This window comes from Narcine bancroftii, chromosome 4 (assembly GCF_036971445.1).
Source record: "Narcine bancroftii isolate sNarBan1 chromosome 4, sNarBan1.hap1, whole genome shotgun sequence".
NCBI classification, from domain to species: Eukaryota; Metazoa; Chordata; class Chondrichthyes; order Torpediniformes; family Narcinidae; genus Narcine; species Narcine bancroftii.
This window is the reverse complement of record NC_091472.1, coordinates 252471525-252543613: the sequence shown is the minus strand read 5'-3', so window position 1 is coordinate 252543613 and position 72089 is coordinate 252471525. Positions and strand designations below refer to the sequence as shown.

The 72089-nt window shown below is 39.3% G+C and overlaps 1 long non-coding RNA gene across 1 annotated transcript; it reads left to right on the top strand.

Annotated features, from left to right (window-relative positions):
* The first annotated feature begins 16187 nt into the window (after nt 1-16187).
* LOC138760096 (uncharacterized) lies at nt 16188-45152 on the top strand. Its single transcript, XR_011355398.1, has 3 exons — nt 16188-16230; nt 40484-40547; nt 44976-45152. It is a non-coding gene; the product is annotated as an uncharacterized lncRNA (long non-coding RNA).
* Nucleotides 45153-72089: the final 26937 nt, after the last annotated feature.

Sequence of the window (72089 nt, the reverse complement as noted above, 5' to 3'; positions counted from 1 at the left end):
GAATACTGTGACGTTATTTCTTATATGTTATTTTTTCCAATGGAATACATTTATTCATTTCTATGTACCATTGCTGTACTCTCAGGCTCTCTTCTGATTTCCAAGTTGACATTATACATTTTTTTGCTACAGCTAAGGCTATCATAATAAATCTTTTTTGTGCTTCATCCAGTTTGAGGCCTAGTTCTTTACTTCTTATATTACTTAGAAGAAAGATCTCTGGATTTTTTGATATGTTGCTTTTTGTGATTTTATTTAATACCTGATTTAGATCTTCCCAAAAATTTTACACTTTCTCACATGTCCAAATTGCTTGTACAGTTGTTCCCGTTTCCTTCTTACATCGAAAACATCTATTTGGTCCCATTTATTTAACATTTGGGGCATGATATATAGCCTGTGTAACCAATTATATTGTATCATGTGTAACCTCGTGTGTATTGTATTTCATAGTTCTGGAGCATAACTTTTCCCATTTTTCATTTTTTATCTTTATATTTAGATCTTGTTCCCACTTTTGTTTGGGTTTACAGCTTATTTCATCGTTCTCTTTCTCTTTCACCTTGATGTAAATGTTTGTTATAAATCTTTTAATTATCATTGTGTCTGGTATCACATATTCAAAGCTGCTTCCTTCTGGTAACCTCAGACTGCTTCCCAATTTGTCTTTTAAGTAGGTTTTCAGTTGGTGGTATGCAAACATTGTACCGTGAGTTATTCCATATTAGTACTTCATTTGTTCAAATGATAATAAATTATTTCCCAAAAAAGAATTTTCTATTTTTTTGATCCCTTTTCTCTCCCATTCTCTAAAGGAAAGGTTTTCTGTTGTGAAAGGGATTAGTTGATTTTGCATCAATAATAATTTTGGTAGTTGGTAATTTGTTTTTTTTCCTTTCTACGTGAATCTTCTTCCAAATGTTGAGCAGATGGTGAACTTCTATATTGCACCAGTTTTTCATCCCACTTATAAAGTACGTGTTCTGGTACCTTCTCCCCTATTTTATCTAGCTCTATCCTGGTCCAATCTGGTTTTTCCCTTGTTTGATAAAAATCTGATAGATATCTTAATTGTGCTGCTCTATAATAATTCTTAAAGTTTGGTAGCTGTAAGCCCCCTTGTTTGTACCATTCTGTTAATTTATCTAGCCAGATCTCTTTCTTGAGGTTATTCTTGCACTTTTTATACACCTCACGTACCTCATTTGCTTCATGTTGCCTATACCTGCTATACACCTCTCTCTTCTTCCCCAATACCCCCTCAAAAACCAAGGTTCCCTATGCCTGTGAACATTGCCTTTAATCCTGGCAGGAACATACAAACTCTGGGCTCCCAAACTGTCATCTTTGAACAGCAATATTCTCTACATGGTCCTCCCATCCCTCCTCTGAGGCATGGTCTTCTCCATGACCTTGCTCTTCCAGGCACTCATCTCTCAGTCTTTTAATTAGATGATTCTCTCTGCTGATTATTACACTCCACAATTTTGGCAGTGGTAGAATATTATGAACAAAAGATTTCTGCCTCTGAGCCTGCTATGATTGGTGGAATTTCAAAGACTCCTCTGAGAGTCAGTCTGAGAGGTATCCAGATACCACATTTGATCGTGGTTCTTCATTCTTTTCCATCTGTACAACTCATAGTTAGGATTGTTTGCTTCTAATATGCACCAGTTGAGTTCAGTCTGATTCAGGATGTCATAGTTGTTCCTAGGCTAGTGTTCATACCTTGTATCAATGCTGTTACAAAAATGGTCAATTTGTCCGTCATAACATTGCCTCAGTCTGTTCATATACATGGTGAAACCTTAGGATTACTTCCTTATCATGGGACTCATTATTGTGCAGTCATGTGCACTACAGCTTGCATTATATTTCACTTGGGTTGCACTTTTAAACATTATACTTTTTCTCTCATCTTGCTGAGGTTTGCTATAAAAGCAAAAAAATATATCTATTGAAGAACCAAGAAGCAAATGAAAAAAGGTGTCAATAATACGAAACAGTTTTATATCTCAAGATTTGAATGTTGAATCCTTTACACTGAATGTATATGAATGGTATAATTGAGGATACTCCTCAAGCAATGAAAGAAATAAGATCTGTTGAATATTTTACTGTAAATTTTAGACTTTGGAAGGAATTGCTGAAAATGTATAGTCTCTACTAAATCAGAAGTATGTGTTTCAACTCTTTTTATATATACAGCAGCTTCTTTGCATTGAATTGCTGCATGAATTAAGTCACAGCCGCCGCTTGTGTCCTGACGTGCTGATTTCTCAATTATATTTTTGTAATATTCTTCATTGTCACACTGATTTACTTCACTTACATTTAAGTTGTAGCAATAAGCCACAAAGTGAATAATTCCAGTATTACTATTGGGATTTACTTGGGTTTCTGCACAGCTGTTAGGCACCACTAACCAAGCTGTTCCATCAAAACTGCAATAATTTTGCAGGCACTTCTCCAATGATGTGTGAGGTTACTATAAATATGTACACTTAATTACATTTCTTGCATGTCAAAGGAATCTCAAAGTAATTAAGTCTTATCAAAATAAGTTTCTTGGTTTGTGACTCATTTATATTAGCTGTTAATTGCAATTGCTATTTTAAGATTGCTAGGATCATTGCTACCTTCAGGGAGCATGCTACACAGTGAGCTATTGAAATATTGAATGTACCATGTGCCATGTTTCAGGTACAGCTGAGTGTGTAAGCAAACTTCATGCTCCCTAAGTGCACAATTAAGTCTGCAGACTCTATTTGGCAGCACGGTTAGTGTAGGAGTTAGTGCAATGATATTACAGTGCCAGAGACCCGGGTATGAATCTGCGTGGGTTTCTTCTGGGTGCCCTGGTTTCATCCCACCCTCCAAAATGTGCGGAGTTGGAGTTTAATTTGGGTGTAATTGGGCAGCACTGACTTAAATGGCTGGAATCTCCATCTACCATGCTATAAATAACATTTAAACAATTAAATTTAAAATTATTGTGAATACACAAAAGAGCTGGAGGAACTCAGTAGGTCCATCAGTATCCAGAGGAGGTAAAGATAACACTTCAGGCCTGAATCTTTCATCAAGATATGAGGAAATTGCAGGCAGGCACCTGAATAAAAAGGCAGAAGGAGGAGGGAAGAAGGGGCAGAGGGAGGAGCAGGCCAACAGCCAAGAGACCATAACTGGACATGGATAGGAAGGCAGAAGAAAAAGATTGAGAATTGATCAAGGGTGGAAGGAAAGGAGACAGAGGAATAAGGCAAGAGAGAGATGGGAGTGGGGGTGAGGGTCTAACTGAAAACTGAGAAGTTGGGGGAGGGTGCCCCGATGGAATATAAGGGTTTTGTTCTTCCAATATGAGGGTGCTCTCAGTTTAACAGTGCATGAGACCATGAACAGAAATAGGAATTAGGCAGGGAATTAAATTGGGTTTGCTGGTGGGATATCCCCGCTATTACAGCGGACAAAGCGATGGTGCTTAAGTAAGTGATCTCCCTGACTGCATCCAATTTCCCGGTGTAGAGGAGACCGCAATGGGAGCTTCTGTGGAGAAAATGTTTCCATTAGTTGGAGAGTCTAGAACTGGAGGGCACAGCTTCAGAATAAAAGAATATACATTTAGAACAGAGATGAGGAGAAGTTTCTTCAGTAGAGGTTGTGAATCTTTGGAGGCCAAGTGATTGGGTACATTTAGAGCAGAGGTTGATAGTTTCTTGATTAGTAAGGGTGTCAAAGATTATGGGGGAAGGCAGGAGATTGGGATTTGGAGGCAAAATACATTAACCATGATTTGAATGAAGGAGCAGGCTCAATGGGATTAATGGCTTATTCTTCTCCTACATCTTATGGACTAATGGAGATTTCAAACTTGGCACAATGGCACAAGCCTCATGATCTTTTATGGAATCGCCATATTTGTCTTCCTATGGGATTCAAAGATATGAACTATCTCAAACATAAATCACAAAATTCTGTAGACATCGTGGATGAAGTAATATCACAAAATGCCAGAGAAGTGACCTTTGACACTGTTTGACCTGCTGAGCTTCTTCCGCATTTTGTGTTTTTACTGAACTATCTCAAGCGGACACCTGCAAATGGAGAAATATCAGCAATTCTCTTTCACAAAGTGCTACAAATCCTCTGGCCGGTTTAAGTGAAGCAATGTCAGTGTCCAGTCTCATGTGAACATCCCCAAAATGGTGATCACAGCTGTATTCAGCTGGCTCTGATGAGAAGGCTATGTGGCTCACTTTTCCGAAACCAAACTCACCAGAACAGGTGTTCTGCTCTGAGCTCCATCACATCGAAAGATTAGACAGACAGAGGAAAGACTTTGAATATAAGATATAGGTGCAGAGTAGGTCATCTGGCTAGTTGAGACTGCACTGTCATTCACTGAGTTCATGGTTGGTCTGCTTTGGATTCATCTCAATCTTCCTGCCTGTTCCCCATATCCATTATTCTGGTATTATTCAAAAATCTATCTATTATACGGCAGCCTCCACTGGACAGAGAATTCCAGATTCATTACTCCATGGGAGAAGCATTTCCTCCTCATAAATCTTGTTTATTATTTCCTCCCATGTTCCAAAGACATACAGGGTGTGCAGGTTGATTGCTCACATGGGTGTGTTTGGACAGCAATACTTGTGTGCTGGAAGGACCTGTTAGCATGTCGTATCTTTAAAACAAAACTACTCCTCAGTTCTTGAAGCCACATTCTCTACTTATTGTCTCAAAGATGGTCTCAAAGTTATCTTTACAAAATATAACATTATCATCAATTCATGGGAATCGCCAAAAATAGAGTAGGAGCATCCAGGAATTGCACTGGGAACCTTGGGATCATGTGGAATGAGCATTCCACCTCCCACTACCCATCAGCCCATTCAGCTGCTTCCTGTAGCACCTGTTAACAGGAACTGTGGATCCCACCTTGGCTCCATCACTCACCTTATAACAGTGGTTTCCAACCTTTTTCTTCCAACTCACATACCACTCTAAGTATTCCCTATGACATAGGTGCTTTGTGATTAGTAAGGGATTGCTTAAGGTGGGATGTGGGTGGAAAGAAATAAATTTGAAAACCCCTGTTTTAATCATGCCTAATTGACTCGTTATGTGCACGGTTTCATAACTCAAAAGGAAATGGGCCAATGACAATTTTTCTCAAGCAAAATATTTTGATGACATTTGGGTCTAGAGCAGTGGTTCTCAACCTTCCCTTCCCACTCACATACCACCTTAAGCAATCCCTCACTAATCACAGAGCACTCATGACACAGAGAATACTTAAAGTGGTATGTGAGTTGGAAGAAAAAGATTGGGAACCACTGCCTTATAAGTACATAGGTGGAGTGGAAGCCCTTCTTGACCGTGAGCACCTGTCTTGCATGAGGAAGCAATGAAGGAAATGCAAGTCAACTGGCACTTATGTCACAAAGTGTGACAGAGGAAAAGAAGATCATGATTTTAAAATTACTGTTAAATTAAATGGATGGAATATGATGGATGCAAGTTGCTTCTGCAGCAGATCAGAATATTACTGGCAGAATGTTATCACTAGCCCACTGACCAGGACATTGCCTTCAAACAAGTTCAAAGAGCTGAACTGAGTATTTGTTGAAGATAAGAAAGGCACATCCATCAGCCTGCATTGACTGTCCATCCAGGGACTGCAGCAGAAAGCTTGATGCAAGCGCTTTCCATGTGTGTGTCGTCAGCAGTATGGCAAAAAGTGATGAAGAGTAAATAAGCAGTTATTGTTTCCCTCCAGAATCACACAGGGTGACCATTTCTTCATCCCGTTTCAATGGGATGAAGAGATGGATGTGCAAGTAAAACCATGATCCAAAATGAGATAAGACATGCCTGGGAGGATCAGATGCAAACCTTGAGTTTTCAATTGTTAATTTTCACATGTACTGAGATGCATTGTAATCAATACCTGCAAAGAGGACACCAGGTAGTGTAAGAATTAAAACTAAAACCATTGTGTTATAATAATAAAAAAAATGCAGGGTATTTGTGTCACATAGGAGAAAAGTACAGTTAAAGAGTGGAAGGCATTAGTTTATATTGTTGAGCAGGGAGGTATCCATGTAAGAGTATGATAGCAGAAGGAAAATAACTGGAGATGTGTTATTTTCAAACTCAAGTTTCTTCTGCCTGAAGGGAGAAGTAAGAAGAGAATGTGGTCAGGGTGGGATTGTCCTTTGATATGCTGGCTGCTTTCCCAGGGCAGCCCAAAGTAAAGATAAGAGTTGATGAAAAAACCTGGAGGCATCATCAGACAAGGGTATGGCCCCAGGAAAGGTGTATGGCATTCTATTTTACATGCATGATTTAAAAAAATGACCAAGTTGCAACATTTTGATGCTGCAAACTGTTTCGATTGCCTTTAAGTTATGCCAAATGTAAAGCTCTTTTTTTCCTTCAAGCACATGTGTTGAAATAACCTGTACTACCGGTACACATTTTCAAGAAAGGTCACTGGCACTCTGCAGGACTACCAGGTTAGTTAAATTCAATAGGTCACAAAACTTACCCCATCCTACACTCTCAACACAATATTTTAATTTATGTGCGTTGTCAACAGGATCCACAACCTTGACAATACTCTTAGTCTTAAATAAAATCTCCATCCCTTCCATGCAGGTTGGAAATGATTCACTTCCTTGATTAAAAATCCCACCACAGCTCCCTATATCCTTTATGTACTTGAAGCCCCTTGTGAGTACTATCAATTTGCAATGCTCAGTAGTCAATATCTGAAGGGCTGTAAACCATCAAGTCACCACTAAATCTCAAACAGCTCATTTTCAAATTGTAGAAGAAACTTTATTTCATTCAAATTAAATTGAAATGCATCACTGTTGCATCAGGCATACAGAGATGAATTTTTAGTTTCAATCATATAAACCAACATTTATAACAGTATCCACAGTGAGTCACATAATTATATTGTCCATATGTTCTTAACATAGTTGTTGACTACCTCCTACCCCCACGCACAATTAAGTTTGGATGCTCTGGTGTGGGAGGAAAGTACATATGAACATTTAATGATGAATTTTTTTTTAAAGGCTGAGGTAAATGTTAAATATGAATTATTTTTCCTACATCTTACATCACTTAATGTTATTGCTTTTAATAGTTAACTGATATTTAATTGCTATTAAACACTCAAAAGTTTTTTTTTAAAATAGACCCAGGCTATAAAGCAATGTACAATTTCTGTTAGCTTAAAACAAATTAGTACTACTTTATGTTGGATTTTCTGCGGTTAATTTTCCTTTTCTTTCTTTCCATCTCTGCCTTTTACAAAGTAGTGATGCATTTAGACTAGTGAGCTAATACATTGTAGCATGAGGCCATTTTGAACTCCTCATAGAAGGTGATAATGAGAGAAAAGGGGAATGTCTGCATGTCATTGGGTTTTCACACGCATAAATGACTTTCTTGAACTCGTGAATGAAGCAGTAACTTCATTTCCCTCTACAGGTATGTTGGTCTGAGTGATAATTGTTCATTCATTGATAACGTCATTGAGGGTCTTATGGCATTAAATGCCATCCATTGCTTGGAACTAGAACTATATGTAGACAGATAAACTTGGAGGGTAAACGCTAGTCTCCCCCAAGCAATTTTGTTGAAGCAGAGAGATTTCTGTAACAATCAGCAGTTTTTTGTTTTTTTTATTTTTTTTTTATTTTTCACACTGTGAACCATATCAACCAAAATATGTACAAACGTACCTCATTAAATTTACACAGTGGTCTTTTCTCCCTACCCTCCCTTCTTTCCTGGGTAAACTTGTACCTCTCACTTTGTTCGTTTTAGATTGGTCATAGTGTTTGAGCTACCGAAAGAAAACAGACACACACACCAAGAGCACTTCAGTTTATACAAACCTTTATTACTAAATCTAAAGCTGAATTCAAACTACAATATGCAAGCACTTCCCAATTATACTTATCAACACCTGGACTGGTCCCAACTGCCAAAGCGAGGCAACGACTGCACACTTGTAGTAGGTTGTCTGGGCGCCGGTAGCAGCTTCTCCACGCCCCCCAACCAGGACGTTGGTTGGAGTCTAGAAGTTCTTCTTCTTGCTGAGAGATGTTGCTACCTCTCGGAGAGTCTCAAACTTCAGCAGTGGGACCATGGCTTATATTACTCAAAAATTGTTTACTCATAGCTTATCTCTTTGAATAAATGATTTAATTATCTTCAAGGTCTCCTGACAGTCTGTGACCAACAAAAGACAACTGCATCTCTTGGCCTCATGGTGGAATTTAGATTATGTCTTCTGATGTAACTGCATCCCTTCTTGCATAAGCTGGACTAAATCCTCCATTACACCTTCCCTCCCTCCCCTCTACCCACCCCCCTCCAATACCCATAAATATTCAACATATACAATACAATAAAACCATAAAACAATATTTTCACACAAAGGAAAATAAACAAGAAAAATGTGTCTTCTATTTATTACACACTGAATCTAGTCATTTTGTCTTTTTTATCATTTTCATTCTCATTTTAGGGGATGGATGTCGTAGGCAAGCTCTCTCTGATATGTTCCATGCATGGTTCTCAAATTTGTTCAAATATTGTGACTTTATTTTTTAAAATTATATGTTATTTTTTTCCAATGGAATACATTTATTCATTTCCATGTACCATTGCTGTATACTCATGCTCTCTTCCATTTTCCAAGTTGACATTATATTTTTTTTGCTATCGCTAAGGCTATCATAATGAATTTTTTTTGCACTTTATCCAATTTGAGGCCTAATTCTCGACTTCTTATGTTACTTAAAAAAAAAATCTCTGTTTTTTTTTGGTATGTTATGTTTTTTTTTATAATTTTATTTAGTATCTGATTTAATTCTTCCCAAAACGTATTTACTTTCATACATGCCCAAGATGCATGTAATGTTGTTCCCATTTCCTTCTTACAGTGAAAACATCTATCCGATAATATTGGATCCCATTCTTTTAATTTTTGGGGAGTGATATATACCCTGTGTAACCAATTATAGTGTATCATGCGTAACCTTGTGTTTATTGTATTCTTCATAGTTCCAGAACATAACTTTTCCCATACTTCAGTTTTTATTTTTATGTTTAGATCCTTTTCCCACTTCTGGTTAGGTTTATAGTTTATTTCATTTTCCTTATCTTGCAGCTTAATGTACATGTTGGTTATAAATCTTTTGATTATCATTGTGTCTGTAATCATGTATTCAAAGCTGCTTCCTTCAGGTAATCTCAAGCTGTTTCCCAATTTAGCCTTTAAATAAGCTTTCAGTTGATGATATGCAAACATTGTACCATGAGTTATTCCATATTAGTACTTCAACTGTTCAAATGTTAATAAAATTATTTCTCTAATAACAGTTTTCTATTATTTTGATTCCTTTTCTCTCCCATTCTCTAAAGGAAAGGTTGTCTATTGTAAAAGGGATTAGCGGATTTTGCATCAATAGTAATTTTGGTATTTGATAATTTGTTTTTTTTTTCCTTTCTAAGTGGATCTTCTTCCATGTATGAAGTAAATGATGCAGTACTGGTGAGTTTTTATATTGCACCAGCTTTTCTTCACACTTATAAAGTATATGTTCCTGTACCTTTTCCCCTATTTTATCTAGTTCTAGCTTAGTCCAGTCCGGTTTTTCCCTTGTCTGGTAAAAATCTAATAAATACCTCAATTGTGCAGCTCTATAATAATTTCTAAAATTTGTTAACTGTAAACCACCTTGATTATACCTCTCTGTTAATTTATCTAACGCTACCCTTGGATTCCTCCCTTTCCACAAGAATTTCCTTATTATTCTCTTTAGTTCCTTAAAGAATTTTTCTGTTAAGGGAATTGGTAATGTTTGAAATAAGTATTGTATCCTTGGGAACATGTTCATTTTAATGCAGTTCACCCTCCCTATCAACATTAGCGGTGATTCTTTCCATTGTTCTAAGTCTTCCTGCAATTTCTTTATTAGTGGCTGATAATTTAGTTTGTACAAGTGGCTTAAGTTATTATCTAACCTGATCCCTAGGTATCGGATTGCTTGTGTTTTCGATTTGAATGGTGATTCTTTTTTAAATTCTGTATAATCTGCGTTACTCATTGGCATCACTTCACTTTTATTTGCATTGATCTTGTACCCTGATATTTCTCCATATTCCTTTCAATTTCTTAAATACTTTTACTGATACCTCTGGTTCTATTAGTTCTGCAAATAAGCTGATTTTATAACCCCTTCTCCTTTATTTTTATCCATTTTATTTTATTTTCTATTCTTATCAGTTCCGCCAAAGGCGAACAATGAGGGGGATAGTGGACATCCCTGTCTAGTTGACCTACTTAATTTAAAGTGACTCGATACATATCCATTTACTGTTACCTTCGCCAACAGTCCATTATACAATGCTTTAATCCATTTTATATATTTTTCTGGTAGATTAAATTTTTGTAATACTTAAAATAAGTAATTCCACTCTACTCTGTTAAAGTCTTTTTCTGCATCTAGAGCAATAGCCACTGTTGGTCTCTTATTTCCTTGAACTGCATGAATTAGATTAATAAGTTTTGAGACATTGTCCACTGTTCATCTTTACTTAATAAATCCAGTTTGAGCTTTTTTTTACTATTTTAGGTACACAATCTGTATGCTAATAATTTTGCTATTATCTTATAGTCTGAGTTAAGTAGAGATATTGGTGTATATGATGCTGGTGTTAGTGGATCCTTCTCCGTCATTGGTCTTACTGTAATTATTGCTGTCTTACATGAATCTGGCAAGTTTTGTGCTTCTTCTATCTGGTTCATTACTTCCAGGAGAGGAGGAATTACTAACTCTTTAAATGTTTTATAAAATTCTATTGGAAATCCATCCTCTCCTGGTGTTTTATTGTTCGGTAGCTTTTTTAATATATACTGTACTTCCTCTATTTGAAATGGTTTTATTAGTTTGTTTTGTTCCTTTTCTTGCAATTTCGGCAGTTAAATTTTAGCTAAAAATTCCTCTATTTTATCTTTCCCCTTGTTCTCAGTTTGATACAATTGTTCATAAAATTCCTTAAAATTTTTGTTAATCTCTGTTGGATTATATGTAATTTATTTGTTCTTTTTCCTTGATGCCAATACAGTTCTTTTAGCTTGTTCTGTTTTAAGCTGCCAGGCTAATATTTTATGTGTTTTTTCTCCCAGTTCATAATACTTTTGCTTTGTTTTCATTATGTTCTTCTCCACCTTGTACGTTTGTAATGTTTCATATTTAATTTTTTTGTCTGCCAGTTCTCTCCTTTTTGTTATATCATCCCCTTTTACTAATTCATTTTCTGTACTTACTATCTCCCTTTCCAACTGCTCTATTTCCCGATTGTAATCCTTTTTCATCTTAGTCACATAACTTATTATCTGCCCTCTAATGAAGGCTTTCATTGGGTCCCATAATATAATTTTATCTTTCACTGATCCTGTTTATTTCAAAATATGTTTTAATTTGACATTCAATAAGCTCCCTAAATTCCTGTTTTTTAAGTAGCATGGAGTTTAACCTCCATCTATATGTTCTTGGTGGGATGTCCTCCAGTTCTATTGCTGATAATAAGGGTGAATGATCTGATAGTAGTCTAGCTTTATATTCAGTTTTCCTAATTCTCCCTTGAATATGGGCTGACAACAAAAACGTATCAACCCTTGAGTAAGTTTTGTGCCTACTCGAATAATATGAAAATTCTTTCTCTCTTGGGTGTTGCCTCCTCCATATAAGTTTCATTTCCTGCATTGATTTAACCATAAATGTGGCTACTTTATTCTTTTTACTTGTCTTTTGTTCAGTTTTTTCTCACATTGGGTCAAAATTAAGTTTAAAATCCCCTCCTATCAATATATTTCCTTGTGTGTCTGCAACGTTCAAAAAAATATCCTGCTTAAACTTTTGATCCTCCTCATTAGGTGCGCATATATTGAGCAAATTCCAAAATTCTGAGTATATCTGACACTTTATCATTGCATACCTCCCTGCCGGATCTATTATTTCCTCCTCTCTATTGATTGGTACATTTTTGTTAACTAGTATGACAACACCTCTAGTTTTTGAATTATAGGATGCTGACATTATGTGTCCTACCCAGTCTCTCTTTAGCTTGTTATGTTCCGCTTCAGTTAGATGCTTTTCCTGCACTAATGCTATATCTATTTTTTCCTTCTTCAATAAATTTAGTAGCCTCTTCCTTTTAATTTGGTTATGTATTCCATTAATGTTTATAGTCATAGAGTTCAACATGGCCATCTCTTTTCCACTTCTTTGCCACCTCCATCCCCCTTTTCCCCATTTTAATCTCTTAGTTTTCTCTAATATACGACAACACATTTAAGACATAAAGTACCCCCTGCAGTTCCCACATCCACTAATACCTTAACCCCAAAAGATCCCCCCCCCCTTCTCTGAGTTGCCCCATATCCTTGCCAGGCAACCACACCTCCCTTTTTCATTTGGTAAGACTCTGCCTTACTTTACATGAACTACTATTGTTTTTTTTACACATATATATTGTTGTTGTAGGTGGTCCATAATATGAATGTTTGGACTATGATTGCTTCTGCAAAACACCAAATTCCATACTTGTTTATGACAATAAATTCTGATTCTGATTCTGAGCAGGCAAGGGGTCATAAGTGGATAAGGGTGGGAGGGCAGAAAAATAAAAGCTGAGAAGTGGTAGGAGAGAGGTTGAGGCTCTCTGAATAGACTTAGAAGGAGGCAGATAATTGGAGGAATGGAGACAGAGGGATAGGGAAAAAGAGAGATACAGGGTAGGGGTCTAATGGAATCTGGAGAAATGGATGTTAGTGCCTTCTGGTTGGACAGTGCCAATGTGGATTATTTGGTGTTGCTTATTTAATTGGCTGGTGGCTTCAGTATGGCAGTATATGAGGCCATGGACAGATATGTCAGTGTGAGGAAGGGCTGTGGGATTAAAATTGTTGGCAACTGAGAGGTCTCTGCCATTGCAGCAGAAAGAGTGAAGATGCTCAACAAAACGATTTCTCATTCAGTGTCCGGTCTCTTCTACGTAGAGGAGGCCAGAATGGGAGAACCAAATGCAGTAGATGGTTGTGAGGGAGAATCTTTGGGTGCAAGTGTAGCATTTCCTGTGATCACATGGATAATTAATGGGAATGAATGAATGGACAACATGATATGGAAGGAGTGGTCCCTGTGGTAAGTGGGAGGGAGGAGAGGGGAAGATGTGTCTGGTGATGGGACCATGTGGTCAGTGGCAGAAATTTGCGAAGAATAATATGTTGGACATGGAGGATGGTAAGTGAGAACAAGGGGAATCCTGACCATTTTGAGTCTAGGGGCAGAGGGATCCAGGGCAGATGTGCAGAAAATAGAGGAGATGCAGGTAAGGTCTGAGTTAATGGCAGTAGATGGGAAGCCATATGTCTTGAAGAAAGAGAATATCTTGGAAGTTCTGGAATGGAAGACCACGTCCTGGAGCAGATGCGACAGATACAGTGGAATTGAGGCTGAGGAAAAATCATTTCACATTTAAAAATTTATTTTCACTGGGGCACAGTTTCACAGTTTTGATGTTGAATTTTTTTCAATGCTTTGAATGTTTTGCATCAATTATTCAATAATTATTGAAATAATTACTCAATAATTGTGTTGATTCCTCCATGAGGCTACAGCAGAACATGGAGCTTAGAACATTAAATAGCACAACACAGGGTTCAGGGCTGAAGCATCCTCTGGATGCTGCAAGACCGGCTGAGTTTCTCCATTATTTTTGTGTGTTTTTTTTAATACAATCACAGTCTCTGCAGACTTTCATGTTTCCCTTCCTTCAGTCCATATGCCTGCACCGAACATGAAGCACAAGTTAAAGTCAAACTCTATTGTCTGTATGTAATACATATCCCAGAACTGGAAATAATGAAAACAGTGCCTCAATTTCTTAAACAATTCTAACAAATGCATCTTTAACTAAAAACATGAACATCATTATTTCAAATATTAAGTGCACAGTTAGTGTCTGGATGAATACATTGGGAGATTTGGAGATGAAGTGCTCGCCCATTCCATTTGTGACTCCTCGATTATTTGAACAATGGCAGTGCTTAACCTCAGTTCTCCGTGCAGATAAACTGTGTGAAATTCTCAAAAATCAGCCATATAATATTTTCTGAATCACGACATCGTTTATGTACAACACTGTGCTAATAAAATTTTTCTATGAATATCCAGAGCAGTATAGGCAACCGTGAGTGGGAGTGCCTAATATTTTAGCTTTGTATAAGTTATAAATATTAAGCAGGGGTTAACCAAAAGAGGATTAAATTCATCCCCAGAAGGAAGGAAACGCAGTAACAAAAACAACATGAAAGCTTTTTTTTCATACTGTAATTTGGAGAACAACTATATATCATAAGCTTAATTAACATTTGAAAGCATTCAACACATTATTGGAAGAATAATGATCATTTAAGAAATGCATAGCCACAGTTTTATATATCTAAAATGGATGGCATACCAATCCTCTCATTCTTCATATATAAATCTGATATCAGTTAAGTGCCTATTGGATTTTGACACATCCACATTTCTTTTGCAATCATGAGAGGTGATGGACACCAGAATGACTGCCTAGAAAATTTTTGTCCAGTATTTTAGCATAATTTTTTAAAATAAAAATATCCCTATAGTTATAACAACAAAAACATTTTTCATAAGCCCAGCTTATATATATCGATATATCTATAAGGCTAAAACTCTATGCTAATTTACTTTTTGAACCTTATAATGTGCTCCAGTCAGAGCTGTCATTATTACCCAATTACAATGACATTTCGAATCACGTGGTGTCACCTGCACTCGCTACAAGCATGCGCTGTTGTTTCATTGCTGCTGGTGTTCTTAGTCGCTGCTTTTGTCAAATTTAGCTACAATATTGTGGTAATATATATTTTTTTAATATTGCTAATTTGTCTTTTTTTTATAGAATATAGGGATATTCTATCATGCCACATGGAGTAACATTAGTACAAAAACATTACTAAGGATTCTGTATGATCTGGTATGGGAGGACATCAATGGTGGGGGTTGACACCATGAATTACCGCACTGGTTGACACCAACCCTAGTGATATCACGGGTAGAGAGAATCACTGGAGTCTCCCTCCCCATTTTTCAGCTTCTCACATTGGGAAAGAGATGCAGGAGCATCAGATCCAGCACCACCAGGCTGAGGAACAGCTTCTTCCCACGGACAGTGAGAATGCTGAACGACCCAAGGAACTGGTCACACTAACCACCCGAGACTCTCATTTGTACAAAACAATATTTATTTATTATTTGTATATATGAATACTCCTGCATATATATTATTCGTAGGTGCGTTAGGTCTGGTTGTGTGTGTGTGTGTTTTGCACTGAGGACTGGAGAACGCTGTTCATTGATTGTACTTGTGCAATCAGATGACAATAAACTTGACTTGAAAATGTTGACAGGGACTACTGGACACTTCTGAATCAATAGGAAAGCTAAATATCACAGAGCAGAAAGGATATGCAAAGCACTGCTTTATTCTCTGTTTATGTTCAATTGTTGAATATTAAAACACGTAGATCAGAACTGCCTTCAGCGGAATGGGGAGTTGGGGGAAATTCATGGTGTCTTTTGCTGTTTTAGTAATCATAGGAACTGGAATTAGGGAGCCAAAGCACTTGAAATATGTATAATTTTGGATGAGAGCAGAGGTGCGCTTGCAGGAAATGGATTGCAGAGAGGGTGTTGCTGATGTCAGGATGGAATAAGACATAATTGTTGGAGTAGCAGGTATGCAAGCATGGCAGGACCTGTGATGCCCCTGGTTTAACCACTGACTCCCTGCGTCAGAGTCCTGGGTTCAGTTCTGACCTCAGGTGATGTCCATGTGGGTTTCCTCCAGGTGCTCCAGTTTCCTCCTTCATGCGGGTTGGTTGGTTAATTGGCCACTGTACATTGCCCCCAATGTACCATAATAGTGGGTTGTATAAAGGAAGGGGATGAGTCAGTGTATAGGATGGAGATTGAAAACTTGGTACACCAACAACAGCCATTGCTGTTGCAATGTCACTAAAACCAAGGAGCTGATTGTGACTTCACGAAAGGAAAACAAGAGATATGAAATGCAGTAATCATTGTGAGATCAGAGGTGGAGAGGGTGAGTAAATTTAAGTTCTTTAGGGTTACTATCTCAGAGGAACTTTCCTGGAGCCACCACAATAATGGAAGCGTGAAGAAAGCATGTCAGCACCTCTACTTTCTCAGGAGTTTATGGAGGTTTGGTATGACACCAGAAATCTTACAGAGGTGTGGTGGAAAGTGTGCTGACTGGCTGAATAAAAGTCTGGTGTGGAAACACCAACACCCCTGAGTGAAAATCACTCCAAAAGATCATGGACACAGTCCAGGATATCACAGCATCCCTCCCCACCATCGAGAACATCTACAGGGAATACTGCTGTTGGAGAGCAACAGCAATCATCAAAGACCCACACCACCCAGCACAAGATTCGTTCTCACTGCTGCCACCAGGAAAGAGGTATAGGTGCCTCAAAGCTCACACCACTAAGTTCAGGACCAGCCGCTACCCCTCCACCATCAGACTCCTCAATGACAAACTTAATCAGAAACTCATTTAAGGACTCTTACTTGTGCATTTTATTGATTTTCTTTTGTTCTCTCAGTGTGTTTACATTCATTATCTGTTCACAGTCACTTGATTACATCTTCTACACTGTGTGAAGATCATTTTTTGCACTACCAATTAGTAGTAATTCAGCTACGCCGCAGGATAAAAGAATCTCAGGGTTATATGTGATGTCATGTATGCATTCTAACAATAAATCTGAAATGTGTGGTAGATACCTATGATGAGTTGTTTAAAAAGCAGGGAAAATGAAGAAGAAAAAATGATTGGGACCAGTGTCAATGGATGGTTGATGTTGACGTGGACTCAGTGGGCTGAAGAGCCTGTCCCTCTCTCTCTGCCAGCATGACACAATAACCAGTGGGAGGTCAGTGTGCCATGCATAGAAGTCAAACAAAGGTTCTCTTGGGTGGGGGGGTGGGGTGGATTGTCAGCATGGTCACGGGAAATGAAAGCTGCTAGGGGAATTTAGTCCTCAGGAATGGGGGATTGAATATAGTTGCAGCTACAGCTCTATTTGTGCAAAGAATGTGAAGGAATCATTACAGTGTTCCAGTTTTGTGGAAATAACTGCATAACCTACCCAGAAATCCACAACCTCTACTGACCCCGGGTGAACGAAGTGTTCTCACGATACCTTTTGGTCTTGAGGAAACAGCAACCTATCGTTCCTCACTCTCAAACTTTTGAGTCATTGATAGAGCGTATCAGTTTAATACGCTTTGATTTTCCACATGGGACGGACAAGCTGCTGAGACCTGATAGGCTAGACATCGATCCGCAAGCACTTGGAGCTGCCGAGTGGCACAAGCAGTGGATCGCCTGCTTCTCAGACTTTCTCAAAGTTGCAGTGGGCCTGGTGAACTCGATTGAGAAGAAACTCAAGGTCCTGCAAGTGAGAGAGGGTAACAGAGTGTACCAGGCGATCAGAAACTACACAACCTACCCAGAGGCCATGGCTGAGCTCCGCAACCTCTACTGACCCCGGGTGAACGAAGTGTACTCGTGATACCTTCTGGCCTTGAGGAAACAGCAGCCTATCATTTCTCACGTTCAGTCTTGGAGTCATTGATAGAGCGTATCAAGTTTTAAGCTAGGGAAACATGGTATTTAAAGTAGATACTGTCACATGTTTATTTTTACAGAAACAAGCTTCCCATGAATACTGGGAAAAAAAAGCTTTTGATAAATTCCCTTGCTATATACAAAGTGCAACCAGACCTCCCCCAAATGGGAAGCACTCAAACCTCTGACCTTGAATATAGAGATCCCCCATCTCCATTGCCAGGAAACAGCTTAAATGCTGTCAACATCTTTAAAATAAGAGTTGAAAGCATTCTGATAGAATTTTGGCACTGGGCTCCATAATGACAATATCCTTTATTTATCAAGAAGTATATTTACATGCGAGGATGTGCCCACTTCCAGTCTTTCATGATATGGAAGTATTTTAATTGGCTTTAGCTATCTATAAATAAATAAATAGCTAGATACATAGATAGATAAATACATTTTCTTTATATTCCTACTGTGATTTTCATGTGTGACCTTTATTGATATTGACATTACAAGGTATATTCTGCTTTAGTTTTCTAATTCCAATAATCTCATTCTTTAGATGATAAAACCTCCTTTTTTTCTTAATAGTGGAGTTGATATATATCTATACATGCAATCATACAAATTAAGAGCTGTAGGTTACCCAATCCTTCAATCTAGTTCTTCCAAGCAACGATGTGCAGAGGAAACTGTGGGTGGTGGGATTCAGATCTATCACTCCTTAGAATTGACCATGGATTCAGATTGGGTGCTAAAGAAGGTGTATTCACTGCTTGCATTCATTGGACAGGACATTGAGCATAAAAGTAAGGAAGTCATTTTGCACTCTATAAGACTTTGGATGTGTGCATTTCTGGTTATCCCGTTACAGGAAAGATGTAGAGACTTTGTATGTATCAAGATGTTGCCTTGATTAGCGGATATGAGCTATTAGGAGAGGTTGGGCAAACAGGTTGTTTTCCCTGGAGCATCAAAGCCTGAGGGGAGAGTTGATACAAGTTTATAAAATTATGAAGACATTGATAGGGCACACAGAATCTTTTCCCTGGGGTACAAGATGTCACGCACTAGAGGGTATACATTTAAGGCGAGGGATGGAAAATTTAAGGGAGATGTGAGGGACAATTTTTTTTTACATAGTACATGCTGCCAGAGTATTGGTGGAAGCAGATATGATAGTAACATTTAAGTGGCTTTTAGATAGAGATATGAATATGCAGAGAATAGAGGCATATGGTTAATCTGCAAATAGAAGAACTTTAGTTTAATTTGACATCATGTTTTGCACAGGTACGTGGGTGAAGGGTCTGTTCTTGTGCTGCACTGTTCTACATTCTTTCCATCTGCCTCCCATTAATGTATCAAAGACTCTGCTTCAACAACCCTTTGAGGGAGAGAGTTCCAAAGACTCACAATCCTCAGAGAAAAAAAAATCATCTCTTTGTTTTAAATGGGGGCTGTTTTTTAAAACATTGAAGCCTATTTCACAATTCTCCCACAGGAGGTCATATCTTCTCCACATCCACATTGTCAAGACCCCTCAAGATTCTATGTTTCAATTTCATTTTTCTAAATTCCAGAAGTACAAGCCTACCTTGTCCAACCTCTCCTCATAAGAAATATAATTCATTTAATGCTTTTACTTTGGTGCATTAGATGCAGATTTTTTTTTTTTTTTGCTATTTCCAGCTCTCAAAACTATTCACAGGCTTGTAAAAAAAAGATGAAGGGACTTAGAAGATTTTTTGATGACAGGGTAAACTTCTTAACTCAAAGTGGTAAAAAAAATGGAGTCTGGAAGAGACACTGAAGCCTCGGCAACACATTCATTTTAACACAGTTGGCCATGCCCACCAGTGTAATAACGTCATCCACCTATTTAAGTACTTCTTAATTCTCCTGGGCAAGGGGGTATACTTTAGCTTGTATAAATTATTTATGTTATTATCCACCCTAACTCCTAGATATTTGATCCTGTTTTATGGCCAACTCAAATGACTATTCTCTTGATATTGACTGTAACCCCCTTTAGTAAGTTGCACGACTTTGCTCTTATCCCAATTGATCTTATACCAAGAGACTCCATAGTCTTCCAGAATAGAGTGCAGCCTGGCCAATGAGTTTATTGGGTCTGTCAGATATATCAGCTCATCATCAGCAAATAAATTGATTTTGTGTTCCTCCTGGCTTACCCTAAAATCCCTTAATGTTTTGATCCTTTTGAATGGCCTCAGCCAATAACTCCATAGCTAGTATGAATAGAGGTGGAAATAATGTACACATTTGTCTACTAGATCTTGACAGTGGGAAGGCTGAAGAAATTTGCCCATTGGCCACAACTTTAGCCTTGGGTGTGTGGTACAATGCTTTGATCCAATTTGTAAAAGTTGGCCATAGCCCCAAGTTTTACAGCACCTTGAACAAGAAGTCCCACTCCAGTCTGTCAAATGCCTTCTCTGCATCCAGGGCTACAGCTATGTTTCTTTCATCCCTTGACTGTGCCAGATGCATTATACTCAGCAGTCTGCTTATATTGTCCGCTGCCTGCCTTTTTTGCTCAAAGCCCACTTGATCCTTATTTATTAATGTTGGCAAATGTTTCACCAATCTATTTTTCAGGGCTTTGGCAAGTATCTCATAGTCTGTGTTTAATAATGGGATTTGTCTATAAGAGGATGGTTTTAGTGGATCCCTGCTTTTTTTGAGAATCACTGTAATAATTGCTGTTGAAAAGGATTCTGGAAGGGTACGGGTCTCATTCGCCTGGTCTACCAGCTCCATAAAAAGAGGAACCAATAAATCCTTAAATTCCTTGTAGAACTCAGGAAGGAATCCCCCTCCTCCCCCCAGATATTTGTTAGTCCATAGTAAACTCAATGCCATTCCTATTCTGTAAAAGGGAAATCGAACCCTTCCTATTCTTCTAGGTCTAAATTTGGTAGTTTCAATTTTTACAGGAACTCATTGATTTTACTGGCACCCAGTTTTACTGTTTTATATAGATTTCCATAAACTTGCCTTAAAGTCTCATTAATTTCTTTAGACTTGTACGAGATCCTGTCATTCCTGGTTTGTATCACACTGATTGTCCTTGAGGCCTTTTTTCCCCTCAACTGCCAGGAGAGGATTTTATGGACCCTTTCCCCCAATTTTAATATTTTTGTTTTGACCTTATTATGGCCTTTTCTAAACTATACATTTGAAGTGTATTGTATTTTCATTTTTTTTTTGTTTGTCAGAGCCCTATATTATTCTTCAGAGATGGATTTTGAAAGTCCTTCTCTAAACAAGTAATCTCCTGTTCCAATTCTTCTACATCCTTTGTATATTCCTTTTTGACTGCTTTAGTGTATCCAATTATTTGACCTCTCAGGTAAACCTTGAGGAGGAGAAATTTATTCAGAGTAGAGATACAGTTGGTCTCACAGAACATGTCTTTCAGTGTTCTAACAAAGCAACAAAACTCCGGGTTCTTTAACAACAGTGTATTAAGGTGCCATCTATATACTGTCTCTTGGTTATCCAGCATTTCTAAGATTGATGTCAAAGGTGAATGGTCTCACTGTGTACTCGGTCTCCATGATAAAATCCTTCATAAAATCAAATGTAGCCCTTACTATCTTTGTCTTTGCTTTTTTTTTCATTGACTTGTCTAGGACAGGATCCAGACAAAAGATAAAATTCCCCCATCCAGAATATTTTCTCTTCCTTCTGTCAGATTCAAGAGGGTATCTTGAATGAACTTTTCATCATCAGGGTTGAGGGCATATACATTCACTAGGGTCCAGGACTCTGTATATATCTGGCAGTGCACTATTATAAATCTCCACTCTCACTGGAACACTTTTTCCTATCAAGATTGCCCTAGTACCAAATGAGGAGGCTATTACCTGGCCCACCCACCCATCCCCTTTTTAATTTTTGATGTTCCCGCTCTGTTAAATGTGTTTCTTGGTGAAAGGCCAGATCTGCCCCATTTTCTTTATGTGTTCCAAGGATCTTTTCCTCTTCATACTTCCATCCAGAACATTTAGATTAAAATTTATATATTTTATATTATTGGCCATTGCCCCAGAGACTCTTCCAAAATCTGTGTTTCCCCTGTCCGCCCCATGTCCAGTGTCCACCCAGCTCTTTTACTTCAGCCAGGCACTTCACTCCACTGAGTCCAAGACAAATCCTAGAAAGGTAAAATAGTAAGAGGCAAAAAGGACAAAAAGAACAGCATAAAATACAAAAACAAAGTATCAAATTCACATATATCCTCCATTTTAATTTTAATCCTTCCCCCCCCCCCCCCACCACCCCCCCCAATGACTTCACCTTCCACATGGTCACCATCCCTCTCCTCACCACAGGCTGTGCATTTTGCACCCATCACTTCACCCAAGCCCCCTTGACCATTTTCCTTTTTAGAAATGCTCCCACAAATGTATTTATGAAACAGTTAAACCCACATTATTATTATCTTATAGCTATCATACTTATGTACAACAAAGCATTTACATTACCGATTTGGCGATTATTCCTTACAAACCGGCATTTGTTGTACAAACCGTTGGGCCTCTTTGACCTCTGACAGGAACTTTCTCTCCCCCCCCCCCCACCTTGGCATTACAATTTTTAGAGTTGCTGGGTATCTGAGGACACATTCACACCCTTTCTCCCTAGGCATTCTTTTCATTAGCTCAAATTCCTTTCTTTGTCTTAGGAGGGTCACACCTTATCTGGGTAGAATAACACTTTATTCTCCTCCATCTCCATCGCCCGCCCACCCCCCCTTGTTTTCGCCATGACTGTTGCCACAGCTAAAATTTCTCTCAGTCCTGGTGACACAGAAGCTTCATCAGTACTGAGCGTGGATTTTGACCGGACCCAGGCACAGTCCCTTCCCAAAACCTCTGGTGGACAATGTTGAAAGAACACCATGGGATCCCTCCCTTCCATAACTTCCCTCAACCTCACAATTTTTATCGTGTTCCTCCAGCTATGTTTCTCCAGAGTATCCATTCTCTGACAGAGGTGTCCCCTTTCCCTCTCCAATTTATTTATTCTGTCTTCATTATCCCCAGTTCATTCCTCTACTTCAGTCACCCTTCCTGTCAGTCCAATTAGGGCAGTTTCCCAGATGTCCATTTTAAGATAAAGTTCCCCTGTTTTTTTGCTTAAATCTCTGGCCAGTCTCTCCTCCATCCTTCCCATGGCCTTTAGGATGCCCACTCCCCCTCTTGCCGATGCCATCTTGCCCCCTCATGCCTCCCATCTTTTCCCTGCTCTCTCCTCCTTCCACTGCTTAATAAGGGTGCCACGGTTGGCATAGCAGTTAGCACAACGCCTTTACAGTGCCAGCGATCGAAACCAAACCTGGGCTCGAACCCCGTGCTGTCTGTATGGAGTTTGTATATTCTTCCCGTGTCTGCATGGGTTTTCCTCGGGGACTCTGGTCATTGCCCTCCTCACTGGTGTCCTGCATCTTCCCGCAAGCTGTTCCTGCCGTCTGCCACGTTCCACTCCCAGGTACTTTTCTCTTCTCACTACCCTCTAGGTGAGAGGGGAGAGGTGCAACACCCTGCCCCCCCCCCCAAGGCTCGGACTCTCCTCGGGCCCCTTTCCTCCTGATGACCGGTTGGAAACCATGTCGCCTCACCTCCCCGGGTCGGTATGGGTCAATGTCCTACTGTTCTCTCCTCATCACATGACTCCCATCACTTTTGATACACTTGAGGAGATACAATGTATACACATGAGAGAGAAATAAATATGGAGATATCATTAACAAGGTTAATATTGACCCATATTTGACAGCATTTATAAGACCCCCCACCATTTTTAGCGTGAAATTTTAGGAAAAAATTGTTTTAGTGTATTTATGGGTACTAGGTAAGTTGGCAAATGGGTTCGACTGGCCACTCGATCACTGCCCACCCCCTCCCCCACACCTTATTCAGTTTGCTTGGGGGGCCAGGCTCATCAAACAAAGGCTCAGTGTGGAACCTGATCATCGAGGCCCGGCGCTCCCCTCAAAGCAAGTGATTGATTGTACCATCAGAGTGTACTACAAACACGGCCGTTGTGCTGCTGATGGGGGGCCTCCATGGTCGGCCTTCTCACGGGGAAGTGAGCAGCAGCGGCAGCTCCCGAAAGCAGAAGGGAAGGTGGTCCGTGAAACTATGAGCATGCTTCCTGGACAGCTGCAGCATCTCCGCAGGCTTCTTGAAGTTTGAGCACTTAGTATTTCAGTGCCCAAAATGGTGGCACCAAAAAGTCACCTTCGCGTATAATGGGGTGACTTTTTTTGGGAAAAAAAGGGGGAGGGGTCTTATTTGCCATCAAATATTTTAAATTCACCAGATGCAATTAATCATTTCTTCCCAATGATTCCTGGCATCTCATTTACTGATTTTTTTTAGATTATGGAAAGTTGTAAAATTTTTTTCAATTATTTGCTCTTTAATAAATAACAATGTAGAAATAACTATTTTCTCAGTATGCTGCTTGTAATTGAATAATAAATGTTTACAAGGAACACTCTGTGAATATCACTGTTCATCAAACATAACAAATTCTTTCCCTTCAGCAACCACATAATTTAGGTTCTGTTAGAATGAGACTAAATATGATATTGTAAATCTCAAGATCCAGTGCTGAAACATCATAACTCTTAAACGTTGTCCACATATACTCTTTCCCCTTTCTAATGAGGGAGGAAGTAGGACAAGATTGAAACAATATTGATGCTCTCTTGTCTTCTTGGCTGAGTGCCCCCTACTAAAAATCAAAGCATTTTTTTCTGCATCTGGTTTGGTACTGCACTGCATGGGAGACTTACCCACCTTTCCTAACATCTCTACTTTTACTCTTGAAAATGAATGGTAATAAGTGTCCACTGAGGGACATTATCATTTATTTCGGCCGTTAAGTCGACCTTCAGATAAGTCGGGTCCCCATTTTTAGCCTCATCTTCATGGTTTTATCACATATCAGGCATATGTCGACCCCCCAAAAAAATCACATTGACTGAGCTGATGGGCGTTGCCAAAGGCGGTTGTTATCATGGAGCCTCCAGCAAAACAATGAAAGTATGAAGCGAGTTTTAAGTTAAAAATAATAGAAGTGTCCAAGAAATCCAGCAATTTCTTTCTAATATAATGATATCTTGAAAATTTGTTGCACGTTGGGTTCTTTATTGGGGTTTCGGGTCATCTTATACGTTGAATCTACGTCGAGCATTTTTTTTTAGTTGAATTTAACATCTCATTTTTGTATCTGGTGTATAAGTCAACCCCTTATTTTTGAGTGCTTTTTGAGGGTTTCAAGACTCGACTTGTATGCCAAAATATACAGTATTATCACGGTTCCTTTACAGTGACAAAACATGACAGCAAAACAGCAGCAAACAATTATCCAAATAGGGATTCACTACTTCTCAATCCAAAGTTATTCCAGGCTATTTGAGGAAAGAGTGGTCAGGCATCCTCTCACAGAAAAGTGGAGGGGAGGTGATAACATTAGAAGGCAAGTACTTGATATGCTGTATCTTTAGTATTTGAGCACCAGGACATGGGCTAAATACACTACAGAAAATATTTTATCTGAGATATACACAAACAAATAAGTAATAATAATTCTCAAGAATTAAGTGAAGTTTCAGTATTTCCATATTGCCTACCAAAGCTCTGATCCATTAGTTCAATAACTCCAGCAAATAAAACAAGGAATATTGAGCCTGGTTCTCAAATGCCCTTAAGGTGCAGAGACTTTTAGACTTGCTTGTAAATCAACAGAATGTACCAAAATTATTGGAAAGATAGTTAAACATTTACACCAATTATATTTTTTAAAATCTACTTGTTTGGGAAGAAGCAATTAAAATATTTGATGAAATTTGTAGCCCATGTTGGAGAAACAGTTACAGGTAAGCTGGCAAACGGATGTTGCAATTTGATGGTTGTTTGGTGTTTCTTTTGAACATGTCAATCTCCTGTGAAATCTGCCATCAAATGCATGTACTGTGAGCAGACTGAAACTTGATGTTTTCTGTCAAATCTACTTGATTCACAAGGATCAATTTTGCAGCAATGTATTAACACATTCCCCAAAGCAAATAACTGTAATTATTTCAGATAACTGTTCAGCAAGACTTAAAAAAAAATCTTTCTTTCTCACAACAGTCAGAAAAACTTGACACCTTTAAAGGCTTGATGGTTTTCAAAGCACATTTCCCACTCTGATCTTTCAGGCCATCTATGAAAGCCAACATAGAATCCCCCAATTCACACACAGTTGTCGATCACTTGGATTATTATATCAATGCTGATGGGCGGCACGGTGGCACACCTAGTGGAGTTTCTACGTTACTGCTCCAGAAGCCCAGGTTCAATCTTGACCTTGGGTGACGTAAGGGAGGAGTTTGCATCTTCTTCCTGTGCATGGAGTTGATTGGTTAATTGGCCTTTTTAAATTTCTCCTAGAGTGTAGGTGAACAGCAAAATCTGTGGGGAGTTAATGCGAGTAAAAAATAGGATTGACATCAAGTTAGTATAATTGGGTGCTTGATGCTCCATGCAAACTGAACAGCTGAAGACCAGTTTTCCAGTGATATCTCTCTATGATTATGAGCCATTTAAAACATGCCCGTTTGTTCTGTTATCTTCCAGACGAAGTCCTCTTCCAGTTACACGTTAATACAATGAAGGTTTCTCCCTCCAATGCACTCTCACATAAGAAGTTCATGTCCCATATTATCCAGAGAGTTAAAACAGATTTTTCATCAAATCCTCTCTAATTTTTCTACCAGAAGGATCCCCAACATTTATGGGGTTGTGGATGCCATTTAAACCTTCATGCTGAAACATATATGGTGGGAAATGTAGAAAACTGATCAATATAACAATAATGTAGTGCACCAGTATCATTTGCATTGTATAAAATTGATCAATGTCAAATTAAAAATGCTTACTGATTAAAAACAAGATGAGATAGCTTTTAGGCATTTGCGAGAAAATAATGTTCAGAGTTTCAAAATAATTTGCAGAGGTTTGGGGGACAGAGAGCAAATTTTAAAAATTGACATGGATTTGATGAGGTGAATGGCTTCCTGGGCTACAATATTTGTATGATTTGAGAAGGGTGTGTAACTTGTCAATCCTTTCTGGCTCTTTTGAAAATTCCTTTGTCACTGAACTGGGTAACCCGGTTACAGGGTGATCTCTTTGTGCTCAAAATGACTACATTAGGGAATTATCGGAGAATATCATTGAAATGGAGGATATTTGAGGTAAGTTCAATACTTTCACCAGCCTTCTTCAAACACTAACAGTCTCCAATCAAATCGATCATCCCCACACCACCCCTCCAATTCATTTACTTTTGCTCAACATTCCCATTCTCTCCCCTAACTTCTCTCCCTTGCACCCTCTCCATTACAGAGCTGAGATTACAACCAGAGCAGGCAGAATTTTATTGAATGTCAGAACAGTCCTAATCCTGTTTCTGCCACATTTGTATAAATGTAGGCACAAAGCTACAAAGACTAGTTTCAAAACTTGGCAGCATTTGCTTTAATGTCTCAAATCCATTAAATTTGACAGACTTACAAATTCTTTCCAATTAAAAATAATCTTGCATTTGACAACATTTTGTATTGTCATGTTTCAGACCTCAGAACATTTTAAACTTTATCACATAAGAGTCCTCTGAACATTAAACTGTTCCTGTAAAAATATAGTCTTGAGATAAAGTGAAAAGCCATATATGCTGGAAATGTGAAACCTGTCGCAGTATCTCTCTCTCTCTCTTTCTCGCTCTCTCTCTCTCTCTCTCTAAGATGCTGGAGAATTAGTATATTATTTAAAAAAAGGAAAAGCATCAGGCAACATTTCTTACCCTACCTTTCTGCAAATAGAAGATACTGGAATGTTGCCATAATACAAGAGTGCAACAAAATGAAGTGAATTTGGTTTGAACTGATAGAACATATGTCACATAGCATCCTGCACAAAATAATGAAAGGAGAATAAAAACAAATATTCAAAATAACTCGTTAATCTCTTTGTGCTCTGATTTGGCATAAAATGTCCTGGATAGGATAGATGACGTGGAGAGTGAAGACTGAATCTGCAACAAAAAAAGGGTCAGAATGTAGTGATGGATGCGTGGCAGAGGCAGTAGATTGCAGTACATCATGAGCCCAGCTTTGGATAGCGCCAACGGCTTTGCATGTTCATGCACATTTTTCTGGGAATAATTGTCTCCTTTTCTGGAATTCTGGATTCCACAAATAATCTGATCTATAATTAGTGGATCCTTTAAATTACCTGCTAGAGTCTGCAAAAATTTCAAGAGATTCCTCCTGCTTCTTTGCTTGTGAATCACAATAATGACCGACCCATATATAGGAGGGTTCCGAGACATTGCAGATTATCTAATACATTTTCTAATGCCCCACTTGAGGGTTTTATGATGTAGTAGTTTTCCTTTCCATTGTTACTGATGAGATACAAAAATATATTTGTTGTATTTATGGGTGTGGAGAAGATGTTTCCAGTAGTGGGAGAGTCTAGAACCAAAGGGCACAGTCTCAGAATAAATGGGGGGCCCTTTAGAGCAGTGATGTGGAGAAATTTCTTCAGCCAGAGGGTGATGAATCTGTGAAACTCATTGCCACAGACAACTATGGAGACCAAGTTATTGAATAGATTTAAAGCAAAGGTTCCTGTTTAAGTAATGTTATGGGGAGAAAGCGGGAAAATGAGGTTGAAAGGAAGAATGCATTAGCCATGATTCAAATGGCAGAACAAAATCAAAGATCCAAATGCCTCAATTATGCTCCCATCTCATATGGTTTAAGATGACTGATTAACTAGCCATTGCCAGCTCAATGTACAGTGTTGATTTCTTACTTCCATTCTCTTCATTCTTTCATCAGATAACTTGTCTGGAAATCCATCTGAGGATGGGTTTACTTGTTCCACCATATTTTATTTCAATCGAATCACACAGCTCTGTATGTCAATTCGTTAACTCAATTGGGAGAAATCATGTGAAGTATTCTGCACTCCATTTCAGCCATAGCAACTAAATATCATTGAATCACTAACCAGCTCTTCTGACACCATATCTCAGGACTTTTTCCTAGCATAATGGAAAAATAATCGGTAATTCAAACCAAATCAAAGGGAAAGTGTAGTGAGCAAGGTCATTCCGACTATGGCTTTCTTCCACAGAGGCATGGACTCAGGATCTAAATGACATTTCCACACTTGGTAACATAGTACAATTTTGGGAATGACACCAATAATATAACAAATGTTACACACATTGCAAAACAGAAGTACTGGAGTTCCACAAGAAGTAAAATCGGTATCCCTGTGGTCATCAAGAGTTGAAGGACATATAAAGGGAAAGAATGAAATGGGCTAAAATTGACAGCGATTCAGAAATTCAATGCTAACTACCTGACTTTCCTCTTTTTGGTCACTTCTGCCATATGGAAAACCATCTTGGGAGTGGCAGATTAACCATTTCTATGTGATAATTGCTCATTCAGATTAAACAGAGGATTAAAGATGTTCAATTTCCCAATGATAGCAAGTTTGAGCACAGCAACAAAAGGTGGTACTGAATTATGAATAGGCCTCTGTGTCAATAAATAATCCCTTCTGCAGGTTTCCTTTCCAAGTGACCATGTGAACAGTTTCATCACGGATGTATGGTCAGGAGATTGCACAACAGCAAGTTTTCTTGAATTTGGGTGTATGATTGAAGAAATAACAATGCAGTGTCCAGTCTTAAGAAATGTCCACGTGGCAGCTCTCCACATTTTTGTTTTCTTCTTGGTGCTGCTGCTCAAGCTGCAATCCTATGGGAACTGGAGGAGGATGAGAAGCTATAACACCACGTCTGATGCAGCCATAGAGCCAAATAGCATAGAACAGACCCTTTGGTCTAACTCATCCATGCTAAATTCAAGTTCAAGTTTATTATCATCTGACTAAATTTACAAACAGATGAAACAGCTTTTCTGTAGACCACAGTGCACACACATACACACATAATACATTTCTCACCCTGCATTCTGGGCTTATCCCATTTGCCTGTATCTGGACCGTATCTTTCCAAACCCATCCCTCTCTGTGTGCAGCTGCACAGAAGAGACGAATTAATGAGAAGGCTCAGCTTACAGAAACAGCTCTTCATCTTTCCTACATCCTCCAACTGATCAATCCGGCAAACATTCCAGAGCACCTGTCCCATTTCCCTTCATCTGCCACTAAGTTCCAACCCCTGCCATTACTCAGGATCAATCCAGGTCTCAACAAGCTGTAAAAGAGAAAACATCACCTGCCAGACACTTTCCAAAAAATAATCATGGCCAAGAAGTGACAACAGAAAACAATTTTTATGCATTCACAGAGCAAAAAAATTCAAACATTAAAGTTGAACTTTAAGCTTTGATCATTATCTTTGTAATTTGCCCTGTGGTGTGGCCTCCTCAGTGGAAGAAACAGCATAAGAAATAGAAACACAAGAATGCCTTTCAGGCCCTCTCACCTATTCTGTCACTTCGCAAAATTATTATTGACCCTTTACTTCATCACTTTCTGGTATTAGCTCCACACCACTTCATTCCCTTAATATTTAAAATCTCTCTCTTCTTTGAATCACTATCGTTTCAAAGAATTTCAAAGGTTAATCAACATCTGGGTGAAGATGTTTCTTCTCACCTGAATTCCAAATCCATTATTCTAAGACTGTGGCCCAGCGTCTGGTTATCTCAGCCAGGGCTATCATTGTCCCCACATCTAGACTAGTAAGCTCCATAAGAATTCCACAATCTACTAAATGCTACCCTTGCCAATATGCCTCAAAAGCAGAGCTGAAACTGAGTGCTAATCATTAACATAATGAAACACCAAAATATTAAGCTAATGCAATTAATGGATTTAAACACTCAAACAAATGTACTGCATGAAATATCATCTGTATTTCCATGGTCCCATTGACCTCTCCTCTCTAGCATCCCAGGAAAGTTAAAACTTAATCTTTGGTTACTCAGTGCAGCCACTTGATATTGAAAGCTCCATATTAGACAAAGAATAGTTAATAGCTTCAGTAATCTTTTTCTTGAACCACTGGGTTAAGGTCTCTTCTGTTGTCTATCCTACTTACAATTTGTTCTCCACCCCACCCCTACTTTTTCCCCAACTCACAAAGTAGAAATTTTGAGGGAATTCTCCTTCAATATTTTACAGCATAGCTTGACTTTGCCTCACTTCTGCAATGAATGATTTCAACAGCAGGTTAATACTTCAATATGTATTTTTATCAGTAAAATAGCTCTGTAATTTCTGTAGTCTCTGCAGATGTCTAATTACCTCCTCAGACAAGTTTGATGTTGACATAATTGAAATTACAAATAACAAATAAAACTTTTGGTTAGTTGGGCAGATACCATAATTTATAATTCACTTCTCTGGCTAAAATAAGAATTTTTGGTATTAATGCACAGTTGTCAATATACTCAGAATGTTTTTTTAGCAATGCCTGGTTACCTCTGATTGGCTCATCAATGCCAGTTTCTAGAAGAAACTGATCATTTCAAGCAGATCATCTGAGATTTGATTTTTGCAAAATCTCTGTTCATGGAAGAATTTGTAAAAGTTAGTTACAAGTTAGTTTTAGAGCAAGGAAGTAAAATAAACAGAGCACAAGGTAAGTTGTCCCTTTTGTAGCAGGTTCAGTTCTTAGCCCAAAAGACCATAAGCAATCCTTCTTTTAAAGACAATATGAAATTATTCTATAAAATAGTGGTATCCTTTCAAGCATTCTTTCCTCAGTTCACACTATCACAGATGGAGTAACTGGGGGAATGGAGCATGACAGTGATGGCTACAGAATTACAGAGATGGGGAGAAAATGAAAAGATTTTCAAATTAACATTTCAGAAATGAGGGAATGAAGGAATACAGCCTGGCTAATTTAGTTCATTTTCATTTGGCTTGATTGTTTAGTACTGTGACTTTTTCATAATTAAGCAAGTGAGTGAATGAGAGAAAGAGAGAGAGAGAGAGAGAGTGGGTGTGTGAGTGAGTGAGAGAGAGAGAGAGAGAATAAGAATGAAAACATGTCCATCACCCTTCATGCCCTCCATCAGCCACCCTTTTATGGAAATGCTATATTAATCCCATTTTTATTCTCCCCACATTCTCATTAACTGCCTCCATATTTTATCAATTGTCAATGCACTAGAGGTGATTTACAGCCAATCCAGGTTTTTGGATTGTGAGATAAAAACCAGAGTAGCTGGTTGACAGGGAGAACTTGCAAATTCCACAACTGGTCAAGGTCAAGAATGAACCTAGGTCTCTGGCACTGTGAGGCAGGGGCTGCCCACAGCACCCCCATACCCTTACAGTTAGTTCTGATAAAAGAGTCTGGCAGAGTCACTGTTTTATATTCTATGAACAATGAAGTTAATGAGAGGAGAAAATGATGGGTGTTCATGGCATGAAAGGCCATTAGTGAGGCACACTAATGCTGTGGACATGACATGAAATTGACTGTATTGTTAGAAAAAGACTTTGTGTCTGAATTCTTTGCATACCAGTGCTCACAGAGGTTGAAAAAAAAATCATGAGGGATAGATATGGTAAATAGATATAGTCTTTTTTTTCCCCAAATTAGGAGATTTAAAGCTAGGACAAAGATTGAAGGTGAAAGGAAAAGATTTAAAAGCGCCTGAGAGGCACATTCTTCATACATAAGCTGGTGGGTATCTGGAGCAAGCATAGGTAGTGGTATATGCAGGGGAAATTGTAACATTTGAAAGACATTATCGATAGAAAGGATTTAGAAGGATACAGTATGAGCCAAACTCAGACAAATGGAACTTGATTGGTTAGCATGGATAAATTGGGGTGATGGGACCTGTTTCAGTAGTGCAGAACTCTTTGATTCTACATCCTTTGACTATGTCTTATAATGTTGACAGGCGAAGGGGTGATCAGAACTGCATTCTTAGAAGGTGAGGGATTAACATGAAGGTGGTAAATAATGCTCAATGATTCTTCTTTGGCTTGGCTTCGCGGACGAAGAATTATGGAGGGGTATGTCCACGTCTGCCGCAGGCTCATTGGTGACTGACAAGTCCGATGCGGGACAGGCAGCACGGTTGCAGCGGTTGCAAGGGAAAATTGGTGGGTTGGGGTTAGGTGTTGGGTTTTTCCTCCTTTGTCTTTTGTCAGTGAGGTGGGCTCTGCGGTCTTCTTCAAAGGAGGTTGCTGCCCGCCGAACTGTGAGGCGCCAAGATGCACGGTTGGAGGTGAGATCAGCCCACTGGCGGTGGTCAATGTGGCAGGCACCAAGAGATTTCTTTAAGCAGTCCTTGTACCTCTTCTCTGGTGCACCTCTGTCTCGGTGGCCAGTGGAGAGCTCGCCATAGAGCACGATCTTGGGAAGACGATGGTCCTCCACTCTGGAGACGTGACCCACCCAGCAGTTGGGTCTTCAGCAGCATCTCAATGATAGAGCTAATCTATTTATCTATTGACACGTATTTGCAGAGATGAGATCATGTTATCTAAGAAGTGCTCAGTTTTGGATATCCCTGAACAATGTGGTTCAAAATTGCCTGCGATTGTCAAAAATGACAATGACCTGGGATTCTCGACTTGCTGATGGGGAGACATCAGATTGGAAACAGTACCTCTAAGACTATCACACTGAGCACAGGCGTCACCCAGTGCTACGTGCTTAGTCCACTGCTGTTTACACTGCTGACGCACAATTGTGGAGCCAAACACAGCTAGAACACGACAGTGGTGGGCCTCATCAGTATGAATGATGAGTCAGCGTACAGAGACGAAGTGCAGACACTAATGAACTGGTGCAGAGCAAACAACCTGTATCTGAATATTAAAAAAAAGAAATGGTTGTCAACTTCAGGAGGGCCTGGGGAGATTACACACCCTTGACCATTGACGACTCTACCGTTGAGGTCATCAAGAGTAACAGGTTCCTCAGTGTGCACCTGGCGGAGAACCTCACCTGGTCCCTTAACACTACCTCCATGGCCGAGAAAGCACTGCAGCGTCTCTACTTCCTACGAAGGCTGAGGAAAGTCCATCTCCCACCCTCCATCCTCACTACATTCTACAGAAGATGTATTGAGAGGATCCTATGCAACTGTATTACTGCCTAGTTTAGAAGCTGTACGCCTCGGACCGCAAGACCCTGCAGAAGATGGTGAAGTCAGCGGAAAAAAACCATTGAGGAACCTCTTTCTAGCTTGAAGGACGTCTACTAAACTCGATGCAGGCAGAAAGCAATAAACATTGTGAAAGAGTCCGCACTTCCTGCATGTAAAATGTTCTCCTTTGTGCCATCTGGCAGGAGGTACAGAATCACTTGGGCCCTTACATCCAGAGTGGGAATCAGAATTTTCCCCCAAGCCAACAGGCTCCTAAGCAACCAGAACAGATGTGAATAGTGCGCCGTGGAATTTCAGTTCGTATGTCTTAATATTTTAATACGTTAATTGCTTTCCTAACATATATCTATATAAATATGCTCCGTGGTCCTGGAGAAATACTATCTGATCCTAGCCTGTGAGCATGGTATGAACAATAAATAAACTTGACTAGTGTCACCAAAATTGTTCACAAATTGCATTGGGAGCACAAGGGTTCTCAGTGCCAGTAAGTGACTGGTCCAATTTCCAGAATGCCATGACACAACTTGGAAATGGATATTATTATGGTTCACTTCAGAAAAAAAGTTTCAGCTGCATAATTGCTGCCAAACAATGGTAGGTAATTGCATTTCTAAGCACGTTTTATAGAATGAACAGTGCCACAGGAGAACTGTTCACATTTATTACGTCCAACCTTCCATTCAAAGTTAGCGTGACCTCAAGGATTTTTTTTAGTTTAAAAGTCATTGATTTTTATTTTCTGTTTAGAGATTTGCTTTTTCCTCCTTGGAAAGTAATAGCTTTAGTGAGAAAATTCTCAAAAGAAAGCTGCATCCAATTTCAAGGGACATTAAAATGATACTTTACTGTCCAACAATCAAATGAAGGAAGTAGACAGCCTAATTCCGAGTCCTCTGCCAAAACAATTACTTCCAAGCATCTTTACTTGGTGTCATTTGGTTCAATTGTACCTCTCTGATCTTTTAACTAAGCAGTTTTAAATCCTATTCCAGCATTTGAGATTTTACCAAATGTGTTGGCAGAGATACAAAATACTTAAATAAACAAAATATTTAGATGATGAAATAAATGGTGAAAGAAACAAAGTAAGAATAATTTTTAGCTTATTTTGCTGGCTCAAAATGATAATGAATCAAGTTTAAGTTAATTGTTGTACATATACAAACTGATAAAGCAGCATATCTCTGAATCATCGGGCACACAGAGCTTCATAGAACGCCCTGCACACAAACAACATATATGCATAGTGATCCAAAATAAAGATATATATAAATAATTTATGGGTTTCTGGAATTGTTCAACAGTCTCACCAATGTTTCCCAGCCTGGCAGCCCAGGTTTTTATGCTCCTGCATGTCTTCTTTGAAGGTAGTGACTCAAAGATATTGTGAGCTGGATTGGTATTGGGTCCATGAGATTCTGTGGGCCCTCTGTAAGCATTGCTCCCTGTAGACTCCCCCTTTACTGCCTGACTTAATTTTCTTTTCTGTTAAAGACGAGGGGAAAAGCAGCTGAGAAGAGGGCTTCTATTTGTCTTCATCTGTTTTTATTTTTTAGGTAAAAAACAATGGGCTAAGGATAGCATTTGCTGGTATATTCAATTAAACTGTAATTAAAAGCAAGCTTTTATGGGAGAGATTCCTTGTGTGCGATCTAGCAGCTTTAAATTACTGGTGTTGTATATGAACATCACATCCACTGCTCTAGGGCAATAACAGTGACAGTATAAAAGGATGCCACAAGTAAATTCAGATTAAATACAAATCTCGTTACTTCTGTTAGGTAAAGTACACAGGTTTTCTGTGATTCACCTCTATTCAATAATGTAAGAGCAGGTAGGATTGATTTAAATAAGCAAAATATAGTTAGGCCTGAAATGACAAGAGGGTCATTGCACATTGAAAATCAATTAGCTTCAAGTCTGCTATGCTATGTCATTTCAAAGAAAAGCAAAAGAATTTTAGTGCAGTAAATATATGTAAACATAATGAGTAGATTTGTACAACGTGACCTTGAATTGGCAGCTGGCTGATTATTATCCCAACATTTATCTCCATAAAAATAACTGGAGGGCAACTCACTGTAGCCCATTTTACATTATAGCTCAGGAATTAGAGCCCAAGGATTTAATCTACCACAGTTGAGAATGAAGCCATACTTTTTGCAGACATCAGCAATGAGAACAAGAATTAAGTTTTAGCTGTGCTTCGTTGAATGAGTTGCAGACTTTCTCTGAACCTCTCTGAGCAGCAGAATCAATATAATGGTTAGTGCCTGGCTGTTCCAGCGCTAACGACCCGAATTCAAATCCAGTGATGCCTGTAAGGAGTTTGTACATTCTCCCCATGACCTGCCTGCATTTCCTCTGGGTGCTCCAGTTGTTTCCCACCCTCAAAACATATGGGGTTGGAAGGCAAATTGGGTGGCACATGTTTATGGGCCTGAAGGGCCTTCTACCGAGTGATATTGTTAAAATTTTAAAAAGAGTGGAAATGGACTCATTCTTAAGAACAGCACAAATCCCAGAGCACAAAAGATTGGTGTGGATAAGCAGGTGATTTTTATTAATTTGCAACGAATTGAGATTTTCTATCTGCAAATCAATTATTGATTTGGAAATGACTGTAGTGAAGCAGACAGGGAAAATCTAAAAAAATACAATAAAATTTCCAAGTGCCTGCACAATGGTGCCAACTCTATAATTTGGCTCAAAATTTTTATTTTTCATGGCCAAATCATACATAACCAAAGTGATTCAATGACAAATGGATTTAACAAGGAAAGCAAGATGTTTCTGAATTTGTTTTTAATAAGACCTTACTCAAGGGTCAAAGAGAAGTGCAAATCTCACACTAATTGTGGTCATAGCATTCGCTAAGCTCAAAGCTGAAACATTTGCTGCAGTATTTATTCCATTCTGAGTATGTCTTTGAATAATATCCTGTCAGACATACGGTATGTTTATTTGAAATAATTTTCAGTGCCTTCAGAATAACAACTGCTCTCCAGGTCAGACATAATGTATGGAGAAAAACAGAGTCAACATTTCAGATTAATGGCATGTCATTGGAGCTGAAAGACAATACTCCACTACACTCACACAATTGTTAAGTGATATCATGTCTTATCGAAGTGAGAAAAATTAGATATGTTATTAAAGATTCAAATATTAACTTCCAAAAGGCGTGGGGGCAATTTATAGACTATTATTAAGAATTAGGGTGTTTGGGGGCTTTGGTGCTGTGCTGTCTGGTTCTGGGTTGGTGTCTCTTGATTCCCATGTATTTTTTTAAACCTTGCGGAGTGGTCAGGGTTTTGACTTATAAGGGGTTCTTTTTATTCTTTGTTTTTTTTTGTTTATGATTTTTCTTTTTTTCTTTTGATTTTGATAATATAATCAATAACTTTTGTTCAACTGCAAATAATGTAAACAATGATAACATTATCATAGAAGGAGAAAAGGAAAGAGAATTGTAAACCTTTGTTGTTAAATCGTATTTTATGGTTATAATTGTGCTCTGGATTTCTTTATGATGACAATATTGTATAATTTTTAATTATTTTGTTCTTTCTCAAATCTTGTATAATTATACTGTTCAATTGTTTATATTGTAAAGCATCAATAAAATATTTTAAGAAAAGAAAGAGACATATGTCTTCAACAAGGCAAGGGGAAAGGAAAATGGAGGTGAGAGAAGGTGTTTGAAAGGCTGAATACATTAAATAAATAAAGTCATTACTTGCAAGGGGAATACAGGTGATAATGTGACAATACAAGAAGAAAAGATGAGTCCAGGAGGGGTGTACTTGGAAAATAGCAGAACCATAATCAGCCACTGTACCCTGAAAATACTTGGGCAGTGGCTATACTGTGGAATTGTTGGAATCAAATGATGAAGTAGGTTGATTTAACATGTCTAATTGTAAATGGTTGCTGTTACTTGATCTTCCCTTGACCATTTAAATGATACAAATAGCATTCCCTGGGATAGAGATAGCTCAGCTGGAAATGGAAGATGTGCCAGGTGAAGGGCGTAGAATTAAAGAATGTGGATCTCATGGGATTAAAGATGAGGACAAAGAAAACTGTACTGTTGGAAAGAGAGGTGGTAACAGCACAAGTCTGGCAAATGGAGGAGGAGCAGTTGAGAACATTATCAACTGTGGTAGAGGGGAAATAATTGTTGAGATGAAGGAAGACATCCCAGAAACATTGGTGCATCTGCATATACAAACTGTCAAGTTAGGAGCAGGATTAAACAGACCCTTTGGCTCCTCAAGTGTAGTCTATCATTTAATACAATCATGGCTGATTCGATTATAAACCACAACCCTGCATTCCTACTTATCTGCAGTAATTTTTGGTCCATTTACTTATCAAGTATCTGTCTCTATCTATAAAATATCCAAAGTTTCTGCTTCCAATAATTCTTAAGAAGAATATTCCAAAGATCCATGACCTTTTGAGGTGAAAAAAAAACACCCATCTCTTTCTTAAATAGGTCACCTTTTATATTTAAGATGTGACCCCTCATTCTTGATTCTCCCACAAGAGGAAATGCCTCTTAGATTCTCATGTGATTCACTCTCCAAACTGATCAAACTTTCAAGTCTGATCAAACTTTCCTCATTAGGCATCCCACTATTAGTCTACTAAATCTTATCCAAACAGCTTCCATAACAGTGACATCCTTCCTTAGTGAAGGAGAACAATGCTATTCTTAATAAATCTTAGCAAAATGGACAGCTTTACATATTCCTATATTATATTCCATATGCATGCTTTTTGTCAACTCACTTAGCATATCATATAGGTTTGTAATAAAAAAATCAAACTCAACAGACCAGGTAGCATTTGCAGAGAGAGAAAGAATCAATATTTCAGATCAAAGACCCTTCATCAGAAGTGGAAAGGAGTGTAAACAAGCAATTTTAAATTCTTTGATGAATAGATTGATAGGTGAATGAGGGTTGTTAGAATAGAAGGTCAGATGGGGAGTGGGGAGGCCAGAATAGGAGTGGAGAGGACAGGTGGAGAGTGGGGCCAGGTTGGGTGTGAGGTGGAGATTTAAGGTAACAGACAATTGATCATCAATGATTGTCCACGCTCATGGTAAAAGTCACCTTGCCTGCATTTGTTTCTCCCATCCAGAGGAGATTACATTCTGAGCACCAGGTTCACCACAATAGATTAAAAAAAAACGATTTAGGTTCTTAGGTGTTAGAAAGGAAAGAGGTAAAAGGAGAAGGTTTGTTTTTCCTGTGGTTGTGAGGGAAGGTGCAGTGAGGAGCAGATAGTGGAGATGAAAGAGTGAAGCAAGGAGTGACACAGGGATTGGTGCCTTCAGATTGCTGAAATGGAGAGAAGTAGAAGATGTGACAGAATATAGATATGTTTTTGGGAGATAAATTGGGGCAGGTTTTAGTGTAGGTCACATAGAAACACTTTTAAAACAGATCTTATTTGAAATACTGGAGCTCTGCTAATGCTAGACATATCAGCCCCACAGCCTTTGCAAGAACTTTGGAGAGTGCCCAAGAGACTTCACTAATGGATTGTTGTTTATAAAAGGGCAACAGATGAAAGAACATCAGAGCCACCTTCTGTCTGGAAGGGAACTTGCTGTTGTAAGAGGGTCGTGTGGTTTTGTAAGCAGAGAGAGTCAAACAGGCTTTCTCTCTCTGAGAGAGAGAGAGACAGACAGACAGACAGATAGACAGACAGATAGACAGACAGACAGACAGACTGAGAGAGAGACAGAGAGAGAGACAGAGAGAGAGACAGAGAGAGAGACAGAGAGAGAGACAGAGAGAGAGACAGAGAGAGAGACAGAGAGAGACAGAGATCAGTTCTACAGTTTTACGGTCAGCAACAGCAGCTGGGATTGGAACAGGACAAGCTAGTAAGCTTGTGGAAAACCCCATTTGGAAGACGGGTTGTGAGTGCTTAGTTCAGCCTGGTCAAAGCCCTTGTGGTTCATCCAAGAGGAGAGGACTGGTTGTCTAATGTTTCACTTGGAATAAGAGAAACTAGAAGGAACTCTGTGATGACCTGAAAGAAATAAGTTATCATCTGGAGAACCCTGACAGGGCAAGTTTCATCAACAAGACACTGAAGTGGCTAGGTGTTCAGCGTACAACAAATCTCTCTCTGAAAACCAACAAGAACCTTCCTGAGCAGTAACCATTTACCTTTGAAGCACCAAAGCTTGGTGTACTTTATAAATGTTAAATTCTGTGCACAGTATAGGAATTGCCTGCAACCAGTGAACTTAGAGGAATGAGAAGTGAGATTGGATTGTGAACTAAAGAACTATTCTGAACTTACACACACACTACATACACGTGCATTTAGAATTAGAAGGGGGTTAAGTTAGGTTAATTAAGTCAATAGTGATAAGTTAAAGTGTCAATCTATTTTCATGTTTAAAGATAATTAAAAGTAACTTTTGTTTAAGTAACCATTTGTCTTGGTGAATATCTATCGCTGCAGGGTTTTGGGGTCCTCTGGTCTCGTAACAAAGGGAAGATTTATCTGGTGTATGAATCAAGTTGAAGTGAGTAATTATTGTGATGGATAACCCATTGAATACAGAGACTGGTGGGATGGATAAATGAGAGTCCAGGTGAACTCTGTGACTTCCTCGCTCATGGAGAAGGAGGAGTGAAAGTGAAGTATTAGATCATAGATAACATGGGGTCAAACGTTCTGATAGCTTTGGTAAGATTAAGCTGCAGTCTGGAGAGAAGGAAGACATATATGAGGCACCAATGTCCAAAGCCTCATCATTGAAACAGACACAAGGATGGCAGCAATTAAATAGAGTTAGACAATAGACAATAGACAATAGACAATAGACAATAGACAATAGGAGCTGGAGTAGGCCCTTCGGCCCGTTGAGCCAGCACCACCATTTTACAGATCATGGCTGATCACTACCATCAGTACCCCTTTCCAGCCTTATCCCCATAACCCTTAACTCCTTTGCCCACTAGAGTCTTATCTAACTCTCTTTTGAACATAATCAGCGAATCTGCCTCTACCACCCTCTGTGGCAGAGCATTCCACAGATTCGCACTTCTCTGGGTAAAAAAATGTTTTCTCATCTCAGTTAGCTGTGTGAATCTGAGTGCTTGTTATGGCTGTTTGCTCCTTACCTCCCACCTGAAGTGGAAACTGAAGGATCCAGTAAAGAAAGGGAGGAAGCAGAGGTGGGCCATGTGAAGGTGAGATCGGGGTAGAAATTGACAGCAAATACAATGCAGAGTGAGTGCAAGAGGGAGCACCAATGTGTCCATCAGTAACAGGAAGTTGAACGAAAAATGTAAAAATGAATTGAACCAGGAGAGTGAGTGTTTTGGTGGAGGAGAACAAGGAAGAAGCAGATCATCCGCAGACCATCCTGCTGTAAGATGTAGGAGTAAAGTCCATGGTCAAGATGGAAGATTGAAATTGTCAAAGTGGCAGAACGTGTCAGAATGATCATGAATGGAACTGGGGAGGAAATGGACAGGGTAGAGATCATCAACAATTTTGTGTGCCTTCTTCAGACAATGTTGATGGGGAGGGAGGGAGACTCCAGTGATCCTCTCTACTGCTCTTATAGTCCTGTGGATTGACCTTAGATCCAATTTTCTACACTGTGACGCAGATGGTCAGGACGCTCTCAATAGAGCTCCTGTCGAAAGTTGACATTATGGTGTGTAATCTTGTCTACTTCAATCTTCTCAGGAAGTCCATTCACTGTTGTGCTTTCCTGACAAGTGTCCACGATAGGTCATTTGATAAGGAACTTGGTGCTCTCTACTCTCTCCACTACTGAGTTATTCATGCATAGTGGAGGGTGGTTGTTTCTGTCCATGAATATCTCCTTCATCTTGTCCATGTTGAGATTCAAGTTGTTATTCTCACACCATATCACAATATTTTTCACCTCTTTCCTTTAGAGCGACTCATAGTTGTTTGTTGATGTGGCCACTAACTGTTGTGTCATCTGCAAACTTCATGACTCTGTTGGACCTGGATCTGGTGATGCAGTTATTAGTCAGTAACATGAATAGGGGTGGTTGAGCACATAGCCCTGTGGTCACCTGTGTTCATGTTAACAGTATTTGGTGTTCTGCTACCAACCTGGACAGACTGTGGTTTTTCCGTTATCCGTTAAGATATCCAAATCCAGTTACAGAGAGGGGTGCTGAGTGCCAGCGGGGACAGCTTCTCCATCATTCTCTGGGGAAGATCATATTAAATGCTAGGCTGGTTGTTGTAGAGCAAAGGCAACATAATTTTACCATTTTAGGGTTCATTCAGGATTTTGATAATTACGGTAAAGAAATTGTCTTTGAATTTCATGCTTGTGTTTCTTATACATGATAGGAGAGGGTTGAAGAGAATGTCGCTTAGGTGAGATTAGTTTTTAAATATTTTGGGTACTTTTCCAAGGCAGTGTGAGTTATAGATGAAGTCAATAAAGGTAATGGGCATATCTGTGATGGCCCCGAATCATGTTCACAATCCTCCATAGTTTCTTACAGCCTTGGATGGAACAGTTCCCAGCGATGCAGTGATGAATCCTGATATGATGCTTTTAATTATGTTACTGTACGAATTGTTAATGGAAAACAATACATAATTCGCTGAAAGTGGCATCACAGGTGGAGAAGTTTGTAAAGAGAGATTTTGGCATATTGGTCTTCAAAAATCAAAGTATTGAATACAGGAGTTGGAATGTTATGATACAGTTATATTTAATGAGGCCAAATTTGGAGTATTTTGTGCAGTTTTGGTCACCTAACTACAAGAAAGATATCAATAAAATAGAAAGAGAGCAGAGAAGGTTTACTAGGATGTTGCCCAAACTTCAGGAACTGAATGACAGCATAAAAGGTTAAACAGGTTTGGACTTTATTCCTTGGAGCATAGAAGAGGGGAGATTTGATAGAGGTATTTAAAATTATAAGGGGGATCAATAGAGTAAATGTAGATATGCTTTTTCCTTTGAGGATAGGTGTGATACAAACTAGAGGGCATGGGTTTAGAGTGAAAGGGGAAAAGTTTAAGGGGAACATGAGGGGAAATCTCTTCACACAGAGAATGGTGGGAGTGTAGAATGAGCTGCCAGCTGAGGTGGTGAATGTGGGCTCAATTTTAACATTTTAAAAGAATTTAGATTGGTGTATGGATGGGAAAGGTATAGAGGGCGATGGACTGGGTGCAGGTCTGTGAGACGAGGCAACCAAAAATGGTTCAGCACAGACTAGAAGGACTGAAAGAGCCTGTTTCTGTGCTGTAGTCTTCTAAGCAGACTGGTGATATGTCAATTTTCATCAGGGTTCTAAGGAAATAAAGGCATTGGTGTGTGATTTCTTGGCCATTGTTGTGATGTGGGGGACAAGTCACTGGAGATGTTTACCCAGAAGAACATAAAGCTATCTGCTATCTCCATCTCAGCACCATTGAAGCAAATGGGGGAGTGAGCTCTGTCACTTTTATGAAGTCCATCACCAGCTGTTTAGTCCTGGTTATCCTGGCACCCATCCAAAAGTCTGTCTCGCTCTCTACTCCATTTCATGTAGATTGACAAAGGGCCCAGGCCTGAAACTTTGGTTACCCTTTACTTCATAATGAGGCTGCATGACCTGCGATGTTTCTCCAACACTTTTGTCTACTGCATTGTCATTGAATTCTTCCCCTGGCTTCCTCTCAGGACTCATTCCTGATACCTGTGGCTGGGAAAGTAGATAAATTGATGGTAATAGAGAAACACAAAGACTGCGGATGCTGGAATAATTAGCAGACAAAGAATAGCTGGAGGAACTCAGCGGGTCAGACAGCATCCATCGCTCAGTCAATGTTTCAGGTCTGTTCTGATGGTAATGTCTTCCCAGGGTGAGCTGCTAGAGGTGACATGATTCAGCAATAGATGTGCATTTTGGTAAGGTCAGAGCAAACATTCTCACACATCTCTAGGCCTCCAAGGTTGTTTATTAAGTCTGTACCCAAGCATTCAGTTCTGCACAGGAATAAGTTTATTCCAGTAGATTTTTTTTTGCTGCATTATAAACTAAATAGAATTTTATAAAGCCACTTGAGTCCAAACATGGTTAATTTCATTGCTTTGGAGGAAACAAAGTGAAAATGGTTAAAAACATGGCATTTTAGAGCTTGGGTATTGGATAAAGGAAAACCACGGTTGTTCCTGCTTCTGGTCTCAATGTGATACAAGGCTTTTCCTTGTCCAACACTCAGTGTCAAAGTTCACGTGTAACAAAAGAATTCTTGCAAATAAACAATCAATGTGTTTAGGAGAAAGATTTATTACACATCATTACAGGTTGATGCTACATTAGCACATTTTCTTAGTTCCTTAATTTTATTTTGATTAGAATTGAATAAAAGTAGCAGTTATGGAAAATCAGAATGGCTTTACTGATCATTAAAAATAATATCTAAGTTAAGTGATCAGACATGTCATGTAACAGGGTTAACTTCACCATCGTTTGGTGAGAGAATGAAGCGCTGAATGATTTTATGCTTTTGTATCCCTTTTGGTCAAAATATGAAATACGACATAAACATTGAGAACAAAGTCAATTCAAAGATTATTCCACTAAATTCCAAGACAATTAAGGCAAGATGAAATTTTAAAAAGTAACCAAGCTGGAATCAAACTGATCTGGAGAATCTTACAACAGAAGGTAGAAAGATAACACCCTCAAGTTGAAGTGAGCTGCTGAGAGCTGTACATTCTAGTCCTGAACAGCAAATAAGCAAATTCAATTGATTACTCTTTTCAAACTATTGTAAGAGGAAATAATGTTGTTGTCTGACTTTGATCAAACAAGTGTGGTAGCAGATATATGTATCTCTGAATACGGTATATATCCTAATGGGATTTCTCATAAGAGAAATTTATGCTTATAAATAGAACGTTTGTTCACTCAAGCATAACATCGCTTTCTCATTTGATTTTCATCACTGCAAGGTCAGAACCTAAGCTTCAGAAATGCTTATCCTGTGAATTTGATCAGATCACTGTTTGAAGACTGTGAAAGGGCAAACATGATAATGAGCATCCAATTGTCAGAGAAACAGAAAGAAACAGCTAGAATCTCCTTGCTCTGACCTATGGAAAACCACAAATGCCATGTGTAGAATAAAAGACTGTTGATATAAATTCTGAATTGATTTGAATTACTTGCAATTGTTTCAACCGTTACATTGAATTTCAAAAATGAAAGAAAATCGGAATAAGGTAAATTATACTGCCTCTGGAGATCCACCAATCTATTTTCCACCCCTTCCTTCTTTATTAACATATCTCATTCCAACACCATCTAAGCTGTGATAGTCATATGTAATTCCAGCCAGAAGTCCTGTTTCTAGTCTGTAAAATTCTACAACACTCCATGAGTGTATTTATTGATCTCTGTGCTCTTTCATGTTGTCAGACAATTTGCATTAATTGAAACCTGCAATTCATAGGTTTTCAATCAGATACTCTTTATTGACATTTAATAAAACAGAAATGTAATATTCCACGAAATTGCCTTTAGTCGGCCATAAGACAGACAATGATTTCCTTTTAGCATTGTTCTGTGCCCCTTACAATCAGAGAAAGAGAAAAAAAAGGAAGTCCCTTCAGAGTTTCTGAGTGTCCATGGATTCTCCTTCAGCACTCCCGCACCTTCTGCAGCTACTGGCATTTGGTAATCTGAGTCTAAATTCAAAACTCCAATATGATGATGAATCCTTCAACGCTCAGGACCCTTCAGGAGATCTCCTTGCTCTTGGCACCTCATTCTCATGAGCTAGTCTCCAGCGTGAGACCTATGACCTCAAGTCGCCAGCAGTCCGCAGCCTGTGTGGATTTCTCACCCACAGTTCACCACTAGCTTGTAGCCTGTGGGTGCCCTTCAATCGCAGAACCCTTTGCTGGACCTTCACTGTGTTCATCATCCTTAGGGTTGTCTCCTCTACTTCTCCTTCTCAGTGGCAGTGGGGAGTGTGCTTGGCACTGTTATGTTTGTTCCTTGAAGAAGAACAACCTTCCAATAAAGTTGTTCCAACTCGAACAACTTTATTTCTCGAGCTGCTTGAACCAACAACGCAACTGACTTCTGTCATGGTCTCCATTTTGTTCCCACCCCAACCATGCACATTGCATACTGGGAAATGTAGTTCTTTATTATACACACATAATAATACTGGTACCAGTCCACTGCTTCCCCGGTGTCTGCAACCCCTCATGGCTGGTTCCGAACACAAGCGCTGCCATATTGGCTCCGGAACCTGCAGTCACAGGATTTACAATAAAATCGTATTGACTCCTTTAACAGGCCATTTAAAGCCTACACAGTGTGGTTGCCAGTATGATTGGGCAGTAGGACCCTGCAGGGGTATACTATTTCTCTGCTTCCTGCTGTCATTGGGTCTGCACCAGTGGCAGAGGTCCTGTTACAACAGTTCCAGCAGCTCCTCCATATTTCTTTCCTTACTGAGTTCTCTTTTGCTAATTACCTTCATTAACCCAATGAATCTCGAAAACACTTCTCCAACACAATGCTGGCCGCTTCCTTTCAAAAAAATTGCCCTTGCCCTTTCCTTCTCGCGGTGCTGAAGGTCCAAGTAACAGATTCAAAGAGTTCAAGGAATTACTATCCTGGACATGTGTTACTTCCAAAATACAAATGTTATTTTGTTATTAGATCAAGCACAAAACCAGAGACCGAATGCCCACCCAGTGGCGTGCAAATTCCCAAATAACTAGAGAAAGTATTTAGATTACTGCAGGTTCGAACAAACAGAATCTGCCACACCTCCCCAAATATACAGGCATGGAATACAGATTAAAGAAGATATCTATCTTCACATTTGAATGTACAAGTTTTTCTTTACCAAAAATAGACTTTATTCACAATAAATTATTTAGAAAAAGTAAACTCTTTCAAAGTCTCTTCCCATCCTTAGTTTCATATCTATACATTTCCATCACTGTACATTGGTATATTCATTTCTATTTACGTCATTGCCACAGCCGTGGCACATTGTCGTCACTCCCTCATCTATTCTTTAAGGGGCTTCCCTGAAGTCTCAGCCCTTCAATGCCCAGTAACAGAAAGACTCTAGATGGCAATCCTTCCCCACTGCATCCTCCCATTGGCTGCACCAAGCTTCAGTGCGTCCTTCAGCACATATTCCTGCTGTCTGGAATGTGCCAGACTGCAGCATTCCCACACTGACGTCTCCATGTGCTGAATGACCAACAGGTTTCGGGCGGACCAAAGTGCATCCTTCAACTAGTTGATAGTTGCCAGTAGTTCTGGATATCTGACTCTGTGTGCATCCCTGGGAACACAGAGTCAGATATCCTATGAGAGAGAGTTCTATGTCATGCTTCTGCTGGGGATGAACTGTGACAAGAACCCATGCACACTTCTCTATACTTTCTTAATGAATTTGCATTCTGCAAAGAGATGTGTGACTTTCTCCATTCCACCACAGTCAAAAAAATGGCGGCACTGCCGAACTTGATGCAATGAAAGCGCTGCCGCTGTTGCAGACCCAGGAGAGCAGAGAGCGGAGACACAGTGCTGCCTTGAAGGGTTCAACTACACAGTCCAAATGCCGGCAGCTCTGTGTCAGCTTTAAACAGCCTGTAAAAGGAGCCGATAGTGTTTTATTTTAAAATTCTGCAACTGTAGGGACTGTGCCAAAGATGGAGGCACCTGTGTTCGGCACCAGCCACAGGGGTTGCAGACTCTGGGGGAACAGTGGAATGGTGCCTGGAACCAGTAACAGGAGAATATCCCCCACTCCCCCCCTCCCAATGCCATAGAGGAGGAGTAGCAGAAGAGATGACCTTAAGAACAGTGAACACGCTGGGCTGTTATGTGTGTGACACCTGTTCGATGAGTCCCAAGGGTAACGAGTCTGAACTCAGCTGATTGAACAAGTGTTTTATTTACACATGTAGGGGTGTCACAACAGGGGTAAAAGACACGCACCTACACACACTCGCCAGATTAAATGATACACTTACAACCACTCACGGTAGAAGGCTTTACAATCAAGTTATCACAAATGATAACTGCCACCTCTTGATATCCCTGGCAGGCATAGCTCTTATCTAACTTGGGGCACTAGGCACACAATACTACAGCTCCCAACCCTTTGTCTGCGCACACCTTACCAACATTACCCAAGGTTCCCAAGCTGAGTGGAGCATGGGTTCATCCTAGAGGAGAAAGAGGAAGATGGCTCACGTGCAGTGGGCTTTATAATGTCATCAGCTGGCCCAGGTATCGATTGTAAAGGAGCCAATGGCAAGTGTGCGCTGACCTACAGTGTCGGACTCTGGCTTTACCCTACCCTCAATTTGGTCTATGTGTCGTCTGAGTCCAGCGTGCTCGTTGAATGAAGTGATAGGAGAATGTATTCGGATTCACAATCAGCTTATAACATAGCACAAGAATAAAGCTTAACAGAGCTCTGGTTCAGTCATTAGTTCATAGATCACCTTCTCGGTGAGCTATTCCCCAAGACTGACCCCTACTGTCCAGTCTCTTCTGTTTATATAGATCAACATTGTTACATTGACCAAGAGTTGGCTTTCTTTGATAGACTCATTGCATAAGATTTATCTCAAGCAATTTCCTGCTCTGCAATTATCTATGGTGTAGACCTCCTATCTTAATCCCCAAGGCCAGACCAGAACATTCTGTTGTTTTAATCAACACCTCCCATGTACCCTTATGACTCCTCAATCCTACACAAGTGGTTTATTCATTTTGTTTTACTCTGACATTCTCAATCATGCTACTCTTATCACTTATCCTTGCAATACACTTATCTTCCTGTCACTGGCCTGTTTCAGAATAAATCACCGTCCCTATGGTTCCTCCATCCTCATCCTGTCTAACTTCTCCTATCTGCTATCCTGTTACTCCTATGTGTGTTTTTGATGTTTTCTCTCCGGACTTGTGATTTACAATTAGCAGTGTAACCTTGGGGATGAAAGTATTTTCTCTCTTTGTATTTGGAGGCAGCAAATTCTACACATACTATAATCAGCCAACTTTTCTACATACTGTGGCTGTTACTTAATTGCATTAATATTTCCCTTAAACAGTATAATTGAAATAAATAGTAAATTGTTACATAGTAATGGATTAATGAATACATAATGAATAGTACATAGGCATATTTGCCATGATTACTTAACCCCTTGGTTCCAACAGCGGACAAGGCTTGACTTTGATTGGCAGGTGAGGTGACTTCTGATCAGGTTCCAGATGAAGAGGACACATGCCCCTCCAAAAAACAACATTCCCACCAGATTACATAATCCTTCATAATCCACACTACATTCCACTCCTCGGAAGTTACGACACTCACCAATCATTAAAATACACTAATACAGACTAGGAGTCTTCTGGATAAATTTGCAAACAAAACCCAAACACCACGAGAGTGATAGTAGTGACCCAGTGAATGGCAATAGCCCGCCAACTCCCCTGAGCCCCTGAGGGCCACCAGCTTCCCCAGTGCAGAAACTAGTCCCTCTCGGATATGTTTGGCCATATGAGTAATGTTCCTGACTTGTCGGGAAGGTAAGTGCAGCACTCTTTACCAATCACAGCACAGGTACCACTTTCAGTGTTGAGTATTTAGTTCAGGGTCATCCAGAACCATACGGTAACCATACGGAAGGCCGTCAGCTGTGTTGACTCGAGTCAGAGCATCCTCCGTATACCACAGTTCCGCAGGTGTCTCATTGACCACCGTCTCCAGCACACTGGTCATGCAGATTACTTCGCGTGAGGCAAACAGTGCCATATTGGAGGAAGGCAATCATCCAGAATCTTTCCGCCTCAGTGATTGCCCTTCTGGCCCAGTGTCCATGGTAGGCTGTGTGATCCCTGAGGACATTAAGGTGATGGATATAAGGCACAACATTATCCTGGAATGCAACAACTGTACGATCCCATGGGGAGCCATGGGTAGGCACAGTGTCCGCATATCCAGTGGGATATGCCATCAGTTTTGCTGTCGACACTGGCATACCTGGGTACCATTCTGCTCACACTCGCTGTGAACTACCAACAGGTGCAACCAGTGCTCATCAAAACCTCTGCACCAACATTCTCCAGCCTTGTTCACCAGTTGGAGAATCACTCTGAGAGTTGGAACTTGAGTGTTTCTCAGATTGTAGGGGGGTAAGAAACAGTTCCTGAAACACCCACCCCACCAGGGGGCACTGGATGTAATGTTGTGAAAGAAGGAGGTAGGTGGGAGGTCACTGCCACGTGCCTCCCCCCACATCAGTTTGTGTAATGAAACAGTTCATTCAAACAGTCCAGTTCTGTGGTGTTGAATGGGATGGACGCAAGTGGAAGTCCCTCAGCAGCATGCTCCGGAGTTCGATCTGTTGGAGCTGCTGATGTATTCATAGGCCACCCTGCGGGACATGTTGTACATGCTGATGGATGCAGTGATGGTCACTCATGTTTCCATGGCAGCATTCTCCTGCAGGAAGGTTGGGGGTGGGGGGGTGATGAATTGTAAAACTCACTCTCGTCTGGTTAGTATTTGGGTGAGGATACATGACAGATTAAGTTCACCCAGTATCATGGACCATTGCGCATATCTCTGGGCCCACAATCCATAATTTCCCCTTTTTAGGCGGACCTTGTTGCAGCTACACCCGTACTCCACCTGATTCCTCGAGGTTCTGAATTTCCACCTCCTCTGATTTGGTGGCGTCAGAGGCCATCAGATGACATGAGAGCAGGAACACCCCCTGGTCAGTTGGACGGGAATTGAGGTTGTCCACCACCTGTTGTAGCACACTGAGCCACCCCTGCGATGTATTGGTGGGCATCAGTGTGAGTATCTGCTCCTTGAGCAGATCATTCGTTCGCATGATGAGCCCAGATTCCTGTGGGCAATAGGGCATGTACAGCAGCCGCGAGATTTTTTTGTTGCGTGCTTCAGTCCCTCCCAACCAGATCCCCAACACCATCAGGTACTCAGATCCGACTGTGAAGGGATGGTGGACCAGTCAGACCAGTTACCAAAGAGCATTGCCTTGTTCTGGGCCTGATGCGGACTCAAAATGGCCAGTGATCCATGGGTCAATCGTGTGGTCCGAACAGAAGATGGAAACATCGTCCATGTACAGTGAAGCCTTGACCTGAGTGCCTCTAGTGTTTGGCAACATCATTCCTCTTATGCCCTTGTCCTCCCTGATGGATTTATCAAATGGATCGGTGCAGCACACAAATAACACTGGAGAGAGTGAGCGACCCTTCCTCTTTCCTCAGTTGATGGGGAAGCTATCTGTTTCCTACCTATTGATCTTAGATAACAGCAAGAGGGAGAGTCTAGACCAGCCAATTAGCCTGGAGAAGCTTACAAACTCCATCCATTCATTTGGACAGAGTAAAGCTCTTGGAAATGATGGCTTACTGGCTGAGTTGTACAAGGATCTATGAAACTGGGTTGGCCCAGACCCACTGGAATTATACAACACTATGCTCCTAGCAGGGAACATGTCATACTCCATGAGAAAGGGCATCATTACCCTCATCTTTAAACAAAAGGTGGAAGAAGAAGGATATCAGCAATTGGAAACCCATACTATTGTCACAAAATCCTGTCCAAAGCCATCACCAATCCGTTCAAGTCTTCTCTGGGGCAGGTGATCCACCCAGAACAAACCTGCATGATTCCCGACAGGAAAGTCTCTGACAGCCTAGTGCTGCACAGAGATACCATTGCCTATTTGCAGGGCAGAGGTTAGACACTTGCCTGGTCAGCTGAGAGCAGGATAAGGCTTTTAACCAGATATTGCACACAAACATGTTTGCATACATACATGCAGCATCACTGGAGTCTCCCTCCACCCCCACCTCCCCATTGATGTGATCTACCAGGAACGCAGTCTGAAGAGGGCACACAAAATCATTAAAGACCCCTTCCACCCTGTACACTGCATCTTTCAGCTGCTCCTGTCAAGGAAGAGATGCAGGAGTATCAGAGCCAGAACCGAGGAACAGCTTCTTCCCACAGGCAGTGAGAATGCTGAACGACCAAATGAACAGCTCACACTAACCATCTGAGACTCTCATAGTTACGAAACAATAGCTATTTATTTATATTAATATATTACTTCTCCTGCATATTTGTTTGTATGTGTGTTATGTCTGGCTGTGTGCCTGCGTGTTTTTACACCAAGGACCGGAGAACGCTGTTTCGTCGGGTTGTACTTGTACAATCAGATGACAGTAAACTTGACTACATGTTCTCCAAAATGGACTTTGGGGAGGAAATCCAAAATTGGAGCAAACTGCTCTACATGGTCATCCATAGCTCAGTTTAAATCAGATTTGAATGTACAAGTTAAACTGGGTGAATCATAGTGAAATGCCCATGGATGCGCCCAGACTGAGCCCACACCCAGAATAGCAGTTGGGTCTCCAGCACTTCCCGTGGATCACAGCGAGGAGTGGATTCGGGATAACAAAGAGAAAAAGAGACTCGTGCTGCTTTTTATACTCCTTGGGTGAGAGGCCCATCCAGGTATTAAGCCATGTTACTTTAGGAGTGGAGGATGATCAACTAGAAGATGGTATCAGCTGTGAGCAGATCTGATATTCATGACCATGGCGGGGGTGGGGTGGGGGGGGGAGTGGGAGTCAATTTCAACCTATTGACCATCAACCAGTAAGATGATCCTCCAGGTTACACTTCCCTGAGTCACTTTCTCTGCCACATAAATAGATTTTAAAAATTATTTTCTTTCTTTCCTAGTATTGGTAAAGGAACCCAGGCCTGAAACAATAACTGTTATTCTCTTTGCACAAAATTACTTGACCTGCTGAATATTTCCAGTATTTTCTGATTTTATTTAAATTGCAAGAACTTTCCAATTTACTTGAAAAAAAGGAAAATGAATCAGCAAATAAATTCCAACAGATACATGTTAGCCATGACATTTTGATTACAAAAAAGAGGAGTTATTTATTATCTGGAAAGTAAAAATCAAAATGAGGTGGTGGTGTAAAAAATTTAGGTACAAATGCACATTATGAAATGTTCCAACAAGGCAAAACTGAAAACAGACCAAACACCACAGTTTATTGTCAACTGAATAGAATTCTAAAGTGGAGAAGACTAAATTGAATTTGTGCCAGATTTGATTGATGCACTCTTACTGTGCCGAGTGCAGTCTTGTTCACCATCAATAAAGGAGTGAAGAGGGTGAAAAAGAGGTGCACATGAATTCAGTAGAAATATAAGATAATACGTTGTTGGAAAAGATGAATGATTGAAGGCTCTCACTTTTGAAGAGATACAGAATGGAGCTCGTAATAATTTTTGACATTTTTGATAAAGTAAGCACTTAGTGGAAGAGATCAAATATGTTGCCAACAATAAGTCCTCATCATAAAGGAATCATATATGGAATCCAGATGAAAGAGCTTTAACCAAAGATCAGTGAGATCATAAAATTGTAAACATGTAGAATAATTGAGGTGAAAATCAAGATCAATTTTAGAGAAAATTGAACAAAGATACAAAGGGGAAGAAGACATGCTGTTAGATAAGTAAGGTTGGCAGTATGATAAAACAGGGTAGGGATCTTTCTGTGCTGATCTTTCTAAATAATGTTTGTTTGCTTAATTAAGCAGTTAATTTGAACACAAAATCTTAAATGCAAATACTTATTTTTACTTAAAGCAGCACTTTTACAAAATGTGCTTTTTGCATGATTATTTTTTATATACCTTTTATTCAAGTGTACTATGTATTGTATATGGAGTACTCAGTCTGTCTTTAACATTAATTCCAATTTTAGTTCCTTCCAATTCAAATTACTTTTGCAAGAAAAATAAAGATATAAACAGATTTATTTTATAGCTCTTTGATAAATTAGAAAATGGAAAGGATTTTACCCCAAGGAACAGAGCAGCATCAAGGCCACTTTGGTAATAGTCGACGGGAAATGACTTTCCAATGGCAGTGGTAACAGGGCAAATTAGTTAATTAATCTGCTTGTTTCTCTTTATTAGTTCTTCATCATTAAATTGAGTCAACACTTCTTGGTGAAGGCCAAGTTTATAATTTTTGTAACAACCATTTGATGTTGGTGTTGGGCTCTGGAATTGATATGATCACTAAATATTGTTTCAATACTTTAAAGCATTTTGGATGCTCAAATTTAATTTAAATATTGAGGAAGGCATCTGGGTTAGGATTTAATCAACTATGTTTGACTGACCAAAAGTAATGTTGTTTACATTTATACTTTCTTGACTCTGCAAATCTTTTCCCATATATAAGCAAATATATAAAATATGTTCAATAATGTAGAAACTTAATTTTCTATAAAATATGTTTGCATTTCCTTTAATAATGAACAGCTTCATTGCTCAGTAGTGTAAGGTTTTGTACACTAACCTGTTGCATTTATTATATAGTCATGGACAAATTTAAACCATTCCTTCTTCTTTTCCTCACTAGACAAATATTTTTGGACTTTATTTGAGTAAATTCAAAATGCAAACATTAGAACAAAAGGAAATTGTATCCAAATGGAAATAAACCAAGCATCCAAATTTGCAGGTCATTTCAATTACTGGGTTTCATGCAGCTTTCGTGAAAAACAATGAGATCAGATGGTGAAATATTTGACTTGGCATATGTTCCACATGCCTATTCAATTCTGGTGAAGGATAGAAAGAAAGAGGTAAGTTACAATTTCTTCACAATGTGTGCTTGTTTTTAGTTGGTATTTTTAATGATTTTCACTGTTACGAGCCCAGAGGACCCCAAAACCCAGCAGCAATAGATATTCACCAAGACAAATAGTTATTTAAACAAAAGTTACTTTAAATTTCTTTAAACATGAAAATAGAATCACACTTTAACTTATCACAATTGACTTACTTAACCCCGTTCTAATTCTAAGTGCACGTGTATGTAATGTGTGTGTAAGTTCAGAAAAGTTCTTTGGTTCACAGTCCAATCTCACTTTTCATTCCTCCAAGTTCACTTGTTGCAGGCAATTCTTATACTGTGCACAGAATTTAACATTTATCAAGTTCACCAGGCTTTATGTGCTTGAAAGGTAAATGGTTACCGCTCAGAAAGTTTCTTGTCACTTTTCAGAGAGAGATTTGTTGTACATTTACTTCCATCAGCCACTTCAGTGTCTTGTTGATGAAACTTGCCTCTTCAAGGTTCTCCAGATGATAAACTTTTCTTTCAGGTCACTACAGAGTTCCTTCTTGTTTCTCTTATTCCAAGTGAAATATTAGACAGCCAGTCCTCTCTTTGCATTAACCACAAGAGCTTTGACCAGGCTGAATGAAGTACTTACAACCCGTCTTCTGAATGAGGTTTTCCACAAGCTTGCCAGCTTGTCCTGTTTCAGTCCCAGCTACTGTTGGTGGCTGTAACACTGTAGAACTGATCTCTGTCTCTATCTCTGTCTGTCTGTCTGTCTGTCTCTCTCTCTCTCTCTGAGAGAAAAGCCTGTTTGACTCTCTCTGCTTTCCAAACCACATGACCCTCTTAGAACAGCTCCAGGCAATCTGTAGCTCCAAAAAAAATTTTCATCTGTTGCCTTTTTGTAAACAACAATCCATTAGTGAAGTCTCTTGGGCACTCTCCAAGGCTCTTGCAAAGACTATTGGCCCCAACATGTCTAGCATAAGGGAGAGCTCTAGTTTTTTAAATAAGATCTGTTTTAAAGTGTTTGTATATGACCTACTCTAACAAACCTTTCCCAATTTATCTCCCAAAAACGTATCTATATACTCTGTCACATCACTTTTAATATCAGAGACAATTAAAAAACCTTGAAAGTTATGGCAGATAGAAATATGAACAACAAAGTGTTGACAGAATGACTGACCAGCCTACATTGACACCATTATGATGCTTGAGCCTCTAATACTACTTCACATGGTATCATCTATGTTCAAGAGATCAGCCCCATGGATCAAGTAAAGGTAAATGTGTCAGAATGGGGATTGGAAGCAGGTGAGAATGAGCAGTAGGCTCTCTACTTTCTCAGGAGTTTGTGAAGGTTTGTTATGACATCAAAAACCTTGGTAAAATTCTATTCATGTGTTTTAGAAAGTGTGCTGTCTGGCTGCATCACCACCTGGTATGAGGACACTAATATCTCCAAGCGGAAATCCCTGCAAATGAAAGGGAATATCACAGGCAAAACTCTCCCACCATCAAGAAATTCTATGTGGAATGCTGCTGCTAGAGAGAAGCAGAAAACATGATGGATTGATACCTACCAGGACATCCTCTGTTCTCGTTGCTGCCATCCGGAAAGAGGTGCAGATTCCACGATCCGCTCCACCAGGTTCAGGAAGAGCTGCTACCCTTCCACCATCAGACTCCTCAACAATAAACTCAATCTGTGACTCATTTAAAGACTTAATTTGCACATTATTTATTATTGAATATTTATTTTCTGCATTACGCAGTCAATTTGTTTGCATTTATTTCTTAGTTTACTTTTCTCTCTTTTGAACACGTATCTTTACTTAAGCACAGTTTTTGGCATGACTGATAAATAGAAATTCTGCCTGGCCTGCAGGAAAAAGAATCTCGGGATTAAATGTGATGTATTCTGACAATAAATCTGAACTTTGTACTTTGAACTTTTATAAATTTCAAATTGAAAAAAAATTTAGACATTCAGCATGGTTACAGGCTGTTTTGGCCCACAACTCCGTGCCATCCAATTTGCACTCAATGAACCTACAACCCCCAGTACATCTTGAACAGTGGGAGGAAACTGGAGCCCTGAGGAAAACCCATCCAGACACAGGGAGAACGTACAAATGACTTATAGACAGTGTGTAATTCAAACCCTGGTGCCAATAGCTGGCACTGTAGAAGTGTTGCACTAAAACTGCTACATCAACCATGTCACCTTTATGTTGCATGTCAATGATTTAGATGATGGAATGAATGGCTTTGTGACAATGTTTGCAGTTAACACGAAGATAGGTGGCGAGTAGGTGGTCAAGAAGGCAAACGCAATGCTGGCATTCATTTCAAGCATAATAGAATATCAGATTTCAGATTTATTGTCAGGGTACATATGTGATATCATGTACAACCCTAAGATTCTTTTTCTAGCTGGTGAGGCAAAATTACTATTTACTGGTAGTGTTAAAAAAACAATAAAACTTTACTCAATGTACACATGTAAACAATAAATTAATGTAAACAAACTGACTGTGCAAAACAGAGAGGAAAAACAACAATAAAATGCCAAAGTAAGTCTCCTTCAATGGTTCCCTGATTGAGTTTGTTGTTGAGAAGTCTGACGGTGGAGGGGTAGCAACTGTTCCTTACCCTGCTGATGCGAGTATTGCGGCACCAATACCTATGGTAGGGATGTGATCTTAAGACATTATAAGGCACTGGAGAGACCTTGCTTGGAGTATTGTGAACAGTTTTAAACTCCTCTTTTAAGAAAGGATCTGCTGACGTCAGGCAGGTTTCAGAGAGGGACCACAAGGATGATTCAAGGAATTAAAGGCTTATCATATGAGGAACAGTTGATAGCTCTTGGCTGCACTCATTCAAATTGAGGTGAATGAAGGGGAATTTCATTGAAACATTTTAAATGTTGAAAGGCATGGATAGAGAAGATGTAGATAGGTTGTTTCCCATGGTGGGAGAGTTTAAGGCAAGAGGGCACAACTTCAAGATTGAAGGGCAGCTTCTTAGAATAGAAATGCTAAGAAATTTCTTTTCCAAGAGGCCAGTGAATCTATGAGATGTGTTGCCAAAGGCAGTTGTGGAGGTCAGGTCATTTGGTGTATTTAAGGCAGGGATTGATAGATTCTTGATTAGCCAAGGCATCTAAGGTAATGAGGAGAAAGCTGGGCAGTGGGGCTGAGTTGAAGACTGGATTAGCTCTTGATTGAATGGCAGGGAAGAGTTGATAGGCTGAATAATCTATTTCTGCTCTTATGTCTATGGTCTTATCATCATGGTGTTGTGAGGAAATTTTCTTTTAACTCAAAAAAAGTTATTATGTGATTGGCTTCAATTATTAAGACAACATGGAAAACATGAACATGTTATATAAGCTCATGCTTCTTTATTACATGTATTGGAATTACATGTGAATTTAAATTTAAATTTAGACATGCAGCACAGCAACAGGCCCTTTCGACCCATGTGCCCGTACCACCCAATTACACCTGATTGACCTACAGCCCCTGGTATGTTTTGAAGAGTGGGTGGAAAACGGAGCCCATGAGGCATGAGGAGAATGTACCGACTGCTTGCAAACAGCACAGGATTTGAACCTTTGTCCCGATCGCTGACGCTGTAACAGCGTTACGCTAAGTCTATAGCCAGAGAACTTTATTACATTAATGCTACTTCAGCAAATATAAAGATTATGCAAATAAGCTTTTCTACACAATAATGCTTTATCAAATTTATAAAGCTTATGGCAAAGAAACATTTAACTTATATTTATTACTTCAGTGTGGCGAGTTCCGGTACAGAGATCCAAATCTGTTCATTCCCTGTCTTCCCTTCCTGGCATTGCTCATGATCCAATCCAATCCAAGGCAAAAGCTCCAGTGAAACCATGAATCACTGGTAAATTTATAGTTTTCAGCCCTGGAATGTCTGCAGTTCCATACCTTTTCATTATATCACATATTAGTTAGTAACTTCTTACGTCTTATAGCCTTTGACCTGAATACATTCCAAAGAGTTTAGCAACCTTTATCTAAATCTACACCTGTCCTCTCAAGGTTGTCTCCTTCTCATATTCTCAGGACGTAACATGTTGAAATCCTTGGTTTACACCAAGGAGTTATTTCCTCATACATTGCAATCCTGATCTCATCCGAATGGAAATAATCCTTTATCTACTCCTCCATCACTCTCTTTGCAGCTTAAAGCGTATTTATTTTGCTCTGTTTCCCAGTTCTTTAAAATATCTTTAAGATAAAACATTGTTTCTCTTTCCACAGATGCAGACTGACTTGCTGAGTATTTCAAGTACATGCACATTTTTTTGAGACTTCCAGCATTCTGGACTTCTTTGATTTTTAGATGATCATTTAATTCATTTCTATCTTCCTATGGCACATATCTTGAACGAGGATGCAGCATGTCACCCAACAAAGCAGAAATACAATTTGTGAAAGAATTTGAACATCTGTTGAAAGGTTATTGACCAGCCAAGTTAATTCGGTACTATTATTTTCTCTGGAAGCAAGTGCTTCCTTTATCTCTGCATAAGTTTCATAAATCACATGGTTGGATGTGGGTATGCAAGATAAAAGGCAGAGACTATATTTTAATTTGAGAAGGAAACTCTCTTTAAATCTTCAGATCAACTAGTACTGTAATGGTTATAATTGGGATTACAGATTACCACTGATGTACTATATTAAAGTTGCAGGCACGTTCATGTAATTTGTGCCATCAATCATTTAAAATACTGAGCACATCATAAGTTGAACTGACCTTTTGGAGAGACAATTTAAATTCCTTTAATGTGATAGTGTAAGCCACTCAAACTTAAATGTGCGTCAGACATTCAGTCTTAGTCTTATAAACAACTTTATACAAATGTTCTATTATCATAGAATGTAGTAGAAAGTATAATCAGTTTGGTTAAAAACTATTGGTCTTAGATTACAATGAATTTCAAGGTAGTTTCATCAATAAAATTTCAATAATTTCTCATTGATTTCTACCTTGGAATGTTCCTGAATGAACCAGAAAATTACAGAAGAATTATCATAGTCACAAAGACTTGAGATGAAAGTGGGGCTTGAAATGTTATTTGTTACTTGGAAATAAAGCTTGTTCCATCCTGCACAAAATAGCTCAGTTCAAGCTCGGTAAATTGTAATTGGGAATATGTCCTTTAATAAGTGTATGTTCGTTAACTTTTAAATTACTAATATTTAGTAACATACAAGTGCCCATTCTGACTCACTGGAATTGCATTTCTTTTCACCAAGTGATATTTTTTGGATTTAACTTTTGTACCATGTGTAATTTGCTTTATGTGTTTTGCTGGTCCTTGATCATTTACTTGCTTCAGATTTCTGACAGTTTTAACAATCTCCATGAGTACAGAAAAAGCATTTGTTCAGCACTCTAACAGTACCTCTCTGTCTTCTCCTCTCCCTCCCCCTCCCCCAACATGATCTACCAGGATCGTTATCTGAAGAGGGTGGACTTCTTCCACCCTGCACTCAGCATCTTTCAGTTACTCCCATCGGGAAAGCGATACAGAAGTATCAGAGCCAATACCACCAGGCTACGAAACAACTTCTTCCCACGGCCAGTGAGAATGCTGATCAACTAAATGATCTGCTCACAATGACCATCCAAGACATTAGTATTACTGAAAAATATTTAGTTTTTTTTTTAAAGTGTGTTATGTCTGTTTGTGTGCTTGTGTGTCATCCAGGAGGATTGGAAAATGTTGTTTTGTCAGTCATACTTGTGCAATCGGATGATAAATAAAATTGAACATGAACAATCAACACTGGGAACAGTACCTGGGCTATTTTCCCCTACTGGCCTGAGCATAAGTCCTGCCACATTTCAAACCTACAAATACAACAATGACTATCATTACCTCTAATCTGATGAAAATCAGGCCTTTAGTGTCTGAAAAAGAAAACAAATTACTTACTCTTAATTTACTCGAAGAATAAAATAAACATTTTGCAAGCAATTTTTTTCTGATTGTTATTGCCAGTTCATTACATACATTTGAATAACAGACTAGAACGTGAATGATATTTGCTGTGTTTTGATCCATGAGAACATTTGCTTGCATAACTGATGATTCACACTGATTAAATCATTATTGGGCCTTAACTGTATGACTTCAGGATCATTTATCAAACAATGAAATCATTTAGCCAATGTACAATGAAAATTGATATCTGGTACATTAAATCACATTTTATGCCAATGTCTGTTGGAAATTTAAGTCAAAACCATGATTTGTGTTCCTCTTCCATTCTGATTTCCATGGTTTTCTAAATCAACAATCTGAGAGTTTGCTCTGCAGAGGAATGTGACTGAAGAATATTTTTCCCCTTTAGTTTGCAAGAACCAGGTTTCTGAGAAATTTATATTTATTTTGTCATAATATTATTTTCTTTACTCTTTTCCAAATATACAAAGAATGATAGATGAAAATTAGTCATTTAATTACAACTAATCCTGAATAAAACTAGCTCAGTGTTATATCTGGTTTTGGCCAGCATACATCAGGAAGAATATGTTGGGAAATGGAAAGGGTGCTGAATTTAGCAAAATTAGTGGAAAGTTAAAATAAAACTGCAGATACTGGAAATCTGAAATAAAAACAGAAGTTGAAACACTCGTCATGTCAAGCAGCAGCCACTTGACTTCAAATTCAGACTCCAATTCTATTTTTTTCATATCTTGCCTGATCAGATTAATCTTTCTCACATTTCCTTTTTATATTATGAGAATTGTTTGTGGGAAAGGCCATTTTAACCACAAAGTTACTCTAGATCAGTGGTTTTTAAACTCCCCCCCCCCCAAACTCACATACCACTTTAAGTAATCCCTATGCCATAAATGCTCTGTGATTAGTAAGGTGGTATGTAAGTAGGAAGAGAAGGTTGAGAACCACTGCTCTAGACCCAATTGTTACTGAAATATTTTGCTTGAGAAAATTTGACATTGGCCCATTTCCTTTGGAGTTATGAAACTGTGCACATAATGAGTCAACGAGGTACGATTAAAACAGTGTTTTTTCAAACTTTTTCTTTCCACCCACATACCGCCTTAAGCAATCCCTCACTAATCACAGAACACTTATGGCATAAGGAATACTTAAGGTTGAATGTGAGTTTAGGTGGCAGCTTGAAATCCAATGCAATAGATCAGCCATTCTCAACCTTTTTTTGTTAAGGCCCTCTTAGGACTCTGCTCAATGTTTATGGGCCCCCTTCCATGTGAAAGTCAGGTTTAGTCCATGCTCCCCTTAAATGTACTGTGGACCCTGTGGAGTGAGGGGTGGGGGTGGGGGTGGAAATATGGTAACCCATTGAGAATGGCTGCTCTAGATACTGAGGTTGTTCTCCTTGGGAAACTAAAGTTTGAGAGAAGTGTTAAGGGTGGTTTAGAGATAGTAAGAAATGAGAATTTATTTCTAGCAGATAATGGTACAAGGACAAGATTCAGATTGAAATTGTCAGAAGACCAAGGAAAACAAAGGCAGCCTATTTAGTCTCTCTCCATAACTAAAATGTTGCATCCCGGACAACATCCTGATGAATCTTGAGATACTCGAGAAACTGCAGATGCTGGATTCTGGAACAAATCTTCTCATGGAACTCAATGGGTTGAACTGCATTAGTGGGAGAAAAAGAATGTTTCAGGCAGGAACTTGATCAGTCTTAATGAAGGGTTATATCCAAAACAGTGAAAATTCTTTTCCTCCCATTGATGCACCTCAGCCCGCTGAGTTCCTTCAGCACGCTGGGTTTTATTCCTGGTGAATCTCCTTTGCTTCATCTCCAGTGCAATCACATCCTTCCTACAATGTTAAACAGGAAAACCTGCAGTCGCTGTGATTGAGTACAATCCATAAATGTGCTGCAGAACCTTGGCTGGTCACATACTGTCTATAGGAAGCTGTGTGACCTGATGAGATTTCCAGCACCTTTGTGTATTGCTTCCTATAGTGTGCTGACCAGAACTGGACATTACTCTCCAGCTGTAGCCTGAAAAATGTTTTGTACAATTTTTCCAAAGCCTCTCTGTTCTCAATGAAGATAAATATCCTGCTGTGGCTGGTAAACCACTAAACCGGAAGAATCATGCCAAGACTTGCAGAGCTCCAGAGTAACCTAATCTTAAATGTTTAAGACCATCGCTTCTTACCCAGCTGTGGGTGGCACAGTTGCCATAGTGATTAGCACAAGCCCTTTACAACTCTAGCAATTGGGACCAGGGTTCAAATCCCATGCTATCTCTAAGGAGTTTGTATGTTCTCCTGTTCTGTGTGGGTTTTCCCTGGGGGGGGGGACCTAGTTTCCTCCCACCATTTGAAACATACCAGGGTGTAGATTAATTGGGTGTAATTTGTGGGGGTTTGGACTCGTGGGCCGAAATGTCCTGTTACCATGCTACAAGTCTAAATTTAAAAGAGCACTTGAAAAACCTACCTCATTGAAATAAATTATCCACATTAGGTCTATTTTTTAACGTGGATTTTTTTGTTAATTGACCAAAGTTGTCAATATGAATCTATTAAGATAACCCAGTGTGTTCCAGATGAATTCTGACACATGGTCCTTTCAAATAAAGCAAGTAGGTGACAAAATATTTAATATTTTTATCTCCACATTATTTTCAACAGGTGTATCCTGAACCTTTTTGAAGATAACGTTTAAATTTAGCCTTGAAATTTGGATGTGTGGGTTGGCAATGGAATTGGGCCATTTCCCAGCTTCGAAACGATGGAATACTTTACCATTCTTGACACCAAGCCAGATGCTTGCACCTTGCTATTAAAGTGCAAATGAGAGATTGAATCCATCTGTTTGGGCTTCCAGTCCATGGCTGTGGGTTTGGATTGCAAGCATGAACAAATGAATTATTTTATTATCACATGTAGAAAGCTTTGTGCTACCCTGGCAATCCAACAGATACTCCAATAACAGCAAATACACAAACAAATAAGACAACTGTGTAGGGAGTAGTGCTACTCTTCCTAAGGAGGTTGGTGGGTGGGGGGGGGGGGGGGGAGTCTTGACAACATTTTACAGGGAGCACAATTCCAACTGGGGTTAAACACAAAAGTCTGCAGATACTGTGATTGTTGTAAAAACACACAGAAATGCTCGAGGAACTCAGCTGGTCTCACAACATCCATAGGAGGTAAAGATACAGTATATTACCAATGTTTCAGGACTGAGCCCGTCTTCAAGGTATAAGCAAAAAATGTGTCCTATCTGGCTGCGTCATTGTGTGATATTGTAGTTGTAAGGCATCGGACCAGGTCAATACAGAAGATCATCAAAACGGCTAAGAAGATGACTGTGGTCTCATTTTCCTCTATTGATGATATTTACCAGCAGATTTGTTTAAATTGGACTCAGAATTATTGATGATCCTTTCCATCCAGCACACTGTATCTTTGACTCTCTACCATCAAGAAAGAGGCACAGGAGCTGTGTATTGTGTGCGTGTGTGTGTACAGTGTGATCCAGAGAAGTGCTGTTTTATCTGGTTGTATATGTTCAATTAGGTTATAATGATCGTGAACTTGAACTTGCTACAATAAGTCAAGTAGTACAGGGTATAGAGAAAAGTATAAAAAGCACATTTAGGGTATAGAGAAAATTCAGTTATAAAACAATGCAAGAGCATCACAAGGACATTAGGAACAGAGTTGGACAGCTGAACTGTCGAGTTTCCTCTGCCATTTAATTTAAGCTCATGGCTGCTCTGGCCACAATTTAGCACCACTTACCCACCTTTCCCTATGTGTCTTAAACATATTTAATGGGGCAGCTTCCACTGTTCCCTTGGGCAGAGAATTTCACAGATCCTTTTGCCATTGTAAGATTCATTCAAAAGTCTGATATCTATAAGAAAGAAGCAGGCAGATTATCAGCTTCAAGATATACCATATATACTCGTATAATAGTCGATCCCATGTAGTAGTCAAACCCTCCCTTTTTTTGGCCCAAAAGGTACGTGTTTTCCATATGACCCATGTAAAAGTCGACCCCCTGCCTGCCCATCCAAGCTCATAATGCCCCAACCATGAACCTTCACCTTGGTAGCCTAAACAACCAGAGCTCCCGATGCCCCAACCACAGACCCTCATCCTGGCCGCCCACACACCTTGTGATAGTACAGATTCTATCATCAATGTGTATATGTACAGATTGTAGTGTAGGATGACTGTGATTGGCTGAGAGTGTAGCCACTCCTACTGGCAGGTCTTAAAGGATTGCTCCTAGCCAGACCAGGTCATTCTGGACTGGTCGACCTACTTGTGATATGCTCCAGCCTTTTAGTCAATAAAAGCCCTGGTTTGGATCAACTAGTCTCTGGTTCTTTCGACGCGCTCTACACACCTGAAGTCCTGACACCTGGCCACAGACTCTGATATTAGCCCTGGCCTCTCATCTATCCAAGCTCTCAACACCTTGAATGACACAGGTACTTGCCGCAGTTAAAAGTATGACACATGTTAAAATCAACCCTTGCCAAATTTGACCAGAAAAATTGGTCTAAAGAAACTTGACTGTTACACCAGTATATACAGTACAGAGAGCAGGGAAACTGCAACATCAAATCTTCCATCCATCAGGAGAAGCTCAGATCTTATTTTGTTTTATATTAATGTTGATACTGCTCTTCTAGAGGTGAAGTTAACTTTATTTCAGGAAACAGACTCCAAGGGTTGCTTGTAAAAATGTGCATGGATGAAAAATAATCAAACATTTTCATTGACCATAGCCGATAACAAGCAGGAGATAAAGTGAGCACACATTTCTCAGACAACTTGCAAAGTAACAGATGACTTAGTTTCAGATTTTGTCTGTGAAATTCAGCAGTCTTCATTCTGACAGGGTTATGAACTGATTATGCATCAGGTAAACCATCTCCCCTATCGAGGCTGGGGTTATTCAACAGGTCAAGCATGAAGCCTACTTTTGTCTTTGGTACATGGGTCCTCTTATAGATTCTTTACTTCCATACAATTAAGTGATTTAATGCCTGCTTCAGATCTTCCCCCCACCCCTACCCTGAGGAATATGAAAAGCTGTCCAAAACAACCTGCTTTTCATTAGCTCTGCCCTGCCCCTAATAAAGGGATGCAGTAGAAGTAATTTCTCCAGACCATATTTCACTTTCCTATTTGATACTATTTTGAATGTAAAACAAGAGCACCGAACATATGGGATCCTCAATTAAAGAAGACACTTCTTTCCTGTTTCCTGCTGTCATTAATGTTAAGACACAAAGCAGGCTGCTGCCACTCCCAGTTAATCCTGGGAGTGTGTAAATAATCATCAAGTGGAAATGAACTATCTGAGGAAGGTGCATCCTGGGAGTGTGCATGTCCAGCAAGTTAAGGAAATGACAATCTAGGCTCCTTCAATCTCATCAATTATAACAAAACACTCGATGCATGCAGTTTCCGTCCATTCATGGCCCAGTAAGTCGTTACCACTGAACTAGGTGTGCCCGTGCTATCTTTCTAAACCCCTTCGAGGAATGAGTTTCCATCTTTCCCAATTTCCTACAATTGTTCAGGCAAAAGCTGAAAAAGCTATTTCTCAGTCTTGGAAAAGGAGGGGCACTGGGACTGATTGCCAAGCTGAAGGTGAAGCGACAGATCTGAGCATAAGGGCAGTAAAGCTCTGCCTGTTTTCATCAGACGCACAGAAAAAATTATTAAAACAAACGTGGATCTGTAAAGTTAAACCAAACATTGAAGCATTTTTCAATTGCTACTATATTCCATTTGCAATTGTAAGATCAAAATCAAAGTAGATCCACAAAAGGGAATGAAGCTTCTTTCTCAATATGTTGTTTTCTTTTGAGACATTAAAGGCCATTAACAAATGAGTCTAGACTGTATTTTTTTCTTGTCAATAAAGCACACACAAAGGGTTAGTTGATTCACAGATGAAAGGTCAGAAAAGCTAATGGAAACTGCCACAGCAGTACAATACTAGGAAGTGATGATAAGGTTGTATTTTGCAAGTGCTGCTATTCACTTCTTTGGAAGAACCGAGCTAAGATATGTTTAATAGAAATTTCTGCTGATTTCACTGGTAATGTAAGATATCCTAAATTAGCAAAGAAAAAAGTGATTGCATTTGCATTATAATCTCTGTTGGAATTGGCTTCAAATTTGAAACTTTTGCATAAGAATTGATCTGGCCAGTATCATCACTGAGTGTATGTTTTGGAACATGACTGTAAATATGCCAGAAACATTGGCTAAGGTTTTGCAAGAACAATTTCAACACACTCACTTAATTTTTTATTGTGAATGTAATAATATTAATGATCAGCTGATGTTGAAAATTATGAATTAAAAATAAAATTTAAAGTTGCAAAGTTTCATTCGCTGAAAGGAAGCAACACAATTGTAAATAATCACGTAAAAAACTCTGGATTCAACAATCAAGTTTGATTTACTATCTTACTCAATAAAGAATATTGTAACTAATCTTCTCAACTGATCTGTACTAACAAATGAAAAACATTCAATATTGGATTATAGCAAAATTGAGCATTTTTGGTAATAATGTGCTTTCTGTTTTATTTTAGATTATTTCTTTTATCCATGAAAGTGAAATTGTTTCAAAATTCTCCTTCAAATATAACAGTTCTGCAATTTAGGATAAGTATTTATTGAAATGGACCCACATTCAATTTTATTTGAACCAGCTTTGTCTTTTGTGATAATGCAATTAACGTCCGACGCTCCTTAACTACTTACAGATGGAAATTGAGTCAAATGACCTTTGTAATTAACTCAGTTCTAGAAAGTAGTGCACCAAAGAAGAGGTACAAGGACTGCTTAAAGAAATCTCTTGGCGCCTGCCACATTGACCACCGCCAGTGGGCTGATCTCGCCTCCAACCGTGCATCTTGGCGCCTCACAGTTCGGCGGGCAGCAACCTCCTTTGAAGAAGACTGCAGAGCCCACCTCACTGACAAAAGACAAAGGAGGAAAAACCCAACACCCAACCCCAACCCACCAATTTTCCCTTGCAACTGCTGCAACCGTGACTGCCTGTCCTGCATCGGACTTGTCAGTCACCAACTAGCCTGCAGCAGACGTGGACATCCCCCTCCATAAATCTTCGTCCGCGAAGCCAAGCCAAAGAAGAAGAGAAAGTAGTGATACTACTGTTGTTTGATGCTTCCCCCCACCCCACCCATCCCCACTGCTCCATTCCAACACACCCTGGGGTTATTAAGTTTAAGTGTTAGGAATTATTTCCCTGTAATTTTTATTGATATAAACTATTATTTACAGAAAACCTTGGAACAGATTGAAGCTTTGTGCAGTGATAAATGCACAATGACCCAATGTTGCTGTTCCATGCTTGTCACAGAGAAGGGGTAAAGGTTTTGTCTCAGTGCCATTAGCTTCCTCTGACCCTATTATTTGCAATTTCTCCTCCTCCCTCCATCTTGTCCCTGTTTGGCTCTATTTTCTTGGCTTCCTGATACTGCTATTGAGATATCAATGTATTAGCATTACCCTATTTTCCTTAGCCTGTATTTCATGTGTGTACAATCTATCATTAAGACTTCTTAAAAGGGAGAAAACCAGATAACAACTACTTAGAAGTCCCAATCTCATGATTTTATTTTGGCATCAGAACTGGATGTGGGGAAGATACAATTCCAGTCAACATTTTGTCAAATAAAATTGCCTCCATCAGAGACCTGATAAGTTTTATAAATTAGACTTCAAAGCACCCTGTGCGTGCAGCCAAATGCATCATTCAAGAATGGATGCAATGCATAAATATTATTTATGGAAACAGCTTGATTTCTTAGCAATGTGGCCACCATCATTTTCAAAGATATCTTTGCCAATGAATCTTTGTAATATAGACAACTCAAAACACATTAGATTAGTGCTAGGTTTAAAGATCAGAAAATGGATTTCTGATGACTGATACATTTGGTGTTGCACAGGTTAGCCCCTCAACCATGTTAGACCTTCCCCTCAGACCTCATCAAGAACAAGAAATAATTTCACTATGTAGGAAATTTGAAAAGGATGTGAAGGGTTATCTGGTAGTTGACAAATTTTGATACCTTTTTTGAAGAAGTCAGTGATTTTGAAGATTAAAACAGCTTGTTAATAACAGTTCAATGTGGTTTATTGCAAGAAGATTGCTATGTGTAACAGTTGCACTGCAATTTTTAAAAAAATGTAGCAGCATCAATAGAATGTTGATAGATGAGCAGTAGATAAAGGGTTAAGGTTAATGGTAGATTAATGAATGGGTTTCACATGATTGAAAATTATTTTGTCAGTTTGGGAAGCTGTGGGAAAGCAGGTCATAAAATTTGTGTCATAATCCTTCAGAGTATTACTAGAAAATGAATTGTGTAATATTATTTTTTCTGTGATGTGCAATTGAAAATGTTTTTTTAAAAATTCCTGAGTAAAATACCAGAATGACCATTTCCAGATGGCTTTGAATCATTCAGCAATTTCAATGTTATACTCCTGAGAACAAATTGCCCTTGTACCCAAACAGGATTTTTCCTCTAGGGCACATGGGATGATATCAACATGTACTTGGTCTCTCCAGCAACAATGATGAGTTGCTCTACAGAGAAGAGGTGCAAAAGTAACAACCTGAGTCTCATCATGGACAAGGTGAGGGAGATAATTATGGACCTCAGGAGGACCAGTAATGACCACCCTCCACTAGACATCAACAATTCTGTAGTAGAGAGAGTGGAGAGCACCAAGTTCCTTGGAGTTCACTTAACTAGTGATCTATTGTGGACCACTCAATATTGTCTCACTTGTCATGAAGGTGCACAGTGATTGCACTGCCTGAGAAGAATGAAGTTGGCAATGCTACCAGCCACCATTATGTCAACCTTCTACAGGAGCTCTTTTGAGAGGGTCCTGGCCAGCTGCATCACAGTGTGGCATGGTAGCTGCAGAGAATTGGACTGGAGGTCAATACCCAGGACCAAACACTTTCTTGTGACACATTCCTAGGAAAGTGCAGAAGATACAACAACTTTCATCCTCTTTTATTTACATAATCTCACACTCTTTTTCTGGTCCTAACCCAAAATATTGACTGAAAATTTCCACCCATGGATTTCGCCAGACTCACTTACCTCCTCCAGCAGCTCATTGTTTCTCAGATATTTTAATCATTATTTCACTACCACTATTAGGGATTATTCAAGAGTCATGGCATTATGAAAATAACAAGCATTAATTCAAATAAGAACCAATCTTCAAAAAAAAAACACAAATAGTACACAGGTTACTTGCCTTCAGAAGGAAATCACTCGTAGGTTATGGTTTGCAAACCAAAGTGACCATGAGATATTCTTTCAAGCAAATTGGCTGCCAGGAAAGCAGTCATTGGACATCTTCAGCACCACCTTGACAGAGATAAGGAAGTTTCCAGACCAGACTTATTTAGTCACTTAGCACATTGAATATGGGCACATTTTTTTTCTGTCTGTTAATAAATTATATTTTTGTGGATCTAGAGACTCTTGCAATACTATTTTAGATATCAGGGTTTTTTTTTTGTTTCCAGAAGCTTTTAGACCATTCGTGTGAATTAGGCATTCTTTAGACATTCAGCACAATAGCAGGACCTACGAGCCTGTGCCCATCAAATACACAAATTAACCTAACTCCTGTATATTTTGAATGGTGGGAGGAATCTGGGGCATTCAGAGGAAACCCATGCAGTCATGGGGAGAGCATTGAAACTCGTTACAGACAGCGGCAGATTCAAACCCAGGTCGCTGGTGTTGTAATAGCATTGCACTAAGCATGACACATTTTTAAAAGATAGGATCTCTTGGGAAAGAAAGGACCTCTCAAGGACAAAAGAGGAAATATATGCTTGGAGTCAGAGGAAGTGGGTAAGGTGCCAAATCAATGCTTTTCATTGGTTTTCACCAAGAAGGTCATGGGAAATAGTGATATGAAACATAGCCTGGAAAATGGCATTTTGAAATCAAAAAAGGTAATGCTGGGTCTTTGAAGAGCATTAGGGGTAGATAAGTCCCCAGAGCCTGATGGAATCTCTGCCAGATTTTTTAAAAAGGCAAGTGAAGAGAATACTGGAGACTTGTCAAAGCTCTTTACATCCTCACTTGCAGCAGGAGAGGTCCCAGAGGACTGAAGAGTAGCTAGTGCTGTAGCTTTGTTCAAGAATAGAAATGGATCTAATCCAATAAATTATGGACCAGGGAGCCTCACATCAGTAGTAAGAAAACTAATAGAGGGGATTTATGCACATGTGGAAAAAACGTCAGATTTAATAACTCAGAATGGCTTTGGTCATGTCTTACCAATATGATTGAGTTTTTGGAGGAGGTGACAAATTTGGTTGATGAGGGTAGGGCAGTGGATGTTGTCTACGTGGACTTTAGTAAGGTATTTGACAAGGTCCTTCATGGTAGGCTGATCCGGCTGGTTACCAAGGTAAATTAACAGTTTGGATTCAGAAATAAGGACCACAGAAGATAGGGTAGAGGTGGAAGTGTGTTATTGTGGCTGGAGGTCCGTGACCAATGTTGTTCCACAGAAATGACTGGTGGGTCCCCTATTGTTGGCAATATACTGTTTGTAAATGTCTTGGATGAAAAGTTACATGGGTGGTTTAGTCAGTTTGCAGATAATATAAAAATTCCTGGAGTTATGGACAACATTTAAGAGGCCTCTATATAGACACATAGATACACAGGGAAATACAAAGAAAAGCATCATGTGCAGGTGGCAAGTTAAAAGTTTACTTATCATTCTATCGTACAAGTATAATCCAATGAAACAGCATTCTCCAGTCCCTGGTGCAAAGCACTGCAAATGCATCTACAGTCTAAAGATATGTATGCACAGAACATATATATAAAAATATTAAGAAATAAACATTATTTGTAAATAAATAGCTGAGTTATGGAGAGTTTGTATGAGCAGTTCATCAGTCGTTCAGCCGTCTCACTGCCCATGGGAAGAAGCTGATTCCCAGCCTGGTGGCTCTGATTCTCCTGTATCTCTTTCCAGATGGGTGTAGCTCAAAGAAGTTTCATGCAGCCTAGCAGAAACCCTCACTGATTTTGTGAGCTCACTTTAGACAACGATCCACATAGATCATGTTGATGGGGTAGGGAGACCCCAGTGATCCCCTCTGCCACTCTTATGGTCTTCTAGATTGGCCTCTGATCTTATGCTTTACAGTAACCATGCTACACCATGATGCAGCCAGCCAGGGTGCTCTCAATAAAGCTCCCGTAGTAAATTCACAGAATGGTGGCA